The sequence below is a fragment of the Lissotriton vulgaris genome, chromosome 5, assembly GCF_964263255.1.
Source record: "Lissotriton vulgaris chromosome 5, aLisVul1.2, whole genome shotgun sequence".
Taxonomy (NCBI): domain Eukaryota; kingdom Metazoa; phylum Chordata; class Amphibia; order Caudata; family Salamandridae; genus Lissotriton; species Lissotriton vulgaris.
Window position 1 is genome coordinate 282,328,358 of NC_141693.1, and position 72,089 is coordinate 282,400,446.

The following is a 72,089-nucleotide window of genomic DNA, read 5'->3' on the forward strand; positions in this document are numbered from 1 at the left end:
GTAATTGTTTGATTTCTTAACGTATAAATTTAATTTTAAGGTAATAGTTTTATAATTGTATGCAATTATTAATGTTTCAAGTGAAGTACTTTCCCTACTGTTGCACAACCTGGATTGGAAAGAGCAAATGTTACTCCTTCTGAGCCCAATGCTTCCACTACTGTTCACAGACTAGAGTGGGAATAATAAATGTTAGTAAATTTGACCCCTCCTGAGTCCAACGCTTTCCTTACTGCCGCACCGACTGGAGTGGGAATAGTACATTTTACCCCTCCTGAATCTAATGACTTTCCTACTGTTGCACAAACTGGAGTGGGATTAGTAAATGTTACCCCTTCTGAGTCCAACTCTTTCTCTACTGTTGCACAGACTGGAGTGGGAATAGTATATTTTACCCCTCCAGATTCCAACGCTGTCCTTACTGTTGCACCAGATAGAGTGAGAATAGTGAATTGTACCCCTCCTGAGTCCAATGCTTTGCCTGATGTTGCACAGACTGGAGGGGAATAGTAAATCTTACTTCACCTAAGTCCAACACTTTCCCTGCTGTTGCACCAACTGAAGTGGGAATAGTAATTTTTACCCCTCCTGAGTCTAACGCTGTCCCTACTGTTGCACCGATTGGAGTGAGAATAGTAAATATTACCCCTCCTAGGTCCAATGCTTTCCCTACTGTTACACAGACTGGAGTGGGAGCACAGACTGGAGTGGGAATAGTATATTTTACCCCTCTTGAGTCCAACGCTTTCCCTACTGTTGCACCGACTAGATTGGGAATAGTAAATTTTACCCTGCCAGGGTTTAACACTTTCCCTACTGTTGCTAACACTGGAGAGGGAATAGTAAATGTAGCCTCTCCTGAGGGGAAACATCCTTTACAACGCAACTTTTACCACGCAGTGCCTTTACGACGCAACTTTTACAACGCAAACCATTTCAACGCATTGCGCTGGGGGGCGCTCTAGGATAGGGAATAAGTTTAATTTACTATCCAACACCTTCCCTAGTGTCCACGGGGACTGGAGTTGGAATAGTAAATTAAACTATTCACTATCCAGCACCCCAAAGCGCTATGCGTTGTAAAGGTTTTTGTTGTAAAAACCGCGTTGTAAAGGCATGCGTGGTAAAAGCATGCGTTGTAATGTCATACATCCCTCCTGAGTCCAACGCTTTCCCCACTGTTGCATCGACTGGCATGGGAATAGTACATTTTACCTCTCCTGAGTTTAACACTTTCCCCCATGAGGACCGCCTACCCGAATACAAGGGATAAGGCCACCGGGTGGAAATTGGACCAGGAGGCCCAGGAGGAGGGCACGAAGCCCCCTACCCCTAAAATCAGCCATGGAAAGAGGGCCACAATGCTCCCCCCCTAATATAAATGAAAAAAAACAGCAGACAGCGAGAAGTCACCGGAGGCCCCATCCCCTTTATCAACCTCTCTGCAGAGGGGAGATTGGGTCCCCTGGATGCTGAGGGTCTTTGAGGGCCAACAACCCCTCCTGTACCTCTAGGAAGTCCCACACAGCACAATTGCTGAGCTGTTCGGAGGCCACGCCAACTTTCTTCACCACTCTGCAAATACACCTCCTAGCACACTATTGGTTGTGTGATGATGTTCTCTTGGATGCTGAGTGACTTTGGGGCCCAAGAAGACATCCTGTTATCTCCAGTAAGTCTGACACAGCGGGATTTCTGAGAGCTGGTCGGAGGCCCCGCTCCCTTTCTCCACTGCTCTACAAATGTGACTACTGCTTAAAAAACCATCGAAATTCACTTAAAAACCAAAGGTTACATGGATGATATAGTTAGGAAATAGAATTTGAAAAACCTTAGAAATTCACTGAAAACTCCAAAGGTTATAGGGACGCTATAGTTAGGAAATTGATTTTTTTTTTAAAGCTTAGAAATTCACTGAAAAAAACAAAGGTTACAGGGACATTATAGTTAGGCTGACATTTCAGTTAGGCTGGCATTTCATTCGCACAAAACCAGAGCAATTCAGCAGTTATACTTAGCTCAGCTAACAATAACTTACGCCCCTGCAATGCACTGCTTATGACCTCACATATTACATCACTCATGACGTGGTCAGTGACATCACTGATGACATCTCAAGTGACATCACTGATGACATCTCTAATGACATCACTACCGCAGCATGTGTGTGCACTTTGCAGGGAGCACCTCCGTCAACAATGTATGCAATGCGTTGCTTCTCCTTACCAAACTCTAGGCTGCAAGTTGCTTTGCAGCCTAGAGTTTATCACGTTCATTTTTTACCCTTATTTTGCTTGTCCTGTAGTCCCACTGACTTGCTTAAGATTGTTTAAGGTGCAATGGTATTAAAAAAGTACAATGTGCCATATAGGGGAACCCTGACTGTTGAGCATTGAACTTAAAATATATTGAAGAAAAATTACTTAAACTACTCTTTCCCATATGCTTAGAATTGAGAATCTGGCCCTTTACGAGCGGTATTTTTGCATTTGGGATGCATCATCCCAAATGCAAAAATCGCAATTTTAGAAATCGCTACATTGCAATTATTTGCATTTAAGGAATCTCAATTTGAGATTCCTTAAATGCAATGCATGAACCATTTCAAAATTGCGAATTCGCAATCTGGGTCCGCTATTTACTGCGAAGTCTAACTACGTGGTAAATAGCAAAAACTTAGAAAAATGCACTTTAGTGCATTGTACTGAGTTGTATGTTACACACACACATGTCCTTGGGACATGTGTGTGCGCAACAACAGTGTACATTACCATTTCAGGGATGCAACAGGGTGTCCTTTGGACACCCTGGCACCCTTGAAATTGCTTCCTTATTTGCGATTCGCTAATTGCTAATCGCAAATAAGGAATGAATGGGAAAGCCATTCCTTATTTGCGATTAGCAATTAGCGAATCGCAAATAAGGAAGCAGTGGAAATCGCTAAAAATATTGCGATTTTTACATGCATTCCGTTATGCGAGTCTAGCGATTCCTTAAAATTCGCTATTAAGGACTCGCAAAACATGACTTTGATGAATCTGGGGGTAGGTATACAAGTAAAATACTGATCTGTTGGCACTGGCAACCCTATACATACTACATTGGTGCCGTCCACCTGTCTCGAGGGCTTCAGCAAAGGTACTCTGGACACCAAGGAGCCACTGATGAATTTTACTTTCGCCTATACCATTTGTCGGGGCTGGGGGAGGCCCGGACACCCCAGAGGTTCATCTGCGCTTGGGACACAAAGGAGAAAACGTGTCCCGAATAAAGGAGAGGTGGCCACCCCCAACCTTTCGGGTCAGCACTGCCATTTGTCCTCTGGTAATTGGACAGAAGGGGGGACCCCATTCACTCTCTGGCCTCTCCTCTTCTTTTCGTTGGCTTCTTTTTAAATGAGTCTCGGGAGCCACAAAAGCCGTGGTCCTGACCCCATGTAGCAGCGCCCTTCTTTCTCTCTCTCCTTTCAGCGCACGGACGGGCAGGCGGGAGCGGGAAAGAGGAGCGTGCAGGCCCGGGTGCCCAGAATGGGAGGGTCGCTGACCTCTGACACTGTGTGCGCGACCTTTCTTTGTTAGCCGCCTGAGGTCCGACCTATTCACGAGAGAGGGTGTCAACTGCTTAGGGAGATGAGCCGAGCAGCCTTGTTAGGGGCCGGTCGCTTTACAGCTCCGCTCACAGCCGGGAGTTTTACAGTTCTGATGTGTTGGGGACGGAAGAAGACATCTGGGAGTCACATGCTCAGATACCCACGGAGCTTATTTGAAATGAAAAGAAAATACGCAATTGGGCTTATTTTTATTGATAGCACCAACCGAGCTTTGTACGTTCTTAAAACGAGCAAAAAAGAACAGCAAATATGTACTTACCGCTCATGTTGTCCAGGGCCGAAATGGGACAGAATATAGGCGCAAAAATTAAAGTGGACTCAACTAGTGAATCAGATAACTAAAGAGAGGTCCAGAGTCTGCAAATCGAGACAGTTTGGGACTTGTAAAGACACATATTAGAGTTTATCTGTTTCGTATCTTTTATGTTATTCATGTTCTCTGAAGTCCTTATGTAATGTAACAGGTTCTGTTGTAAAGCGCTCTGACACCGTTGGGTAAAGTCTGCGCCGCTATATAGCAACACATACATACATAACATTTTATGGATGTTTTAGAAGGTATGGTAGACTGCATGCACCTGTGCTTGCTGCAGGCAATGTTGATGGCAATAAAAGGGATATCACCGGTAAAAATCAGTCCGACCATAAAACAGGCCCATAATCAGTCATAAAAATGGCCCACACACTGACCTGTCAAATCGGCGCTTTGGGCAGTGCCTGATTGCTCTGCAGGCCACTCAGACCCCTGAAGCTTTTGGTAGATGTCTACAGAATTGATGTGGTTTGCAATTACATCGCCCATTACTTTAAAGAAAGTAAGACTTTCAGTTTGTTTCTGAATACTTCTCCTATGGGGAGGCAGGGAGAATTCCTGAGGGCATGGATAGTCGCAAACATTTTCCCAATGGCCACAAAGTATGGGCTGTGGCATGGCAGAGGGCCACATTGGTGTCTGTAGGGTGACGGTCAGGGTGGTGTAAGGTAGGGGAAGCAAAGTATTTACCTGGTGTGGACAGTGCGTCATGAAGTTATTTTGAGGGTCAAATCATATCCATTCTACGACTTTGTCTCTTAACCCCTTCGATGCTCATGACGGAACAGTTCCGTCATGAGCATCGGTCGCGCTGTGCTCATGACGGAACCGTTCCGTCATGACCACACCCATTTATTTTGGGGCCCAGCACCGGGGGTAAATCTGCACCGCACGCAAGTTGTTAATTGCTGTTCTGTGATAGAGGTGGATGAGCCACAGAATGCTCATGCCAGATGCTTGGCTCTAGATCAGTTTGAGGGTCTCTTAAATCCTCAAGGCCAAACTAAACTAGGCCTTCATATGGCTTCTGTCTGCCACCCACGCTCTAAACCCATGTGCCTTGAATTAAAGACAAAGCATTAACTTTTGATGTAAAACCTGAGACAGAAAAAGATAACCACCTTGTGGCTGAATTCCACTATGTGAAACCAGAAAGCACCAACATAGACGGCGGGAGTGGGCAAGCAACAACACTGAGAGTAGTTTTGAAGCAAGAACATGGACAGCGGGAGGGGGCAAGCAACAACACTGAGAGTAGTTTTGAAGCAAGCACATGGACAGCGGGAGGGGGCAAGCAACGACACGGACACCGGGGGGGGGGGGGAATTGCAACATGGACAGTGGGAGGAGGGTGGGAAGGGGCAAGCAACAACATGGATTGTAGAAGGGGCAAGCAACAGCAAGACAGCAGGCATGGAGGAGAGAGGTGGGCGCAAGCAACAGGGAGGACGTGGACATAGAGGAGACATATGGTGCAGAGCACCCACTAAGACACATGCACTCTCACTGAGAGTTTCAACATAAAGAATAAAGTAACACCCAAAACACGATCAGTAAACCAGCCGTAGCACTAGCTCCCATGGAGAAATGGGGCATTCTGTTAATCCCTGCACCGCAGGGCAGGCACCTTAAAGTGCTTGTCACGCAGTGCAGGGATTAACAAGGGGCACCATAGGTGCCCCCTCCGCCCCCAACCGGGGTCTGTAGCTGAATGGGGGCACTGCTAGGGGCCCCCAAAGTCACTTTCCAACAGGCTTTCCATGTCAGAAAGCCCGACATGGAAAGCCTGACGTAAACCGATAACTTCATCCCGACGGCTGAAATGCCGTCATCAGGAATTATGTTGGGGTCTCGTACTGGCCGACGGGCTCCTTCCACCCTTCGGATTCCAGCCAGAATGACCGTCCAGTTTCAATTCTGACGGCCTACATTGCTATTAGGCGGCCAGAATTAAAACCCGAGATGTCTGTCGGAAAGCCTCCGACCGACCAATATCATAATCAGCCCCTACTTTGCGAACAGCCCAGCCATTGCTGTGTTAAGTGAAGGCCTAGCTTTCTTTGCAAGATAACCATATATACAACCCAAATATTGTGTTTTAAATATTATCCTACAAAAAAGATATAGCCTAACTGTCCTAACCATTGGCTGCCAAGATATTACCAAAGTAACTATACATATATAAATATAGATGTACTATTCTTAACTCCACATAAATGTACATAAACAAAATTGTCAAGGCATGTAGATCTGGTGTTTTAAATAGTAAATCTATACTTATCTACTTATACTTAACTTCGCTATTTTGTGTAGTCAATATTCTGAGCATAATATTATTGTAAGACAATATTTTTGTACTCGATATTCAGACATACAACCAATTGCAAAGTGGCCAATTCCATAATTCCATAAACTATCAATGTGCCACCATTGAACACAAAAAAGGGCCATTGACATTTAGCAGTTTTTTAGCAACGGAAGGATATGAGAATGTTTCTGCTATGCAGTTGAATAGTTTTCATTGTACTGCATTGTATAATATTAAATAGTATTGCATTTTATTGCAACATTAATATAGCACTTACTACCTCAAAGTGTTGTGCTGGAGTACTTGCCTACATGGGTGGCACGCTACACAGTGTAGGGAGTTTGGTTGAAAGCGGGTTGTCTTTATTTTGATCCTGTGTTGAAAGTGTTTTCATGTTGTTCCTGAGGACCACCGAGGTGCGGTTATTGTGTTATGGGATGCAGCGTTTAGCAGTGTGATGGATGAAGAAGTGTGAGAGATAGGAGTGTAGTTTAAGATTTTCAGTGAGCTGGCAGCCTTGAGCAGCTCTGTAGGTCCCTTTTTAGGTCAAACTCTATCAGACAACAGGATTGTCTGGTTTGCTAAAGACATCTTGTGGACATTCAGAAAGCTTCCCTGTGAATACATTCCGCCCATTGCTTACCATTGGCTTTGTGGATTGTAACTCACATCTGCTTGGTTTCTATTTGCTGACTTCATTTGTTTTAGGCTGTTCCGCTTGAGTTCCTCCCTTCCATTGCCCAAAACCTGTTTACTGTATTCCTCCACCAGTACTGGGTTTCTGTACACAAGCCTTTAGATCTTGTTCTTATCTTGTCATATTTGCTGTGCATTCATGAACAGAAGTCAAATGTCAAGCTTTGACTTACAGGGAGCTTAGTGTTTACTTTTCTTTCTCTGACTTCAAACTGAGAGGATTTATGTGACAGCTATGCTGGATACCGGGAGTGTGCTTGAGGAAGGCTGCACAATGATATTTTATGTTCTAGCCCACAACAAACTGTAGATGTCATTAAATGACCTGCACAGATATTTCAGAATACAGCAGAATTAGGAATGCACAAATAAAGCAAATTGTTTTGCAATTCCTAAATGTGGTATACAAAAAAATATTTTAATAAAATTAAAACAAATCTATACACAAGGTGATGACATTTCCACACATTGCTGATTGTGCGCTGTATAATTTTATCTGTAAAACTGTAGGTCTGTGCAAATGAAAAGGCCATTTCAATTGAAGATATGTTGTCTATTATGGCAGTATGCTACCACAAAATGCATACTTCACTTTACCCTACCCCACTCCACTCTGGGGCACTCCACGCCACTGCACTCTACTTTGAACTACTCCACACCACTCCACACTGCACCATGGCACTCTATTCTGCACCACTCCACTCTACGCCACTTCACTCTATGCCTCTCTACTCTGTGCCAATGCACTCTACCCCACCCTACTCTACTATGCAACACTGCACTCTTCTCCACTGCACTCTACACCACTCCACTCTGCGATGCTCCACTCTTTGCATCTCCACTCTAGAACACTGCACTCAATGCCACTTCACCCTACACCAAAGCACTCTACTCTGTACCACTTCACTCAGTGTCACTGATGCCAATCTACTCTACGCCACTCTAATCCACTCTGCACCAATGCACTCTATGTCACTCTACTCTACGTCACTGTACTCTAACGTGTACCACTCTAATCTACTCTGAAACAATCTACTCTATGCCACTGCACTCGGTGCTACTGCACTCTGCGCCCCTCCACTCTACCCCGCACCACTCTCCTCTGCACTTTCACACTGTACTTTAATCACCACACTCTACACCACTTTACTCAAAACCAATGCATGCTATGCCACTGCACTCTATGCCAATCTACTCTGCACCACTGCACTCAACGTTACAATATATTCTGCAACACTCTATGCCACTGCACCCTAAGCCAACTGCACTCTGTGCCATTGTACTCTACGTGACTGCACTCTACGCCACTCTATTCTAATCTTCAACACTGTACTCTACACCACTGCTCTCCATGCCACTCTACTCTGCACCACTCTACTACATGCCACTGCACTCCACGCACTTTACTGTACACCACTGTACTCTATAACAGTCTACTCTGCAACACTGCACTCTCTGCCATGCACACTATGCCACTGCACTCTCCTCTGCTCCACTCTACACTTCACCACTCTACGCCAATGCACTCTATGCCACTGCACTCTCCTCTGCATCACTCCATTCTTTGCACCTGCACTAGATCCTGCACCACTCCATTCTACTCTGCACAACTCCACTCTACAACACTTTACTACATTCCATTCTACCCTGCACAACTGCATTCTATACCACTGCACCACTCTACGCTACTGCACTCTACTCCATTCCACTCTAAGCTACTCTAATCTACCCTGCACTACTGCACTCTCCGGCACTCTATTCCAATGAGTGCCATTGCACTCTTTGCCAATCCATTCTACTCCACTAGAATCTACCCGATGTATCATGGGAGTACAGCTGGTGATGCTTGCTGCCTTTTGATATAGGAGGGATGTTTGGTGTCATCTGTGGGCAACGTCTGCCATCAACTGTATGCAGCATCTGTTAGCTGATTCAGTCAGTGGCACCCATTCTTGTTGGTTATACATAACAAATAATAATGTTATTGTTAGTTTGAATTTTTATAGTGTAAAATTTGCCACTAGTATGCCAATGCAGTGGTATGTCAGACTTATCACACAATCAGTCCTTAAACTAGGTAAAAAGACCTTTTAAGGCAGTCTGGGTGATGAAAAGGACCCCATTACCCCCATCAGAGGATCCCTGTTACTTTCATTCTTCTACAACAAAACACACTTGTCTTCATGGCTCCAGTGCAAGAAACTCATTTTTTAAAAATCTTGGTGGGCTTATGGACCACCCTACGCTGATAGGAAGACCAACAAACTCCATCATTCCTTAGAACATATAATAAAACCATTAGTGACAGCCCTTCTCAGCAAGAGTAACATTTTAATTGTTATCTTGTGCTTGCAAGTATATATCTCCGGCTCCTGTGGACAATCAGTACACATCAGAAAACCATGGCGCAGTACACGCAAGACATCTTAAGGCATTTACAAATTAAAAAAAAAAAAAAAAAAATTGTCATGTATTACACATATGCATAGTCATATACATATGATTACTCGAGCATTCAGACAAGAGACGTTATCATGGATGTGCATATTGAAGATCACAATGCCCCACATTGAAGATCATCAAACTTTTTCCTAATCACCCACATTGCCATCGTGCATTAATATTACCATATTTTTTGAGTAATTGTCCACAGGAGCCATTGTTTTTGTATGAATACTTTACCCAGGCTCCCAGTGAGTAGGGTTCCCCTGTTAATTGTCCTTACTGCAAGTATATATCAATATCTGGCCTTTCGTACTATGCTGCATTTGCCGTCAATTTTCATAAACGTGCTTCTCTCCCAATACCTAATTCACTCTCAAAAAAAATATGTATCTATTAACAGGTTTTGCGGATCTCCGCGGGTCCCCTTTCTGTTTTTGAGAGAATTATAAGGATAGCAGAGTGACTAGGGAGGTAGGAGGCTGATTCCAGGTGGGGGAGGGATGGGCCAGTGACACGAGAGTGCAACATTTGAAAGGAAAGAAAGACTGCATGCCTGGGCCTATGTTCTTTGGATGCACAGGTGTTCGCAGGTGTGTTACTCTGGGTATGCATGGGTGCAGCAGTGTATAATGCGCTTGTGTAGGCGCCAATATGCTATATGTAGGTATCTGAATGTCACTGTACAACAGTCAAACACGTTGGCTTTGCTAATGCATGGTCTGCCTTCGAAAAAACATGTTTTTGCTACTTTGGGGAAATGCATGGGAATTTGATTTTGAGTAATAATAAAATGCCAGCAGTAGGATTGAGTTACAACATAAGTCTGTCCAAGTTGCATCCCACTTATTTCTTTCACGATTAAATGAATCCGATGTCACCCATTGAAGTCTGCCTATTTGATTGTAGGCTGCTTCTGTTTAATGAAGTGGCATATTTCTAGTATCTACCAAGTGTTTTTATTGTACACTTTAATTTATCTGAGCACCTTTGCCAATCTTCTACAAGCTTCCCACATTCTGTCAGGGACACGCCTCCGGCCTGTAATTGTAGCAGTAAGTGCACCAGCAGCTGGGAACAATGCCACCTCTAATGGCACAGTGTCATAAACCCACAAAGGGCTCATCTCACCAGGGCCCCTTCACAGCTGTAAAATTACAGGCAGCACAGGGCAGGCCACAGTGCAGGGCTCAAAGGGCCCATTGCTCCATTCCTTCACCAGAGTGGAGTTTCCAAGGAGACAGACTAGGTGTTGCATCCCTCTGCCAGTCCTGCTGGGACGCCATGCAGCTTACAGTAGCAGTGGCTGCTGTAGCCCCTCTGTCCACAGATGGCATCCATGTGTTCACTGAAGCCTTGCAGCCCAAGGTGGGCTTGAAACCATATGGGCTGCAAAGAGCCTCCAAAGCTGTGACTTGTTTCACCGGTAGTCAAAGCTGGGGAGCAGTGGGGGAGACTGAAGAGGGGAGAAAAGCATGAAACCCAGAAGAAAGGCAGCAGCCTGCAACCCCGCCTCTCTTCCATAAACTGACCCGACCAGAGAGAAGGGCAGATGCTAGCACTTATAATGCTTAAAGAATATATTCTTGCCAAGTGGCCCCTGTCACGTGTGACTTCACCAGCTACTCTTGACTTTTTAACAAACATAAGGTTAGATCCTAGATATTGTTGCGTCATTTTTCCCATTAAAGCGTGGACTTAGGCGCGCCACCTACTCCTAATGTCTTCACAATTGTTCAATGAAGAATTTGTCACTTATGCCAAACTGCGTGTATGCAAAACGTGAAAAAATGCTAACTCCGGTGGGCTGAAAAAATTATTAAAGTTATGCTGCAGAACTGTTTTTCATGTTCTTCGGGATAATGCTTAAATCATGTAACCTGCGGCAGAACATTTTAGATACTGGCCAAGAACGGCGCGCATGATTATTTCGAATTGAGTTATGCTGCTGCTAACAGTTAGGAGAGCTGCACGTGATGCAGACAGCAAGGGACAGATTTACCCATTTTTCACGCAGTGTAAATGTAAACGTAAATTGATACTTGTATAGCGCACTACTCACCCGCTTGTACGAATACCGCTGTGGAACCCATCCTGGCTTTACCTGTGAGGCGTCCACTCCTGGGCACCCCCAAGGTGGAGGCCAGGCATCCTTAGCGTGGTGGAGGCCGTTGTGGAGATTAAGCAAGCTATTGCCCAGAGTTGCAGAGTGGGACTCCATGATTGGAATAGGCACCGAGGCGAGAATTATCAGGTCTGTGGAATTTTGAGCCCAAGACCCGCCGAGGTGGGGAATTGAACCCTGGTCCCGGGCTAGACCTCTGCATCAGGGTCTGCTGCTCTAACCATTGAGCCACACTTCTCTGCAGTGCAGTAGCTGCGAATGCTGTGCTGCGCTGCGCTGCATGAGAAGGAGAGAGCAGGAGAGTACTACCAGATTTACTGAAATAAGGCACTCTCCTTCCCTCTTCCTAGCGCCGGCACTGAAATTAACTGCCGTGCGCCAAGGATACGCCATTGCGTCATAGTGCTTGGATGTCTGCCTGAGTCAAGTATATGTTTTGTACTGGAAGGATACACTTCCAGTACAAAATACTATGCTTAGACTAATTTTAAACACATCCCCACGTTGTGTGTGTTCTGTACAGTTTAGCACAGATGCAAAGTTGGAAAATAAAGCAGAAAAAAAGCCTTTCTCCTTCATAGCGCCTTGTTGAAGGGTGCGTCATTTTCTGATGCTAAACCCTGTCTACGTTCTTTAGTAAATTGTTTTTAGCATCAGAAACCTTTGGGTTCCATGGCAACGCCCATGCACCACCCATGGTACGCCGCCTTTGCGCTAAGTAGCGCTGCTTCGCGTTACTTTCACGTTATTTCCAGCGCTAAACAAGTTTAGCGCTGGAAAGAAAATCGGACATAAAGATTTTGTGCTGATTTGCATTACTTTTGTGACACAAACACGGCATACAATCATAGTAAACCTGCCCCTATGTGTTAGATGTATCAAGTATTAGTTGTGAGCTGCGCGGTCTGCGTATGTGTTGAGCCAGCTGGAAACCAAAAGCAGTGCGGTAACGCAAGATGATGGGCATTTGTATGGAAGAGGGATGGATTCCTCTTTCAATAACATTTTCAGTGATTGAGAATTCATTGGCTTCACAGAGGTGCCATGAGACCTTAATTTATGCAAGGGAAATGGGCCCTCTAATCTTCTGGTTACATAGCAAAAGACATCCGTAATGGTGTGCAGCGGGTCCTTACTCCCTTGGGCCTCGGGACAGGTACATCTGCTGAGCCAATGATTGCCATAATATTGAAAATATTGTATTTTGCTTTGGGGCCATTTGATAATTGTTACTCTGGAGCAGCGAAACTGACTCACATTGTGGCAGGCAAGTGGGAAAATACCTGCATTCCCCGTTCACCTTTGGGGCCCATGGGCCATGAAGAGATGCTGTACAAAAATACAAGTTTCATTCAGACTCACGAGGGGCAACTAATCCATACACAGAAATTAAATGTGGTGCTGGCCTTTGATATGTGTCATTTATGTAGAATGCAAGCTATGTCACTGCAAAATATGACCATGCAAGCTTCGTGGTACATGGATAATGCATTAACAGAAACTAAATTGATGCCCAGTGTGAAAAATGAATACAATCTTGGTGAACATTATCTGCGCCATCTTGCCCCCCTTTTCGAGCCCATTCGTGCGCGTAAGCGGCAGCCATTTTGAGCATCATGGTCTCCCTGCCCCTCGCTAATAGCCAGCGCGTCTCTCTCTCTCTTAACCTCGCAAGCATTCCCCCGCACGCTGACAACCCCCGCTCTCTCATGCCTTGGGTCATAAACCCCTCTTCAGCGCAGCTTCACCACTGAGTCCCATCCTGTTCCCAGCGCGACACCTCCCCTCATTCCTTTCATGGCCTCAAACCCCTTTTGATGCAAACCCCTTTTTTCCTGCGTCCCCGTTTGTCTTCCCTGTTCCCAGGCCGCCACCTGGCTCTGAGGATACTGTTTATTACCCCGTACAGTAGGAAGCTTCCCCTCCCCATCAAAGATCCCCGAACCGATCAAAGCCCCCACCCCATGAGATCCGATCAAACCCCATGCATTCCGTGAATCGGCGGAATGCCCTGCTGTGCGACCACCACCACCTGTTGTGACCGGGGTGGGGAATCCAACTGTAAATGTATGTGGGAACGGGTCTGAAGGGGAGATTCCGAGGATGTCCTTTCAAATACTAAAATATTACGAGAATGTGTTATGTGCAATAAAGGTTGTAAACTCTAGTATAAGAGGCCAGGCCTCAGAGATGTGGTTAGAGCACCTCGTGACGATACTTGCTGTCTGAATTGATGTGTTCTCCTCCGGAGAGAATAAAATCCTCGTTTCCCGCCTTCCAGTCTCCAGCGCCTGCTTCTTCATTGATTAATATTGGTGGGTCATAGAGGCGTTACCGCCGGGCAACATAAAAAGGGTCTTTGGTTACCGGTTGTCTTTGGAACCCTTTTTAACAATTGGCGTCCCAAACGTGGGGCCCATCAGCGACTCGTGGATCCAGTGGGAGAGGTCCTGACGACAGAGTGAACGAATGCAACGATCGGAAGGTACCCTGTCCGATAGACCCTCGTCTGACAGCCGATCATCCGAACTTCACTGGTTCCGAACAGACCTCTCTCGAGTGATCTGCGGTCCTGACTGGGAACCATCAGGAGTGCCACGAGAAGTGCGAAGAGAAGAGGACGATCGGGCGCTGGATTCGGAAGACGAGAAACTGTCCATGCGGTCCGGGTAAGGTCGTGTAAACACGACGAATTGCGAAAGTGATAGATAATTGAAAGTAATTGATAATTGTTGTGAAAATACTAGTATTACTCTTTGTTAATTTATTGGAGATTCACTGTCTACAAACGGAGAAACAACAGGCTCTCCCTTTATAAACAGCGAAGGATAGGTACGCACCCGTCGGACCTATTTTCCCCCTCCCCATTGAACAATTGCCCCCCCCCCCATTGATTAACTGTTATAGATCGTTTTCTGGAGATTCTCTGTCTACAAACAGGGAAGATTAGGTCCCCTCTTTGCAGATAGTGAAAGGGTAGGTGACGCGAACCTTTGCGAGCCTACTTATTCTCCCCATTGACCATATTGATTTTTTATTTTTGACCTAACATTGATCAACTGTTATAGATTGTTTTCTGGAGATTCTCTGTCTGAAAACAGGGAAGATTAGGTCCCCTCTTTACAGATAGTGAAAGGGTAGGTGACGCGAACCTTTGCGAGCCTACTTATTCTCCCCATTGACCATATTGATTTTTTATTTTCGACCTAACGTTGATCGATTGCTCAGAATTGGTTCATGAGGTATTCACTACGTGCAAACAACGTAGAATAGAAATATTCTGTCTAGTCTTTGCGCGCAGTGATAAGATAGGTAGTGCTGACTATTATCCCATTGTGATCCGTCATGCCTGTCTTCTCCCCACTGGTCAATAGCCTGTTTAACCCGGACCGCTTATTAGAGATGAACCATCCGGCTCCGCTGGAAGGCACCCCTAATAAGGACATGTTCATGAAGCATGGATTAATTGCTATAGCCTATAGTGAGCTGTGGCATAAATATACAAAAAGGGATCGAGAAAGGCAGTGGCCACTGAGAGGATCCTTTGATCTTGACAAAATAGAAACGGTAGAAATAGCCCTTCGTAGGAATGAAACATCACCTATTATGCTCGATAGTCTCGGTATGTGGCGCAAAGAAGCCACGCAACGAAGGGAAGGCGACGAATTTAGAAAAGGTGAAGGGACACGACGGACAACCCTCCAAACGTCTAGTAGGCAAAGGGAAGGGCCAGCGATGGCACAGCCCCGAGGAGTAGACATGAAAAGCGAATGGTGTAAAGGGATGTGCCGACAAGCCAACCCCGGAACACAACGACCCGAAGGTAATCCCCCGACATTACGCACAGGACGGACAGATTTAAAACAAAACCAATGTGCTTTCTGTAAACGTCTTGGACACTGGAAAGTCCAATGCCCGACTCTGCAAAGCATAGGTAAGAATGGAGGGTTGACGGGAAAGACGGACCGACAGAAAGAAAAAAGACGTGAGATAAAAACCAATCAGACTAGTGCAGACAGAACAGACAGGACCACCCCGTTTGATTATGCTCGGTGGCACAGATTTCGTCAGGCCAATTTTAACGACATGTTAGAGTTCTGGGACTGATTGCTCTCTGTTGCTCCCCCACTCTAAAAAACAAACACAACTGCAGGTCAGTGTAAACAACCCCCTGTTAAAGAAAAGACTCAAGGAAGCCAAGCGTCTATTATATAACACTTAGGATTTAATCACGGTGAAGAAAACACACAACCAACGGTAAATAGAATAACTAGTAGAACTTTCTAAAACAAACTTTACTGATAGGAAAAATACAAAACGTGTTATGCTCACTCCGGAAGTCCTCCAATGTAACAGTTCGATGGTCCCGCCCATCCGGAACACATAGCACGTGTGGGGCGGGGCCTGCCAGCAGCCATGAGCCAAAAGGAGGTCGCTGGCGAGAAAGTCCTGGAGGCTCCGCCAAGCAGGCAATGAAATGGTCTTCCCATACCGCCCTTCCAGGGATGGCGTCCCCCGGGCCACAGATAGGGAGGGGGCGGCTGCAAATGACCCCCTCCCTCGTATCTCCTGGTCCGGCCATCACGAATTTCTCCATCGAACGGATGCAGGGTGGGCAGGGAGGAAGAGGCGACGCGGACGAGCCTCTTCCACCTCCACAGGTAGGAGGCTTCCCTGCCCTGGACCGGCGCCGATGTCCTCCAGCCGGGCGACGACCATATACCTACGCTGCACAGGAAATATAATGTCCGGCTGGTATATTTCCGTAATACAGGACATACAATGCCCGCCTCGTATATTTTCTCAGTACAGGACATACAAGACCCGGCTGGTATACTTCCGTAGCACAGGACATACAATGTCCGGCGGGCACATTTACGGAGCACCGAATGTACAGTGGTCCCCCAAGAGTCGGAATCAGGGGTGTAGGATGGTCATCATGTGCGCCCCTGATTCCAAGGGACGGTGTAGGATGCACCGGGAGAGGAGGACAGCACGGTGAGCCTCCCTCACCTCTCCAGATGAAGGCTCCACTGCTGCACCCTGGCGCCCCGGACCAAAATGTCCTGCTCCAGCAACATGATGCTCCATCTTCCGCCATCACAAGAAGTTTCTTCCTCTCCTGGTAGATACGACGAAGGGCGGTTGCCGCAGGGCCTCGAAATGGCGTCTGGGCCCTCGAAAGGCGGGTCTAGGCCGCTGGAGTAACTTTGTCCGAAATTGCAACTCGGGCGCTTGCCCACCTGGGCGCAAGCCCCCACCATCGACAAACATCCCCTCGACTTTGAAGATTCTACAAAAGTCCCAAGAGCCCTCGGCCCCTTTAGGCTTCCGGTGAGGAACAGTTGCATTGACCTCAAACAGAATAACTACGGCACAGCAACAAGATGGCGGTGCTCTCGTGTCTGCACCAGCTTCCGTCTGAACCACACAGGAACATTATGGGCTAACGAACTCAAGCAAGTTCCGGCTGAACATCAACATGACCCGGTAAGAGAGACTTTTACCCCCTCCCTCTCTTGATTGACAGTCCACACCACCAACACCTCTGTTAGCACAATTTTCTTTTGAACTGCCGAAAGGGACTCTGGTCCAACCGCCAATTGTCGGGGATATTTTGCCCCTGATGCTACTTCCGGACTAAACCGACCTCGCCCAAAATGGCGCTGGTATCAATAGGAAACCAACGGATGCCTCGTGGTGTTCCTTAGCTAATGAAACTTGGTGTACTAAGATATATATGTATATATATGAACCATTGTGCACTCGATGTTAAAGGGAGGAAGGTTCACTTGGCGAACATTTGAGAAGGGTTCCGTAAAAATGTTGATTTCAATGAACAATTTATTTTTTGATATTTGATGTATCTGATACATAACGTCGCTCATGATGCACGCCCGCGGTTTGCATTTAGGAAATGTGATTACGATGAGCTTGACTGTGTTTCCATTTATGAACTGAAATGTCCCTGATTCCCTTGTCACGCAATGAAATGTTTTTGGTTACTTATAAATAATTAATTAGACCTTTTTACATGTTCTTGTACTGCGAAATAACCCCTACTGTATATGCTTCCATCGACGACATGTCAGGCCAAAATATGAATTGCGCTCTCACTTTTTACGTACTGAATAATTCTACGAATAAAGGTCTTAAAGGGTTAAAGATAGGCATCGCGTACTTTTTGTAAATGCGGGTATCGGTGGGAGGGCTTTTCTGTGCGCAAACTGTTCTGCTCTCTTTTTAAGGTTATCTGAAGAAAATGGTTGTTCGGCCCTGAGTTGATGGTCGGACCAAAGGTATGATACGCTGCCTCCAAGATATGCGACTAAGCTCAGGAACTGACGTATGAAGAAGGACCTCGACTTCTGAGGATGGGTAAAAATAAAAACGGTGTGATTAATAGACTGTTATAAAGATATGGTGATCGAAGGCCCTAAGGTACAGGGTTGAACGAAGAACTGATATGCCTTAGAACATCACAACTTTGGGAATGATTTAGGAACCCCGATGACCGGATACATCTACGAAACCGGGTACCTCGCGCTAGACACCTCTGATTCCTCTTTTTAGCGTTTTTTTCACTGCACACGATCCTTAATGCCATCCTCGAACCTCCCCATGAACCACCTATCACACTACCTGCCCCCATGATTTTAGGAAACCAGAACCCTGAGGGACTATATCCCGAAGAGATGAATACGAGTATGCAGTAAGTAAAGGACTTTCGTGCCCGTACATTTGATGTGTTTGAATGTTGTCCTCCCACTTCCCCCTTTTCCCTCCTTTTTCCCTCTGCAGGTTACGTTAGAATCCCGATTAGAGTATCCTAAGGGATCTGGAACCACGTCACGCCCGATGCATGAAGACGGGCCGGCGCTGCAAAATGGCGCAACAAGGACGCTCTCACGGCCTTTTTACCTGATCTAATGCTCTTCTGTCCCAAAACTGCATGCTTTCTACCCCCTAACACAGACCCGAAACGTCTGACGATGGGTAACGCACTGACTAGCCCAAACAATACACGGTCATCCCCCATGTCACACGTGTACTGTTTGGCCTATTGTCTGTCTCTCTCACTCTCTCTCTCTCTCTCTCTCTCTTCATCTCGCTCTCTCCATCTCTCTCTCTCTCTCTCTCTCTCTCTCTCTCTCTCTCTCTCTCTCTCTCACTCACTCTTCCACTCCTCCACACTTTCCCTCTTCCTAGCAACTGGCACCTAATTGGCGAACCTGGTGCACCTCCTGATTGGCCCCAAATACCACAAGTATTTGCACAAATTTGTCCTAAATAAAATTGTATCGGTACCACGTTACTACCTCTCCTTTTCTACTAAAATATGGATGAAATTTAAATTGGCCAATAGAAAAGGGACAGGTAAGACGACGAAGGTTCCCTAAATTTGGCCCACTCTCAGGGACCTATTTGTCAGTGGTTTCTATGATAAAATGTGTCTGTGGTAATGCGACCATTCCCATTGAAAATTGTCTCCGTACCCCAAGCTGTAAGAAAATGATCGAGACACCCCCATCTACCCAAAATGCCCCCAGTTTGGTATCAGCCACCCTGAACGAGAACTTGAAAAATGCCCCTTGCTCCGATTCGCTGTGTCCCTAATCGTTTTCCATAAGATCCCTCCTTCCCCGAGAATAAGTTTAATAATTGTTTCAAACCACCCCCCCCCCGAGTTTTTGTAGTGACCAGGTTGCGAGGATTTATATAGAAAATTAGAAGGATGTGTGCAAAGTTGAAAATTAGATGGAAAATCGAAAGAACTTGTTGCAGTAAGCCTGGTTGATGATAAAATGTTTTTATGTAATGCAGATTTGTTTAGCCTATGTTCATCCCTCAGAAGGATGCCTATCAGACTATGGTGAATAGCACGTTGCACTTTTTGTAAAATACAAGGCCCTGAAGACCAGCCTAGCCTTTCAAGACTTGTACTAGGGAAAATGGGTCTCTGCCAGAAGAACTGACATCTACTATACTAGACATATGACAAATGAACGAAATAATCATCAAAGCGCCAAAGAACTAGCCAGCGAAAGGGAATTGTAAGGAATCCAGCAAACCCATCATCAATTGTTTGTACGTTGGCTACAGAATCTCAAATGTAGCGAGTGCTTACCCCAGTTGCTTGGTGTTGGGAGAGAAATAGATTTATGTAATTACCTTCTTCTGCAAAATCTCTAAAGACTGTCTTTCTAAAACTCATTTAAGGGTACCACTGTCGGAGGAGAAAGAGACCGGATGTGGGAGCACGCGGCCTGACTGCGAATCATGAAACCTCAACGACGGAGGCCAAGGCGAGACCACGGCAGTAAGGAGACGCCGGACGGGGCACTGTTTCAGAAAAAGCTAAGGAAAGGGCTGACCTGAAGCCCCTGCTGTATGATCAACAAGTACCAAAAGCTCCCGCTCTCTGAACATGGTTACGGACTCGCCTGTCGATAACTCTCCGCCTCCCCCTGATCTACTCCCGACTTGGCCTTGCTCCATCCCCTCCTCCTCCGACCTACCACAAGGACTGTTCACACCCGCACCTTTTCACCCGAACTCCCAAGTTCCTCCAAATCCTACTGAGCTACCCAGAAGAAGAGTACCCCCTGCGTCAAAAAGGGAGGGAGCTCCGATTAAGTAGACCACGAACTATGTTAAAATCCCAGAACAGTGACCTAGAACTCCACCAAGGGTCGCCCCCGAAGAAAAGATAAACAAAGTCTGTGGTTCTGCCCGCTACCAAGCACCTTGAAGATGATGGAAGCAACAGGAAATGCCCACCACAGAGACTCAAGAAACGAACAGATCTCACAATTCTGGAACAATCGCATTTTTTGCAAATCTATGCTCTGCGCTACAAAAGAAAGTGCATCTGTTCCAAACCATAACGCATTGCTCCTATGGGGTCTGGCGAATCAAAGCAAAAGGTACCCCTGCCCGCAGACCTCCAACGACTCAATCCACATGAACATTTCTGTTGCTAGGTAATCCAGGTGCTCGACAGCGCTGACAGAAGACGACAAAGGACAACGAGAACTTTGACATATTTACTGTATCTCCTTTCTCTCCCAATCACCATTTGACTGACTATGTACTCGCTGTATACAAAAAGGACTTACTTATATGATAACTCACCAGTTCTTATTCTATGATCTGTACCCAACGCCCTCACTGCGTAATTCTAGGCTGATATTGCATTACGATGACTTTTCCTGCAACCAACTTAACAATGAACCCGCTTACTAAATGATGAAATTTTTCAATGCGATGTTTATAAAATAATGTATATGCACAGTTCCTTTGCCTAAATCCCCTCTCCCTTACTTGTGATTGCTGCATATAGGTGTAGATAGGAAATAGGCCAGCAAGATGTCTTGGAAATGTTAAAGGGAGGACTGTGAAAAATGAATACAATCTTGGTGAACATTATCTGCGCCATCTTGCCCCCCTTTTCGAGCCCATTCGTGCGCGTAAGCGGCAGCCATTTTGAGCATCATGGTCTCCCTGCCCCTCGCTAATAGCCAGCGCGTCTCTCTCTCTCTTAACCTCGCAAGCATTCCCCCGCACGCTGACAACCCCCGCTCTCTCATGCCTTGGGTCATAAACCCCTCTTCAGCGCAGCTTCACCACTGAGTCCCATCCTGTTCCCAGCGCGACACCTCCCCTCATTCCTTTCATGGCCTCAAACCCCTTTTGATGCAAACCCCTTTTTTCCTGCGTCCCCGTTTGTCTTCCCTGTTCCCAGGCCGCCACCTGGCTCTGAGGATACTGTTTATTACCCCGTACAGTAGGAAGCTTCCCCTCCCCATCAAAGATCCCCGAACCGATCAAAGCCCCCACCCCATGAGATCCGATCAAACCCCATGCATTCCGTGAATCGGCGGAATGCCCTGCTGTGCGACCACCACCACCTGTTGTGACCGGGGTGGGGAATCCAACTGTAAATGTATGTGGGAACGGGTCTGAAGGGGAGATTCCGAGGATGTCCTTTCAAATACTAAAATATTACGAGAATGTGTTATGTGCAATAATGGTTGTAAACTCTAGTATAAGAGGCCAGGCCTCAGAGATGTGGTTAGAGCACCTCGTGACGATACTTGCTGTCTGAATTGATGTGTTCTCCTCCGGAGAGAATAAAATCCTCGTTTCCCGCCTTCCAGTCTCCAGCGCCTGCTTCTTCATTGATTAATATTGGTGGGTCATAGAGGCGTTACCGCCGGGCAACATAAAAAGGGTCTTTGGTTACCGGTTGTCTTTGGAACCCTTTTTAACACCAGTAGCTGGTTACTTGCACTTTTGCAGACCACACTTTAGGTCAATAAATAATGTGTCATGCCCTTTCATCATTGGCATCCTTTGGATATATGACAGCAATTAGCATATGCACACCTGCATTCATATTTCGCTTTACTTAACAGCATTGCAGTGTCTGTGAAAGACGAGTAATGCCGCTGGCAACAATCTGAAAAGAAATAGTAGCCCACATCGTTACTTCTGCAAAGACAGGAGAGTTTTGCATGGGCTGCAGCAGTGTTGATGAGTCTAGGAGATGTTGATTTTTTCTGGGATGCGGCTAATGATGTGCTTTCCACAGTTCACAAAGTTCAGAATCAACTGTGATACATATAGTTCAAACAGTCCAGAAAAGACCAAGATGACATGCAAAACATGAAGTTCAGCAGTTCAAGAAGGTCAGGATTTCACGCTGTCCATGTAGTTCAAACAGTCCAAAAATTCCATGTTCGCGTGAGGTACTTGGCTTTCAAACAGTACACAAGAACCAGGTCCAGGATCACATGCGGTCTGTGATCACGTGTGATACCTGGCTTTCAAACAGTACACAAGTCCAGGATTACATACGGTCCATGATCATGTGTGGTACCAGGCTTTCAAAAGGTGCACAAAGTCGAGGATCACAAGTAGTACCTGCAGTTGAAAGAGTGCACAAATTCCATGATTGTGTGTGGTAACTGACTTTCAAACAGTACCTAAAGTCCAGGATCACATGCGGTTCATGATCGCGCGTGGTACCTGGCTGTCAAACAGTTCGCAAAGTTGAGGATCACGTGTAGTACCTGCAGTTCAAACTGTCGACAAAGTCCACGACCACAGTTTGTCCAGTACCTACAGTTCAAGCAGTCCAAGACATCCATGATCTTGTGTGGTACCCGCAGTTCAAACAGTTCATCAAGTCCAGGATCACATAAAGTACGCAGAGTACAAAAGTGCACAAAGTTCAGGATCACTTGCAGTACCTGCAGTTCAAACAGTCCAGAAGCTCCAGATCAAAGCTATTCAGATGAAACACCTCCTCACCTGGCCTTCCATGGAGAGTTGTGTATTATTTCAATATGCCAGGCGTACTTCTTTTACTGCATTCTTTCGTACATAAACTTCATAGCAGGATTGGACACCATCCTGTAACCAATCTGGGCTCATACAAAAATGACGTTGTACCTCTAGATAGGTGGTCTCTCATAATGCAATGCTCCATCTGGGCATAGAAGTATCTTTTTCTGGTGCAGCATTCTGGAACCCTGGAACCTGTGCTTTGCTCCTTTTTAGAGCTTACATTTAATATTATTGTTTTATTTCGCGTTTGTCCAGTTGGCCTTTGCCAACATAAATGTTAAACATACAATAGATTGGCGTTAATTTACAAAATAGGAACGTCACAGATATATTAAGGATAAAATGTAGATGAAGGGCTACGTAAAGTAGTTAGCGAAGAATGAATAATCTGTAAAGGGGTCATTCCTTGGTAACTTCTGATCGGATCGATGCCAATAGACTACGAACCAGGGTCTTTGTTAGATGTTCCCACAAGTTGCATTGGAATATGATATAATACAGTTCTTCTTTAAATGTCGGATCCCAAGGTCACATTAAGTCATTATCTAGATTGCACCTGATATAATGGAATATTCTGTGTAGGATATTAAATATGGATATCAGAAGCGTAAATCTTTTATTGATATCAACAAGTGTTTATAAAAGAGTTGTTAAATCCTAAGCCACCAGTAACATCCTTCGAGGGGATATAGTTTAATTTCCCCAGATTCTCTTCCCAGAAGACGTTGTGAAGTTTTCAAAAAGCATTTTTAATTATACATTCTAAATGGATGGTGCATATCTCAAAAAATATACATGCAGAGATAGCTGTCTTCTCTGTCTTTTTTAAAATGTCACTTACGTGTAATATTATTATGAAGGGAGACAGATAATTTTCAGAGTTCATCCATGAGATTATTAGCTAAGAAGCATTCTTTTTTGGCTCGATAAAAAGATGAAAGAAAGGTAAGTATAAAATAAAAGAGGAAATGAAGATAGAAGGGTGGAAGTACAGTCAAGCATTGGCAAAGCCAATAGGTTTCTTCTATGTAAGAGCTATTGGCTTTGCCAATGTCTTTTAGTCATGTTGTACAGCAGCGAGGAATGGAGTAGAGTGGAGTGGAGTGGCATGGAGCAGAGTGGTATAGAGTGAAGTGGCGTGGAGTGGTGTACAGTGGCTTGAAGTGGTGTAGTGTTGCTTGTAGTGGCATAGAGTAGAATTAAGTGGCGTAGAGTGGAGTGCCATGGAGTAGAGTGGTGTGGCATACAGTGGCCTACAGTGGCGTACAGTGGAGTGGCATAGACTGGAGTAGCATAGAGTAGAGTGGAATGGCATAGAGTAAAGTGGAGTGGACTGGTGAAGAGTGGAGTGGAGCAGAGTAGAGCAGAGTGGTGTAGAGTGAAGTGGCGTGGAGTGGTGTACAGTGGCTTGAAGTGGTGTAGAGTTGCTTGTAGTGGCATAGAGTAGAGTTAAGTGGCGTAGAGTGGAGTGGCATGGAGTAGAGTGGTGTGGCATACAGTGGCCTACAGTGGCGTACAGTGGAGTGGCATAGACTGGAGTAGCATAGAGTAGAGTGGAGTGGACTGGTGAAGAGTGGAGTGGAGCAGAGTAGAGCAGAGTGGTGTAGAGTGAAGTGGCGAGGAGTGAATTAGCATAAAGTAGGGCTGAGTTGAGTGGTGTAGAGTGGAGTGGAGTGGTGTGGGGTAGACTAGAGTGGTGTGGACTGGCATAGATTGGCGTAGAGTGGAATAGCATGGTGCAGAGTGGTGTGGAGTAATGTAGAGTGGAGTAGAGTGGAGCAGAGTGGCTTGGAGTGGTGTACAGTAGAATGATGTACACTAGAGTGGCGCAGAGTAGAGAGGCATAGAGTGAAGTGGAGAAGAGTAAAATGGAGTAAAGTGAAGTAGAGTAGAGTAGGGTGGTGTAGACTATAGTGGCATCGTGTGGAGTGTAGTGGGCTATGGAGGTATAGAGTGGAGTGGCATATAATGGAGTGTCATACAGTGGCATAGAATAGAGAGGAGTGGCATACAGTAAAGTAGAGTGAACTGCTGTAGAGTGCAGTGGCATAGAGTGCTGTGGTGTTGAGTAGAGTGATGCAGAGTAGAGTGCAGTAGTGTGGAGTACTATGGCATAGAATGGTGTAGAGTTGTGTGGCGTGTAGTGCAGTGGGGTAGAGTGCAGTGGAGTAGAGTGGAATAAAGTAGAATGGCATGGAGTGCAGTGGCATAGAGTCAAATGGTGTACAGTACAGAGGCATAGAGGTACCGAAGAGGAGTAGTGTGGCATAGAGTGCAGTGGTACAGAGTAGAGTGCATTGGGGGAAAGGGGAGTTGTGTAGAATAAGGGGTGCAGAATAGAGTAGTGTGCAGTGGGGTGAAGTAATGTAGCATGGAGTGATGTAGATCAAGGTAGATTTAGTGTACAGTGCAGTGACATTGAGTGTAGTGGCGTAGAGTGCAGAAGTGCAGGGTAGAATCCAGTGGCATAGAGTAGAGTGGTGTATAGTGCAGTGGCATAGAATTCAACCCAATGGAGTGGAGTAGTGTAGAGTAAGAGTAGAGTGGAGTAGAGTGCAGAGGTGCAGAGTAGAGTGCAGTGGTGTAGATTACATTGGTATAGGGTGAAGTGGCATAGAGTGGTGCAGAGTAGAGATGAGTAGCATAGACTGCAGTGGCATAGAGTTGAGTGATGCAAAGTAGAGTAGATTGGTGTCGAGTAGAGTACAGTTAAATCCAGAAAAAACAGAGATCATGTTGATGGGGAAAGCCTCGGACATCTGGTCAGATGATTGGTGGCCCACCCAACTTGGCTCCGCTCCTACTCCCAAACTGTCAGTAAAACATTTGGGTATAAAAGTAGATTGACAGCTGTCCATGAAGGACCACATTGCGGCCATGACCAGCTCATGCTACTACAGCATACGACTCCTGCGCAAAATTCTTCCATTCATGCCTACCGTTCATCAAAGGACATTAGTGCAGGCGATGGTAACCAGCCGCCTGGACTACGGCAATGTTCTGCTGGCAGAAGTAGGGGAGACACATCTGGCCAAACTGCAAGTGGTTCAAAACACAGCAGCTAGAACGAACTTAAACCTTCCTGCTGGCTCCCCTTCGATTTCGTTGCTCAGAGAATTACACTAGCTATCGGTGAAAAAAAGATCTGTTTTCAAAATCTGTTGCCTAACCTTCAATGCCTTGAATAACAGAGGTCCCCTTTACTTACAAATAAAACTTTTCAAATACTGCCCCTCTAGGAGACTTAGATCCAGCTTGCGGGGTCTTCTTCAGGTTCTCCGAATTCGCCTCACTCAGACTGGCGGCAGAGCCTTCTCATATCTTGCTCCAAGATATTGGAACCAGCTTCCTCAAGCTCTGCGAGAAACCCCTAGTTACAGTATCTTTAGAAAACAACTGAAAGCCTTTTTGTTTTAATCCACTCTCCTTCATTTCTGTGCTCCCCTCTCAGGATCCTATTCTTCTAGATAGCGCTGAGATGCCCCAGGGTGAGTTGAGCGCTTTATAAACCAATTAACATAACATAACATAACAGTGGTGTAGAGTGTAGTGAAGTAGAGTCCAGTGGCATAGAGTACAGTGATGCAGAGTAGAGTGACGTAGAGTTCAGGGGCGCAGAGTAGAGTCTAGTAGTGAAGACTGCAGTGGCATAGAGTAGAGCAGTGCAGAGAAAAGTGCAGTGACACACAGTGCAGTGGCATAGAGTGGTGTGTAGAGTAGAGTTCAGTGGCATGGATTGCAGTGATATAGATCGCAGTGGCATAAATTACAGTGATTCAGAGAAGATTAGAGTGGTGTTGAGTGCTATGATATAGAGTAGATTAGCGCAGATTAGATTAGAGTGGCATTGAGTGCAGTGGAATAGAGTGCAAAGGAGCAGAGTACAGTGCAATGACGTAGAATGCATTGCACAGAATACAATGGCATAGAGTAGAGTGATGTAGATTGCAGTGGCATACAGTGCACTTGCATAGAGTAGAGTGGCTCAGAGTAAAGTGCAGTGGCTTAGAGTATTGTGCAGAGTAGAGTGCAGTGACATAGAGTGAAGTGGCATAGAGTATAGTGCTGCAGAATATAGTAGAGTGGTGTTGAGTGCCGTGACGTAGAGTAGCACAGTGTAGATTAGAATGATGTAGACTGCAATGGCATAGAGTGCAGTGACACAGAGTAGAATACAGTGGCATAAAGTGCAGTGACGTAGATGGCAGTGGCATAGAGTGATGCAGAGTAGTAGAGTGGCGTAGAGTGCAGTGGCATAGAGTAGAGTGGTCCAGAGTATAGTAGAGTGGCATCGAGTGTAGTGGCGTGGAGCAGAGAGGTGTTGGTAAAGTGCAGTGGCCAGAGTGCAGTGAGAGTAAAGTGGTGCATACTAGAGTGTCATAGAGTGCCAAAGAGTAGAGTGATGCAGAGAGAAGTACAGTGGCACAGAGTGCAGTTATTTAGAGTGGAGTGCTGTGGAGAGCAGTTGCATAGAGTGTAATTGCACCAAATAGAGTGGCGCAGACGAGAGTGAAGTGGCGTTGAGTGCAGTGACATAGAGTACAGTAGTGCAGAGTAGATTAGAGTGCATGTAGAGTATTTGTATTTGTATTTAATTTATTTATAGAGCGCTAACAATCATCCTGAGTAGGATATCACGGCGCTAAAGTTGGATGCTGAGAGGTACGATAACCACACTGAGTGATGATTTATTCTGATTTAGGGAAGAGTAGTGTCTTTAGTTGTTTCCTAAAAGACAGAAGGTCATCTGTCAGTCTAAGACTGGCAGGTAGTTCATTCCACTTAGTAGCCGCCAGATGCGAGAAGGCCCGCTCTCCCATCCTGACAGTCTTCACCCGGGTGGTGGTAGCTCTTCCTAATGTACTGGATCGAAGGTTCAACTTTATTATGTAAAATGGTAGGGCCTGCGTTGTATAGCACCTTGTGTGTGATACATAGTAAATTAAAATTGGCTCTTTGACGCATCGGGAGCCAATGAAGCTCTCGCATGCAGCTTTTAGCCGAATCAAATCTCTTTTTATTTCAGACAGCCTTTGCCGCGGCATTTTGTACTATCTGCAGTTTAGAAAAGAGATAGTCTGCCATTCCGACAAGCAGTGAGTTGCCATAGTCCAATCTGCTCATCAGCAATGACTGAACCAGGGTTTTCCTACATTCAGTCGGGATCCAGGGGAAAACTCGTCTGAGCATTTTCAGCAATGCAAAGCTTTTGCCGCAGACAATGGAGACATGTGATTTCATGGACAGAGCACTGTCCAATACCACTCCCAGGTTTTTTGCTTTTGGGGTGGGATTCGGAGGCAACCCCAGGTTGCTTGGCCACCAGCTGTTATCCCAGAGCTGGGGATTTTTGCCAAACAAGAGGATTTCTGACTTGTCTGCATTTAATCTCAGACAATGCTCTTGCATCCAGTTGGCCAGTTCAGTCAGACAGTTTATCAGTCGGGTTTTAGGATCATCCTTTTCATCAATGGTAACCATTAACTGGGTGTCGTCAGCATAAGAACACATTTCGACACCCCACCGTCTTCCAATGGCTGCCAATGAGGAAACGAAAACATTAAACAAAGTTGGACTGAGTGAGGCCCCCTGGGGAACCCCATATTTAATGTTTCGCGGGGGAGAGATGAAATCACCCAAACACACTGATTGTGTTCGTTCCTCCAGAAAAGATTTTAGCCATCCCAATGCCTTGTCTCGCATACATTTCCCTTCTAGGGCTTTCAGTAATTGGTCGTGTGGAACGGTATCAAAAGCCGATGATAAATCAAGGAGTATCAGGACGACTGTCTTGCCTTGATCTACCTGGGCCCTAATGTTATCCGTCACCGCCAAAAGTGTTGTTTCAGTACTGTTGTTCACCCTGAAACCCGTCTGGGAATCGTCCAACAGTTCATTAGCTTCCAGATAGCTGGAAAGCCGTCTGTTGACCAATTTCTCCAGCACTTTTGAGAGGTAGGGTAACTGGGATATTGGCCGGTAGTTGGCAGGATTATTAACATCTAATCCAGTGGCATAGAGTGCAGAGGTGCAGAGTAGAGTGCAGTGACATAGAGTGCATTGGCGTAGAGTGCACTGGCAGAATGCAGTTTTTTTGTTTTTTTTTAAAGGACAGCGGTCCAGGGCAGTTACAAAGATATACAATAATAATAACAAGACAGGCCGTGATGGGCTGCTATATATTTATCCAAATCCAGCTGGACAGGGAGTTTATTTTCATAATGATAGTTGAATTTAGTAAGATTTTAGTGCATGAGCAACATTTCAAAAATAGAGAGCACAATCCTGTGGTTTACCTCGGAACAGAGAAAAGAGTGAGAAATAAGGAATAGTTATAAAGGAAGGAGATATTGCAAGCAAAAGAGAAATGAGCAAGCTGGCCACTTTTTAAATCAGTGTTACAAGTGTTTTGCCAGAGTAGTTCATACAGAAATTGGTACACATTGGTTTCACTGTATAACTACTATAAAAGGTCGACGTTTCGATCCCGCACTCAAAGGTACAATGGGATCATCATCAGGACTGTACAAAATTACTATGCCTGGTAAAAACAATGATGCACCTCAATAATGAGGGGCGGTGGTCCGTAATGGGACATTGTGTGCTCCTGTTTCAGTCGGTCTGATGCCCAACCTCTAAGGTAGTACAAAAGGGGGTGGTGATGGACGGAGCATCCGAATCAATCAAACACTCACACCCAGTCAAAAGATCTGGGTTTAATCCATCACCATTCTTTAGCCCACTCTGCCACCCCAGTTCAGACATGGCTATATGCAAATCAGTCTGACCCTGTGCCTCATGGTAACAGTCCAGCCCGAACTGCCAAGCCATGTCTTCCCTGAACCGGAAACAAGCTTCCGAGGACCGGTTTCTGGCATTCCAGCCATCTTCAGCCCGGCTTGCTGAAATCCAGTGGTAAAGTGAGCAAGGGACTCACGTCTGAGCATACCCTGCCATACTTATGGCAGCCAAAAACGGTACAAAAGGGGGTGGTGATGGACGGAGCATCCGAATCAATCAAACACTCACACCCAGTCAAAAGATCTGGGTTTAATCTATCACCGTTCTTTAGCCCACTTTGCCACCCCAGTTCAGACATGGCTATATGCAAATCAGTCTGACCCTGTGCCTCATGGGAACAGTCCAGCCCGAATTGCCAAGCCATGTCTTCCCTGGACCGGAAACAAGCTTCCGAGGACCGGTTTCTGGCATTCCAGCCGTCTTCAGCCCGGCTTGCTTAAATCCAGTGGCAAAGTGAGCAAGGGACTCACGTCTGAGCATACACTGCCACACCTATGGCGGCCAAAAGCGGTACAAAAGGGGGTGGTGATGGACGGACCATCCAAATCAATCAGACACTCACACCCAGTCAAAAGATCCGATTTAAGACGGGCCTCCTGGGGCTCTCGGTTCGTCGAGGTTTAGACCAGCATCCTCGAGGGGAGTGGTTGAACGGGGTGGCTTGGAGGTAAGCAGACCTTGCGTTGGAGCCAGCAGTCCTGGAGATAAATGGGATCCGCGGCGTGAGGAAACGATGTCCGCGCGTTAACGGCGAACTGGCGCTGATAGCCCCAGGAGTCCCGTCTTAAATCGGACGGCTAACCAAACCTATTAAGAATATACCGAGTGTACCTTAGAGGTTGGGCATCACACCGACTGAACCAGGAGCACACAGTGTCCCATTACGGACTCACCGCTCCTCATTATTGAGGCGCATCATTGTTTTTACCAGGCATAGTAATTTTGTACAGTCCTGATGATGATCCCATTGTACCTTTGAGCGCGGGATCGAAACGTCGACCTTTTATAGTAGTTATACAGTGAAACCAATGTGTACCAATTTCTGTATGTACTACTCTGGCAAAACACTTGTAACACTGATTTAAAAAGTGTCCAGCTTGCTCATTTCTCTTTTGCCTGCGATATCTCCCTCCTTTATAACTATTCCTTATTTCTCACTCTTTTCTCTGTTCCGAAGTAAAGCACAGTATTGTGCTCTCTATTTTTGAAATGTTGCTCATGCACTAAAATCTTACTAAATTCAACTATCGTTATGAAAATAAACTCCCTGTCTGGCTGGACTTGGATAAATATATAGTAGCCCATCGCGGCCTGTCTTGTTATTATTATTGTATATCTTTGTAACTGCCCTGGACCGCTGTCCTTTAGAAATTGACTTAAACCCTTGGTCCACGGCCACCTATAGGGTCCACCTTGTTTTCTCTAGAAACTAGCAGAATGTAGTGGCACACAGTAGAGTGCAGCGGTATGGAGTGAAGTGACATAGAGTGCAGTGGCAAATAGTGGTGCAGAGTAGTGTGGCATAGAGTGCAGTGGCCTAGAGTACAGGGGTGTGGATAAAGTGGTGTGATGTAGAGTACAGTGGTGTAGAGTAGAGTGGTGCAGAGTAGAGTGTTGTAGGGTTCAGTGGCATAAAGTGCACTAATATGGAGTTATGCAGAGTAGAGTGGCGCAGAGTGCAGTGGAACACAGTGCAGTGGCATAGAGTGTGGTGGCGTAGTGTAAAGGAGCGTAGAATAGAGTGGCAAAGAGTGCAGTGGCATAGAGTATAGTGGTGCAGAGAAAAGTGCACTGCATAGAGTGCAGTGGCATAGAGTTGAGTGGTGCAAAAGGGGGTGGTGATGGACGGAGCATCTGAACCAATCAAACACTCACACAATGGATTTAGGCCCTGATCTCTGTACTGGGGTGAATGTATGACATTGTTCTGTATTCTGTCCATCAATTGTTGTTTTGCATTTGTCACCCGAGTGGGATGGGTATGCTCAGGCGTGAGTCCCATGCTCTCCACACCACTGGAGTCAAGCTATCCTGGCTGAAGACGGCTGATAGCCAGAAACCGGTCCTAGGATGCTTGATTCCGGTCCAGGAAAGACATGGCTTGGCAGTTCGGGTTGGACTGTTCCCATGAGGCACAGGGTCAAGGTTGATTTGCATATGGCCATGTCTGAACTGGGGTTGGTGTGGAGTGCAAAAAAACGATGGATTTAGGTCCAGATCTCTGCACTGGGGTGAATGTATGACATTGTTCTGCATTCTGTCCATCAATTGTTGTTTTGCATTCGTATATAAGGATGCAGCAATAGAAGGAAAGGTGTTTGGAAAGTTTTTAGGAGAGATGTATGTAAGGAATACAAAATGTTATGAAATGTATCATATGGCATCTTTTTTCCAAAATGTCCTGGGAGTGACCCACGAACTCTACTACACTTCTTTCCTTGCTCACTTGCTTCCATTCAGGGTATGATTCCCAGTGGGGGGTATTTTGTTTTTTTGGCTTCTTTTTTGCGCGAATGACATTTGTGAAGATCTTGCAATTGTTGCCTATGAGGCCACTGCGTCTGTATGAATAAGCAGGCGTGTTTCTGTTTTCTTATACAAACACGACCAGACTCTGCTCTCTAATGAGATCTTCTAAAACCAGGGGGGAAAATTGTCAAACCGGGAAAGCACTGCGTGGCCAGAACAATGGAAAAATGAGTTTCATGCAATATAACCAAAATGGGCGCCATTATGTATTAAGTGATTTGCCCAGAATGACAGGATGGTGAGCGGTCGCCGAGACTAGAACCATGTTCACCAGTTCCAAAGTCCGCAGTTCTGACCCTAACGCCACACCCTTTCTCCAATGAAGACGCATTATACCTCCATCTAATATTTGTGTTACCTCGCAAAGAGGCTTGTTGTTATGGTTATGCGTCTCAGAGAGTTAGACACCACCCCCTCTCTAAACGCTGATATCAGTATTATAGAGTACTTCGACCCCACCTCGAATTCCTCGCCCCCCCCCCCCCCCCCCCCCCCCCCCCCGAGTGAAGCATTATTATTATCATTGGTATCTTGTTCATGTATTTTATTCCTCTTCAATAGGAATATATTTATTTATTATTTGATGTTATTGCAAAGATGAAGACGTATTTGCTGGGATACACCCCTTCAACCACTGATGCTAAAAGGGCATTGTACCACAGCCCCATAACAAACGCTGCCAGTCTAACCTTCTGCATCGCCCAAAACGGCAGGATACAAAGGCAGCACTCACTCGAATAGCGCTAAATGTCAGCCAGTCAAGAGGGCGTCTGGGCGCTCTCCAGTAACATGCCAATGTACACAGCAGACGAACCTCTTGGGGAAGTCGGCCATAGAGAGGCGCATTAGTGAAGAAATGGGCCATAATTTAGTGCGACCACGCCGGAGGCCCACTTGAAAACCCACCACGATGGGGGCGTTTGGCCAGTCCTGGGAGTATGGCCGCAATCCTGCAAGAGTGATGTCATCTCTCTGTACGTCGGACGTTTCTATGGCCCCTCCCAGCAGACGCCAATAAAACGGCCATTCTCCACTTCAACAAAGCTGCTGTTAAACAGCTTTGTCTAACTTTCCCCAGACCGAGTCCACTCCTGCCTCGGCGGCCCTGCTCCTGGCAAACACCTTTTCATCTGCTTTCTGACAGATGTCCCACGGCACTCTTTGTTCCCGGAGATTTATCGCACCACACTCCACAGCTCTCCCAACCCCCTCCGTTTCTGGGGGCAGCACGTGCAGGTTCACGCCAGAGGTCAGCCAGACATCCCCGCTGGACACGTGTACAGCCATTCGCGCAGTGGCCAGGTCAGTTGGGGTGAAAGCCTCTTATGTCCTTAATGAAGTGGACATTTATGAAAAGTTCATCGTTGTTCTTGTCGGGGTGCACCGCCGTTGTTGTCGCTGCGCTCGTGCGTGCCTTGATGGCTACACAGCAAGACGCGCGTCGCCTCGTTGGCTCAGAGGTGCAAGAAAATCCAGTCTGCACCAGTGACTCCATCAAATACTGTCCTTTTAGGCCCTTATTCCAAAGTAACCAGCCTTGCAGGCATTCATTCATCAACGATGTGTAATTACTAAACGTTAACAAAGCCCAAAAAGAGACCATATCAAATCCGCACCATTACAATGGGCTTTTTTCCTAGACAAAAAGTATAAAGGTAATTATATCTATTTTTTGTATCCATTGCAAAAGAATGGTTCGCCGATGTGCTTGTTACACGATTTCCCTAACGTGAACTCTTTAACAAACATAAGCTGCATAATATCTTCTAGTTTAAAATATTTCTATTGCCTTTGTAGAAATATGTTTTTTGTTTATTTATTCACCTATTTATTTCCAAATGCATATATTGCAATCATGACACTCAAACAAGTGCAATTACATTTTGGGAATTTACAATAAAACACAAAAACTGACCTGCTAGAGAGTTTATCTATGTTCTTCTGGGAGTGCTAGAACAGAACCTGTCTAACGCTGTTGACCGTCAGCTCCTAGATCTACTACTCACTTTGGCATGCAAAGTTGTGTTATGCAAGTGTAAAAACACCTCTGAAGTGACATTCAAGCTGTGGCAAGATTGGGTGTCCTTTCTGAGAGGGGCCGATAACCCAGCCCTTCAATCATCCCCAGAGCGTGTCTCTCATAAAAAATTGTGGAAATCGCTTGATGCTTCCTCCTTTTCGTTTGACCCCCCGTAGGCCATACAGGTAGAAGTAACTCACAGATGTTGTAAATTCTTGTTCTTGGAGTTTGCAGTTAGCCCTTTGCCCTATACCGTGAGTCGTTCATTGACGTTACCGAGATGTGTGCCTAGATTGAAATAGACAACAAATATACCAATGTGTATGCAAATGAATATGCAACTGTATACGTATAATTAATGACCATCACTTGTTCTACTTTCTTTTCTTTTTTTGTTATGATAATGTATGGTATTGCTTTGTTTTTATTGTAATCAATGTCTCGTATGTAGTAACACACATTTATTGCACCTATTGTATTTTATTGCACCTTATTGTACTGTCCTGTCTTCCTTTTCTTTTTCTTTTTTTCTTGAATAAAAATGATTTGAATATAAAAAAAACACACAAAAACTGGTTAAAGTGCACAAAAACGTGAAATACAAACTCCCAGAAGAGAAATAATGAACAACTTCAAAAGGAAAAATAACACACGGAATAAGGTAATAAAATCCAACAATAAAAAATGATCGTACCAGTTTGTCATTTCCTTTAATTAAATAATAATTTATAAAGACATGCTCATGCGATATGTGTCAGAGCCAGTGCTTTAAATGGAAAATGAGAAGTGCTGGTACTCATTAATTAGACTGGGTAGGCCGTTTGGGTCGTGTCTGGGATCATGGCTATGAGCAAGCAATTTAACAATATCCACATAAGTATGCTTTAATGCAAATGTTCTGATAGTCATGTAAAGCACTTGAACGCCCCTGGGCCAAATTCACGCAATATCAAACGGCCTCTTTACATAGGGGACATGCAAGCATCAGCTTCTATGTCATAAGGGCAGGGCCACATTTTTGGCAGTTTGAGATTGCGCTAATTTGGGCCATGGAAATATAAGCACTCTACATAACAGTCGGAACATTTGCATTAAAGCCTACTTTTTTTAAGCACCACTGGTTAAGTGAGCTGCCCAGAATCACAAGGTACTGAACCAACGTCGGGATTCGAACCTGGTTCCCCAGTTCCGCTGTCAGCGTCTTTGGCCACATCCAATTCAATTCTTCATCTTTATTCGGTCAAAAATATATTAGACCATAAAAGCACATTTGACAATGAAAAGCACATATAGTAATACAACAGTACAGTTTCAATCCAATTTCATTAATATTTCGTTATCACTAAAATGTACACATATAATATTTAAAGGAATGCAAAAAATAAAAAAACATGTATCATATATAGAACCAGTTCATTCTGGCCACATCCTCATTCTTGTTGCGATGCCAATTAGAACCTATCACTGCAGGAGCACCCCAGCGCAGGAATACACTACCCATTGCCTGCCAGAGTGCACATAAACATGCTCCATCTGAAAGGGTCATTATCAGTTGATTTTGCGTTGCACGTACCTGTGATTCAGGGCTGAGCCTTGCTGCTTCGGGGAGTACTGGTACTCTTCTTGCCCAAAACAAGTTCCGGTACTCAGGGGGAGAAAACTGAGAAGTGCCAGTACTCAGTACCGGTGAATACCCGCCCATTTAAAGCACTGGTCAGAACCAATGCCATGTCCCAAGCTGCGAAACATGAGCAATGGGACCCCCTCAAATATATAAATTATGGCCCTGGAACCGAGGGGAGCAAGAATACACAAAGAAAGAAGGGTGTTCCTACAGTGGCCGTATCATTCAATAATGTGTGTACATCTCTAAGTAATCAAAGACAGTGACAGAAAGAGGTAAAGTATAAACAAAGTTCATTCAAAAAATATTTATTTGTTCTTTTTTTTATAGATATAAATTCATATAAATACTGTTGTAATCAAAAATCTTTTTTATAGTGGACAATACATATATTAATTGAGAAAGTTCATAAAGGACACAAAAAAGTCATAAAAAAAGCAGCAAATAGGCAGGTCCCCTGAAAAGCAATCATACACAGCAGCTCGCTCACGTGCTAACAATCATTCTACATTCACACCACATACATAGATGGAGAAGGAACTGGATTCCAAATAGCAGGATGACAAAGCTAATGTAATCCAAGGGCACCAAGATGTAATTGTTGGCCCTTGAGGCGGGTCTACGCGCGTTTCGGTGGATCAAGCCACCTTCATCAGGACCTTGTTCATCATATTGTGCAGATATCAGGGGATCAGACAAAAGGGAGAATGGCCTAAAAAAGAAGACAAATCTGTCACTATCACATACACAAAAAAATATATTTACAAGAGAACATTAATACATTCACTGTTGGGTTGGAACCCAGGGTTCATCACTGTGACTAGAGAGAAGGAATCTACATTTTAGAGTAGCAGGCAGGGGAAGCGAATAATCTTTCGGGCTGTAAACCAGCATCGACATTTACACCGACCCTGGATATGGTAGGTGCGGAGGTACGCATCTTTGAACAGAGCGTCCTTCAAGATGTTGCAAGGGTTATCAAACACACCTATACCCCTCAACCAAATCTTTCTCACTCAGAAAGAAACTCTTTGAATGAGCTAAAAACCAATCCCTCTATAGTCATCAAACCTTGTGATAAAGGTGGGGGTATCACGGTATTCGATAGATCGAAGTATGACGACAAAATGTTAGAAATGCTAGCTGTGACAGAACATTATAGACCTGCCCAGCGTAAAGAATTGGACCGCCTGAACAAACATATCCAAGAAACAACTCAAGTGGCCTTCACAGATGGCTTTATCTGTGAAGACGAGTTTGTCTTCCTCAATAAAACCACTCCCACTACCTCTGTTCTGTATGGTCTTCCGAAGACACACAAATCAGAAAATAATCCACCCATGCGACCTATTATTTCGACCATTGGCTCATGTACTGAGCCACTGTCAAAATATGTGGATAAATTCCTGTGCCCATTAACCCAGAAATATGCCTCGTACATCCGCGACACATCGTGAACTTCAGGTTGGTGTCACTGGCATTTAGCCAAAGGTAGAAGGTCTGCAGTTCCTCTTCCGACCCTTTCCAAATAAAAAAGATATCATCAATAAAGCGCTTCCAAACAGAAATATTCTCAAAAAAAGGTGCCAGTTCGTTGAAGATGTTTTTAAGTTCCCACTCTCCCATGAAGGTATTAGCTACACTGGGGGCACAAGAAGCCCCCATAGATGTACCTTTGATCTGCTTGTAGGTTTTCCCATTGTACTCAAAGTAATTATTCATCAAAACAATCTCCAAGCATTGGAGAATGAAGGCATCGGGGCGGTCAAATGGATATCTCCTGAGAAGGGTGGACACTGCCTGTAACGCTCGACACTGAGGGATGTTGGTGTAGAGCGCCTCAATGTCGAGCGTCACCAGGATGTCTGAATCAGGGTTGAAGGGCAGGCCCTCTATTTTGTTGATGATATCCCCGGTGTCGCGGATGTACGAGGCATATTTCTGGGTTAATGGGCACAGGAATTTATCCACATATTTTGACAGTGGCTCAGTACATGAGCCAATGGTCGAAATAATAGGTCGCATGGGTGGATTATTTTCTGATTTGTGTGTCTTCGGAAGACCATACAGAACAGAGGTAGTGGGAGTGGTTTTATTGAGGAAGACAAACTCGTCTTCACAGATAAAGCCATCTGTGAAGGCCACTTGAGTTGTTTCTTGGATATGTTTGTTCAGGCGGTCCAATTCTTTACGCTGGGCAGGTCTATAATGTTCTGTCACAGCTAGCATTTCTAACATTTTGTCGTCATACTTCGATCTATCGAATACCGTGATACCCCCACCTTTATCACAAGGTTTGATGACTATAGAGGGATTGGTTTTTAGCTCATTCAAAGAGTTTCTTTCTGAGTGAGAAAGATTTGGTTGAGGGGTATAGGTGTGTTTGATAACCCTTGCAACATCTTGAAGGACGCTCTGTTCAAAGATGCGTACCTCCGCACCTACCATATCCAGGGTCGGTGTAAATGTCGATGCTGGTTTACAGCCCGAAAGATTATTCGCTTCCCCTGCCTGCTACTCTAAAATGTAGATTCCTTCTCTCTAGTCACAGTGATGAACCCTGGGTTCCAACCCAACAGTGAATGTATTAATGTTCTCTTGTAAATATATTTTTTTGTGTATGTGATAGTGACAGATTTGTCTTCTTTTTTAGGCCATTCTCCCTTTTGTCTGATCCCCTGATATCTGCACAATATGATGAACAAGGTCCTGATGAAGGTGGCTTGATCCACCGAAACGCGCGTAGACCCGCCTCAAGGGCCAACAATTACATCTTGGTGCCCTTGGATTACATTAGCTTTGTCATCCTGCTATTTGGAATCCAGTTCCTTCTCCATCTATGTATGTGGTGTGAATGTAGAATGATTGTTAGCACGTGAGCGAGCTGCTGTGTATGATTGCTTTTCAGGGGACCTGCCTATTTACTGCTTTTTTTATGACTTTTTTGTGTCCTTTATGAACTTTTTCAATTAATATATGTATTGTCCACTATAAAAAAGATTTTTGATTAACAACAGTATTTATATGAATTTATATCTATAAAAAAAAGAACAAATAAATATTTTTTGAATGAACTTTGTTTATACTTTACCTCTTTCTGTCACTGTCTTTGATTACTTAGAGATGTACACACATTATTGAATGATTCGGCCACTGTAGGAACACCCTTCTTTCTTCATGTCCCAAGCTGCAACTTGCCACTGTCCTACTTTCTTTGCACCAAAACACTGAAAAATAATGTAATTGCTACTTAATGTAAACATCCGAGAAAATCACATTTATGGGCAATAATTCAAGATCAAAAACATGTCAATTCTGGGAGTTTTTACCCAATATTGTGTTCCTAAAAGCTTTTAGAAAATAGAACTGGAATGAATGTCATTTTAGTTATATATCTTGACAACGCACACAGGAACACATGTCTGAACCATGGTTCACATCTGTGAGAATAAGCTGTACTACAGGAAGAGGTGTGGCGCCGCGGCTAGGGCGACTGACTCCGGAATCTGGCGATCACGGCGGCAGGTCAGCCCAGCACCATATGACTCTGGGGAATAGCTTGCTTAATCTTCCTGACGGCCCCCAGCGCCTAGAGACCCTTATGGGTGATTGTGCGCTTTATAAATGTGGATTATTATTATTATTATTATTATTATTATTATTATTATTGCTAGTTTTAGGTCTTACCTGCGACAGGCGACAGCGTATGCACTGAATGTGTTCTCGCTTGCAAGATATATTGTATAGAGTAAGGGGCATGCAGTTTGTCCATTGCTTAACATTCGTTGGCCTCCTTGCCATTCGTATTTGCTGCCTTCTAACTGGCCAGTGCATGATGGCTTCACTTCCTCTTTCGGCTGAAGCACTGACTAAGTACTGATTGCTTCAGCTTCATAGTTGTCCTTCCTCTGATTGCACTGTTATTGAGGCACTACTTTTTAGGTCTCGCCTGTCGATGCGCATGCGCATCGAGCAAGCGAGACTATGGGGGCTTATCCACTCTTTATCGTGGCGATTCCTTGCAGTGCCCGTGACTTTTAAGCTCAATGCGCATGCGCAATGAGCTTAAAAGCGCGTGCACATCAGTTCCCTCACCCCGCCGTGTCGCATTTCTCCTCCCCTTATCTGCCGTCCCTTCGTCTGTTCCCTCTCCCCGCTCCGCCCCCTCCCCTGCCCGCCGTGTCGCATTTCTCCTCCCCCCTCCCCTTATCTGCCTTCTCTCCGTCTGTTCCCTCTCACCGCTCCGCCCCCTCCCCTGCCCGCCGTGTCGCATTTCTCCTCCCCCCTCCCCTTCTCTCTCTTCCCTCTAGGAGACCCAGTGGGCACATGAGAGCCCTGACCTGCCTCGACCCACATGGGCCGCCTCCCACAGGCCAGCACGAAGATTCTTCTCGTGAAACGGTGAGCGACTTTCTCTTATGCCCCTTTGTCACAATCCCCTGACCTTAAAATGGCCGTTTAACTAGGACCCCCACAGGCCAGCACGAAGATTCTTCTCGTGAAACAGTGAGTGAGTTTCTCTTATGCCCCTTTGTCACAACCCCCTGACCTTAAAATGGCCGTTTAACTAGGACAAGTCCAACAAAGGTCTAACTATAAATCCTTAAAACTCTCGCTGTAGTCAAATTGTTGGCGCCGTGTAGCCGACTCACAAGACCCTCTTCTTTGACTTCTACGAACTGCCTCCCATGCCCGGTCACCACAGGGATTTCAACTCGGTGTCCCTCTGCTGCGGAATTCACGACCCGCCTCGACCCTGATTCTGGCGACAAAGGGACCTTAAACAGGTGTTTTTAACCTACTACAGAGCCCCGCAGTGCCTGATTTAAAAATGGCCGCCCCATAAACACAGGGAATTATCCGGCTCTAGATCCACCAATAGTTCTCTAAGCTACCACCAAGGAAACCGGAAAAGTACACTACAAACCTTGTTTAGCTACACAACGGCCAGACAGTGCCAGTGAGTCCCCACACCTTGATCGCCACCCATTCGCCACGTTCCTGGTGACTCACCCTTCTTTAACACAAACCTGATCCCCTGCATATACGATACCACTCTCCAACCAGATACCGTAGCCCCACTCTGTCATGCCAACTCCTCTGACGAGGCTCTGTCTCGGGGGCATAGGCTTGCGGCATATGTGCTAGCTTGAGGGATAGCTCTGATGTTTACAACATGATACGCATAGCCATAGAGTGTATCCACAGCTTCTTGGCAGCTGCCCTCTGTACGGAGCCGGCCCTGTGTTCAGCCGTGTCACCAGCTGGTCAATAATCTGTTGTCTGCAGTTTCCAAGCATATCCTGAATTTTGCTGTCTCTAATGTGACCGTGAAAAATCTAGTGAGAACTCCGCTTTCTCATGAATCCAAGGCATAACCAACTCTTCTGTGGAGTGTGTTTATTTGTTGATCATCTTTGTCACCCAAGTTATACCATCAGTTGTAGTGATACTCGTGAAGATAAATATTTCAATGTTCCTATTATTTCAACACACGCTGTTAATTTTAGCATATTTCCTAGCAGTTTCTGATCTTAGTGGGCTTTAAGTGTGTATTTCCACTGTCCTACATCCACCACCCTCTCACACCCCCTAACCCTCACCCTCACCACCTCACACAACTTCACTCACCCTCACACACCCACACCCTCACCCTCACACACCCTCACACACCCACTCACACCTGCTGCACTCTCCTGCTCTCTAGAGATGTGGCCTAACGACCAGAGCTGCCGTCTATGTCACGTAAATACAAAACATGTTGCATTCAAAATGCTATAGGTGTCACATTTGCGAAAGTTATAACTATTGACGTTGTAAATGACAAAGCTATCAATTTAGCTATTTGAAAAACCAACAAATAAATAAAATATTTGTCATTTACAAGACCAATAGCTCCAACTTTTCTAATGCGAGACCTATTACATTTCCAATGCTTGTTTCCCCTTGTCATCTTTGTTAAACCTCTTGCCATTTGTAACTATGTTTCACTATGCCACACACACTTCAGAGAAACCAGTTTGCCCTTTAAAATGGATGCTTATTGTGACAATAGATGATATCTGCTTTTATTGTGACAACATATCAGCAATGGTTTCTTCACAAGTGCTGGGGAGTGTCATCCCTACATGCTGCAAGCCACACAGGAAATAAAATGGCAATGAAAAGATTAAATAGCCATTTTATTTTCTACCGATGTGTGCACTGAAGCAGCCAGCCTAGCCCAAGACCAGAGACATGCGGGCGTGTCCTCTGCTGACGATTGGCAGCAGGAGGACTGAAACAGTGGCTGGTCAGACACTTCAAAGTGCACATGTCACATTGGCTGGCTGTCTTGCGCCGGCCAAAGTTACATGCACACTTTGAAGCTCTCCACCCAGCTGTCATTGACAGCTGGGTAGAGACCAATCACAGGCATCCAGGGCCTGAAGGAGCATCCAGCCAACCCGCTCCATCCAATTCAAGCGCCTCTCTCATGCTGGTTAATAGCATGAGAGCAGCGTCTGGATTGGTTGGGGGAGCTTGACTTCCACAGCAGACTGCAGATTCAGAAGTGAAACACCGAGGAGGATGTGCAGCGGCAGGTAAGTGCCATTTATTTAAAGTGTTACTGTAGTTATTTTTTTCAGCTTTTGGAGGGAGAGGTTGTTTTATTTTGGGCTTTAGGAGAGAGCGGGTATTTTATTTCGGGCTTTTGGAGGAAGGGGTATTTTATTTTGGGGTTTTAGAGGGAGGGGGTGTTTTATTTTGTTTGTTAGGAAGTGGTGGGGCATTTTACTCACTCCACCACTTTCAGAGGGTCCTAGAAGCACCTGCAACAGATGTTATCTGTTCCAAACGTATTTTCACTAAAACGTGGACATGGACACAATTGTTTTCTTTTAGTGATAGTATGTTTTGCCAAATGTCATATTTTATTTATTTTTTATGCATGGGGAAATTAACTGATTTACCAGAATCACATGGGTGTTGATCCAACAAGCATTGGCAAAGCCAATTGGTCTTGCCTGTTCTGCCATTGCCTTTTGCACAAGCTGTACAGCATGGACATTGCCGACTTTGGAAATGATTTGTAGCCATGATGTACAGCAACACGGCTGCTAAGTAGCATGACTAAAAATGTTTATGTGGGACAACTAGCATGTGCTGTTTAGACCAGGGCGGTGTGCATGTATTCGCATTGGACTTGGGCGAAACTTTAATTACGCCGGAGTAATCAGAGTCATTTCAGTAATTTAGTGTTACTCTTTAGACACAACATTACAGAAAATTATGTGATAATATAATCATGAGTAATTTTGCTGAAAAATCTTACCACAGGAGCGCACGAACAAAGAATTTAGCCAGTGGCTGCTAACTGCTGCTGTTCATGTGCTCTTGCATTTATCACTAATTTCATTGCTCAAAATGCATTCTCAGGTTCACTTTGCATACAAGGGTGCATTTTGAGCTAAGAATGCTAAATGCTGGGTTACACTCCTCATATAATTCTGCATACTTTTGTTGTAATGTTTGCATAATTATGCTACAGCAAATTATGTAAGTTGTGCCCACCACTAAATTATATTTGTGAGCCTACCTGCACGGAAGTGGCACCTCCTCCCTCCCTTGCAGCTCTTCCTTCTTCTTCCTTAGCTGAGGGACATTCTACAACACTTCCCAGCAATTTAGAATTTTTGTGAAGTGTGGAAGAGGCCACAAAAAGCTGCTGTAAGAGGAAGAAACTTCTTTAAGGAGTTATATTTCACTGCATGGTCTTGAGGATGGAATATACTTTCAGAGCCCGTCCAAACTGATTACCTGTGCACTGTATGTGGAAAGCAAATGTCTCTCCACCAATATACTGTGAAAAGCAGCGAGTCTTGACCCCCATTGCTGCCCGGTGGCAGGGCCCCACCTCTAATTCACCTTGGGTTCGTTACCAAAATAATGAGGCAAGCGCTGGAAACTGGAAGACAAGAAAAAGGTTTATTACTCTGAAGAGGATACCACGTCAACTGCAGACATCGGGATGTCTGAGGGAGGTGGTCTGCTGGCAACTCCTTTTGGCTCTTCCTTTCATACAGGTTTGACACAATGCATTTGTTTTATTTATCCTGGTTACAAGTCTCGCCCTGGGCAGGTTTGTCACACAAGCCCAACATTGTTCCATCAACATGGTTACACAAGCCCAACATTAATTCTCCTCTCACCCAGGTCAAAGCAGACAATCTAATCTTGCAGTGGGACCTTGCTTCAGGGTCTAAAACATGTGAGACCGGCCAGATCTAAGAGTCCGTTCTGTTGAAAAAAACAGGTCCCATTGTTGGCAAAAACAAGTCTTGCTATGTGCAGTGCAATAAAACCATGTCTGCAAGAGTCTGTTTGGTATTTGGAACCTGTTTGTGTAAGGGTGTCCATGGGTTTGCCTGTAAACAGAGATGAGAGGAAAAACGAGTTTGTGGCAGCAAGTTGATGTTTGTCGTGGCAACAGTTTATAGCCCCCGCTCACATACCAGGTTGGTCAGAGGGATGCTAGTAAGGGCAGGGTGAAGCAAAAGGTGACCAATGGAATACAAAATGGCTGGGGTTGGTCAGAATGACTTCAGTTTATGTGCACATAGGAACTTCCCTCAGACAAGATGGCGCAGGTAATGTTTATGATTGTCGTTTGCCTTTAACAGTCTATGGAGATGTTCGATTGCTTCATAGACAGAGGGTGAATTATCAGGGATGTATATGCAGCAACAGGCACCGATGATGCGACATGCTCCTCCACGGTCCGCTAGTACCACGTCCAGGACCATGCGGTTTTGTAGGGCCACCAGACGGACCGCTTGAAGCTCGGCAGTGTTGTTGGTGAGGATGCCAGCTGTGACGTTCAGGGCGGTTTCTACCGCTTGAGACAGATGTCTGATGGCTCGGCTGTTTGCCATCGGATCTCATAGCGGGACGAGCCCTTTTGCTGCGTCGAGGAACTGTGATGCGGCAGAGTCTGCTTGATCAGTGTCTTTAGAACGCTTTTCTCGATAATGCTCTGCAGGGGCTGTGTAGGTTGGTGGTAAAACAAAGGTGATGTAGCACGTGCCCCCCCAGTTTCTTGGGAGCCAGGTGTAGGCTTTGGTTCCACAGACAAAGTTCATATTGGGTGATGCAACAAATGCTGGAGGGTTGGCAGTGTTCAAAGTCCTTACAATGTTACAAGTGCTGTGACCCACATTCCTAGTCCCACGACAATCAATGCATATAAGGCCAGACACGTTCACCAAAGATAGGGCCACAGTCAGTGTTGCAGCAGTTCTTTTCTTCAGGTAGGAAAATGTGGCTCTGACAAGATTATTGAACACTTGTATTTCCATCGTTCTTTGGAGGGGACATTCATTGAGAATGTCACATTGGAGGTGTGAGGGCAAAAGGGAGCGGCTGTTCTTCCTGTTTTGTTTAGCCAGAACTTGTTGTAGAACTGAGCGATTGTCCCATCCGAAGTGGCATTGTCTTTGTAACTTTCTTGTAGGAACATTTTCTTCAATGATCCAGAAGGCGACCATTAGCAGGAGACAGGTGAGAAATGCTGAAACAAGTGCAATTGTCTTTGTGCTGTGCAGTTCAACAGTCTTGGTGTCTTTGCGGTGACTTTGCAGGTGTTCCGTTTCTTCCATCATCTTCGAGGAGCTCATCGACTGTTAGGGCCACAGACTTTTGTCTGGTGCTTTTCCTGGTAGCGTTGTTTGGCTGTGCTACCAATCTGAGACTCTGACTCAGTTAGTGACCTGGATGTTGGAGCTCCCCCTTTTCGTTGATCTTAGGTTGTACCCTTCCTTGGATGGCACCGTGGGGTCGGGAAATTCAGACAGTTGGAGGGTGTCTTCTTGTGGGTAGCAACTCAGAGCTGGTCGTCCTTTGCGAGTACTTCCTCTTGCACTTCCACCTCTTCACAGGTTGCCAGCATTGGAGGGGTTTTCTTGCAGTGATGGCCGTGCAGCCAGTTTTGTTTTCCTTCCACTCGGAGGGCAGTTCGAGTGGTGATCAGGACTTGCCAGGGGCCCGTCCACCTGGGCTCCATATTCTTAGTTTTTTGGAAGTTGCGAACTAGGATGAAGTCCCCAGGCTTTATCATATGTCCTGGGCCCCTGTATACGTCAGGCAAGGCTTGCTGCACCTGTTTGTGGATAATTGTTCGCTCGATTGTCAATTGATGCAAATAATCTGACATTAATATGTTCAGGACATCCTTAATGGAGGTGGGTCTTGCTGCCGCCCAAATGCTCATTGGCCTGCCGAAGACCACTTCATACGGGGTCAGAGTCAGAGTCAGAGTCAAAAATACTTTATTCGATTATTTTAAAATCATAAAAGTATACTACGCACACAGTTATACAAAAATACACATACATTCACAAATCAACAATGCAATTCAATTATAAGCAATTGATTAAAAACGGTGAAGAACAATTGAGTAGGAAAAAGTTAGAAACAATTAACAATAAAAATAATTCATATACCCTAAAACCATCATATTACAGTTATAAGTAGTTTCATTTGCCTTGTTACTTCGTCCTGAAAGTTTGATCACAGCAGGGAGAAAGTAAATGAACAACTCTAAACAGGATAAAATTAAATCTAAACTTGGGCTACTCCAGAATACATTCCATCGTTGGAGTATCCAACATTCTATGCCGTTTAGCTCGCATCGATGCTACCAAGAAATTAGCAACCCCGAACATCACAATAGGGGTCTCCATAAGTTGTAAAAACAACAATGCAGGTTTCACTTGCATAAATCCCTTGTCCCTCAGAAGTGGTATGATGTATTTTTTCCTTCCCTCAACAAAAAAGGGACAGAAAAAGACAAAGTGTATCAGGTCTTGATCAGTGAAACCATCACATTTACAAGGAGCATTATCCCTAGGCATATTCCATTTCAGATATTCACCCAATAAAAGATGCATCTGGTTAAAACGGAATTTCGTCAATAGCCATCGATGATATGGCCTGTTCACTACAATCAAATAAGGCTGAATAGTCATAGTTGAGATTACTGTGTAGTGTGCCCTTACTGTAGTTTTCTCGATTTCCAGGGCTTCACGATGGATATTTCTATAATTCATAAATTGAACTTTTATCCATGTGACATCATCTTTACACAGGCTTTCGGGGTTGAAGTATAATTCCGGGCGGCCCAATTGTGTAGCTACGGTTTTAATATGTTTCAACCATTTTATGTCTTTGGCTCTATCTCTCCCCATACAATCGCAGATAATTTTGCGATTTAAAGTCAGACTAGGATTCAGCCATAATTTCACCCAAAGAAGTAGAGGGGCCATATTAAGTACATCCTCAATATAACCTAACCCTAGTTCCGTGTGGACAGCAAAGGAGGGAGTAGACTGTGGTAAACCCAATAGAGAACGCATGGATTTGTTCTCTTCTTTCTGAATTGGGGCAAGATCCTTATAGCCCCAAATCCCAGCCCCATATTTTGCTAGGGCCAAAGTTTTGGCTCTATACAGGGTGGGTATGGCTTCTGTGGGTTTCTCTCCCAGTCTTTTGGCGAAACTCAATATGGCTGCAAACGACCTGCGCACAGCCAACGCTTTATTTGTAATCTGGGGAGTCCAGGTGCCCAAGTCATCGAATATTACGCCTAGGTATGTAAATGTTTTAACTTTGGACAGTATTACACCGTTACATCGCAAGGTTTTCGTGGTTTTCTTTCCTTTCCCCAGTGACATAACGTGTGACTTTTCCATATTTACTACCAGGTCTAATTTCTGCATAAAAGTCCCAAATGAGTCAAGAAGCAGCTGTAGTCCATATGGGGTTCTAGAAATAAGGACCGTGTCATCGGCATACATCAGTACGGGCAGGGGGAACCCACCCATGCTAGGTATATCTGGTGTAACAGTTGATAGAATTGAATACAATGAGTTGATATACAAAGAAAACAACATGGGGGCTAGGATGCACCCCTGTCTTACCCCTCTAGCTGATCTAAACCCAGCGGTGCATTTTCCATCCTTTGTCATACGTACTGATGCAGTAAGATCTCTGTGCAAATAGGCTAGGAAATTTACAAGTGCTGGGTCCAAACCCAACTCCATGAGCACTGTCCACAGCTTCGACCTATTAACTAAGTCGAAAGCTGTGGACAGGTCCATAAAAGCCAGATGAATCGACCCCCTAGTAGCAACAGTATATTTACAGATGGTCATATACAGATTAAGACACTGGTCCTCAGTGCCCCTCCCGGTTCTAAACCCATATTGGGTATTGCATAAAATTTCATTTTCTTTTTCCCACTTGTTAATTTTGTTTAAAATTACTTTGCCTAGAATTTTAAATGACAAATCGATCAACGATATCGGTCTGTAACACCTAGGGTCACCCCTTTGACCTTTTTTAAAAATTGGGATAATGATGGACTGTGACCAGGATGTAGGTATATTAGATTTGTCCATACAAGCTAGGTTAAAAACATTTGCAAGGACTATGTACCACACATGATACGGGGTCAGTCTGTGTTTGGTTGGGGTGAAGTGCATTGATAGCAATGCCAATGGAAGGGCGTCGGGCCATTTCAACCCGGTCGTGGCAACTATTTTGGCTAGCTTTAGTTTCAATGTTGCATTGTGTCTCTCTACCAGGCCCGCTGTTTGGGGGTGGAAGACGGCATGGAACTTTTGTTTTACCCCCAACCCTCTCAGTATGTTCTGTATCACCTCGGCTACGAAATGGGGGCCGGTGTCGCTCAATAAAATTCTGCAAAGGCCGTATCGGGGGAAGAATTCTTTCAACAATACTTTTGCAGTGGCTATGGCAGTATTGTCGCGGGTGGGATATGCCTCCACCCATTTGCAAAAAGCACATACAACCATCAGGACATATTTTAAACCATGGCATCTCTCTAATGGGAAGTAATCCATTTGAAGGACTTCAAAGGTGTGGTCAGGGACTCCAAACCATCCCCGTGATACTACTGTCCCCTTCCCTGGGTTGTGTTATAGGCAGACTATACATTGTTGTACTAGGCGTTTTGCAGATTCAGCTATCTTGACATTATGCCATACTCTGGTGATGAGTTCAATCATGGGGGTGTGCTGGTAAATGTGCCATGGTCAATATGGGGATTAGATAGGCATTGGGTAACAGCCAATTTTTTCCCGTCTTTAGTTCTCCAGAAATTTTCTTCGTCTTTTAGTCCCACCCTTTCCCACTCGGTCAATTTGTCTTGTGTGCCTGTAGTCTGTATGTCCCTTACAGTGGTCTTAGCGTCAGTACATTGTTCAGCTTGTGACCTGGTCACATACATTCGTGTCGTAGTTCTGTCTTCTGCCGTGGCTCGGACAGTAACGTCTGCTAGTGCATTTCCCTGTCCAATAAGATCTGTCACTTTCCTATGTGCTTGGCATTTTATCACTGCTAGCTTTTTGGGGAGGAGGATTGCTTCCGCCAAGGCGGAGAATAAATCCCCATGCAGGATGGGTGTACCGTGTGAAGTCAGGAACCCTCTTTCTTTCCATAGAATCCCAAAATGGTGAACCACCCCGTAGACATACTGGCTGTCGGTGTATATGTTAACTGTCTTGTCAGTCGCTAAGATGCACGCTCGTATAAGGGCAATGAGTTCTGCTGCCTGGGCGGAACGTTGGGCAATATAGGCGGTTTCTAGAATGGTTCGGGCTGTGGTGGCAGCGTATGCAGCTGAGGTGGTGCCGTCGGGGAGTTTGATGCCCGAACCATCCACCCATAGTTCTCCATCTTGCTCTAGAAAGGCGGTGTCTCTGAGGTCTACTCTACTCTTTGTTTGTTCATCGGTTAGTGTCACACAGTTGTGTAGTGGAGCCACGTTAGGATCATTTTTGGGTAGGGGTAACAGTGTGGCTGGATTGAGGGTGGTGCATCGCTTTAGGGTAAAGTACGGTTCTAGCAGGGTCAACTCATATCCTGCCAGTCGGGCGCTAGTCAAGTGTTGGGTTATGGTCTGGTTCAGTAGTGTGTCGACTGCATGGGGTACTAAAGCAGTGACTGGATTGGAGAGCACTATTCCTTCGCTCTGGCGTATTGATACTGCTGCAGCTGCCATAGCGCGCAGGCACGCTGGCAGTGCTCTGGCTACTGGATCGAGGGTGGCAGAAAATATGCACAAGGGCGTTGTTTGTGACCAATTGATTGTGTTAGGACAGACAATGCACATCCCTCCCTTTCGTTTGTGTAGAGGAGGAATGGTTTGGAGTAATCTGGGGTTCCTAGGACTGGCGCTGAGCAAAGGGTATTGCGTAGTTCTTTAAAGGTTGATTGGCATTCAGGGGTCCAGGGGAGAGGTGAGGGGATGTCTTTAGCTAGGAGGGAGAGAAGGGGTTTGACAATGAGGCTAAAGTTTGGTAACCACTGTCTGCAAAACGAGGTGAGGCCTATCAAAGAATGGACTTGCTTCTGATTTTTGGGGACAGGGATGTCTAGAATTGTCTGGATCCTGTCAGGCGTGAGTTTTCTCCCTTCTTTTGATAAAAGGTGACCCAAATAGGTCACTTGTGATTTACAGAACTGAAATTTCTTTTGGGAGACCTTGTGACCATTCTCAGCAAGGAAATGGAGTAGTTTGATGGTGGCTATGACGGCTATTGGTATGGTGTCTGCTGCTAGAAGGATGTTGTCTACACATTGTATTAGTGCCACTCCATCTGGCAATTGTATGGCATCCAACTGCCTTTTAAGCGCCTGGCTATAGATGCTTGGGCTCTCAGTGTACCCCTGAGGTGGTCTACAAAATCTATGCGAACAGGAATTTAGGGTGAATCCAAAAAGATAGTGGCTGTCCTCGTGTATAGGTATGGAAAAGAAGGCGTTTTTGAAGTTGATCACAGTGAAGGTGGTGGCAGTGGAGGGGATTAAAGTCAAAATTGTTGTGATGTCGGAAACTACCAGGTATTGTGGCACTACGATTTTGTTTACCTCCCGCAGGTGAATGATGAAGTGGTAGGCTTTCCTGTCTCCTTCTCCCTGTCTTTTTACAATCGGTAGTATTAGACTGTTACAAATGTTGCTCACTACTTCCTCTACCACCCCTGCCTCTACCAAAGAGTGTATGATCTCTGTCAATGCTTTCTCACCCTGTGGCGATATTTTGAACTGCGGTACCTTCGGTAGCGTTGCGTCCTGTCGTATTGTTACGTGTACTAGGTCAATCATCATTCGTCCTATGTCTGAATCAGCCCTAGCCCATAAGTGTGATGGCAAAGTGTCTAGTAGGGAGGCGTCAGTCTCGGAGATGGAAAACATGTGCTGAAAAGGGTTCTCTCTATGGCGTTGGGGTTGTCGTACAGGATGACACGCACTCCATCTGGTGAGCATCTGATAGTCGCATGGAAGTGTTTCAAAAGGTCGAGACCCATAATGGCGGCTGGGGTGTTAGATAAGAGGAGGAATGTCTTTTCGATGCCATTGCTGTCAAGATTAAAAGGGATCGGCGGGACAAAGGGTTGGTGGAGGGCATACTGTCAAATCCTATTGAGGTCACATGTGAGCCTGACAAGGGTGCCCTTGGAATCAGTCGTTTGGATAGTGCACTACGTGTTGCTCCAGTGTCTATCAAAAATGCTGACTTTGTGCACAGGACCTCAGCTGTAACATAAGGGCCTTGCTGATCCACATAGAGCTCGACTGGATCCCTCCCTTGCCCTTGGCTTTCCTATGCAAAGTCGTATGTGTTGTCGTAATCTGTCTTGGTACTGATTCTGTCTGGGATGGTCAAATGTGTTCACTCTTCCTGGCCTTTCCTCGCTTGCTTCACTCGCATACCCTCTCCCACGTCCTCTTCCTTTCAGTCCACTTTCTATTTCCCTCGCCCCTCTGCCCCTACCAGCTCCTAACAAAGCCGGGCATTGGGATTTCCAGTGTCCATATTCTTTGCAAAATGCACATTGATCCTGTCCTAGGTCTTGGCGTCCTACATATGATGTCAATGGATTGTTCCTAGGAGGCTGTACTCTAGGGGTACTCTGGTTTCCTCCCCTATATTGCTCCCTTCCTGTATTCGCCCCCTGGAGTTGTGCTATCATTACCCTTTCCTTCTAGTCCTTCTTTTTCCTTTCTGTAGCCCTGTCATTTTTGTTTCTCTGATGCTCGTAGTACTGGGCCATTTGGAGAATGGCCGCCACTTTAGATGCTGCCCAACTACTTTCGCTGGCTTGTAGTTTCTGGGATACATCTGGCAGTAGTCCTTTGACGTAGTTCTGCACAAATAAGTGGTGTCCGGTTGCGGTGGACATGTCTTGTTCACTGTAATCGGAGAACACAGTTTCAAATCTGGAGAAATATTCTGAGACATCCTCTTGTGGTTTCTGGCGGCACCAGTCTATCTTTTTCTCTGGGATCTGCGTTTTCACTTTCTGCACTATTTTGTCAGGGAGGTCCAATATTGCTTTAACCGGTTTCTGACCAGGGTTCCGCTGTTTATCTAGTATGTTGAGTTGTTCCCAGGTATGACCCAGCAGTTCGGTATGGTCTAATTTCCTAATCTGTTTCCACACATCTGCTGGCAAACATAACCCGAAGAACAAGTCTATGTCGGCAAGTGTTATTATTGTCGATCCCAGAGCGGTACCTAGCTCGGTGTAAAAGGTGGTGGGGTTCTTTCGTAAATCCGGTAAAGATTTACAGAACATCAAAATGTCCTGTCTGTCCCATGGCAGGTACACCCAATTGTAGAACACCCTTCCTCTAGCGTCTTGATGGTTCATATCATCATGAGCCCCTAGTCCTCTAGGAGGCACCCAGTAATGGGCAGCTTCTTTTATTGGCATCATGCTATCTGGTTTTTCCACCGGAGGTCCTGCTATCTTAGTTGTCCTGTCCCTATCTATCTGTCCTTCTTCTATGAGGTGACGTAATACTTCTAGTGTGGATGAGAATAGTTCTGCAACATCGTTGTCGCCTTCATCTCCGATGTCTACCTTCCTATAGATAGCCACTAGTCTCCCGGGCCCTACATCTTGGTACTTCTCTTCATATGAAGTAAGGGTGTGGTAACAGAGACGTACAATAAAGTATCGTTTGTGGTTTTCAACATAGGAGTCGCATATGTCAGTTACATGTTCTTCTGTTTCTTTCCTATCCGTGAGGGTTTTAACTATTTTATCATTGCCTGCTCGCTCATTTTTACCTAATCGCGGGACCCTGGGCGCTCCAATTTCTTTTGTTCCTACCTCTACAACTGCATCCTTTGATGAGGCATTTGGTGTGGGTGACTCGGTGGGAGCAGAGGCAGTGGAGACTGAGGCGATCGTGCCATCTCCAGCTATACTTTGGGGGACCTGGCGTTGTACTACGGGATGAGTAGGGACTTAAGAGGTGGCATGTATATCACTGGGGGACCTAACAATAAATCATCATCTACCCCAGAGGTCTTCAAACCTTTGTAGGTTGAGCCTCCCCCTGCTGAATCTTCTTAGATGTTGGGCCCCCCACCACCTAACATTAACTGCAGGAACCGGGCACGCTACACAATCGCCCGCCATGCGCATATCATGGGCCATATCCAGCAAATACTGTTCAACACAATAAGAGTGTTTAGGATACTGCAGGTTTGTGAGTGGGTGTGGTAAAATGACAGAGGATTATTACACAGCTCAAAACACAATTTTCCAAGATAAAATGTGCGCAAATTGTTTTACACATGACATAGATCATTAATATGACCACAACATAAATGTGACGGGTGTGCCTGTTTTTCGCCACTGAGACGGTCAATCTGTGGATGGATTTTTGCTACTGCCATCCTCAGGTTGTGCTCCACATCCATTCTTGAATGGTACTTAGGCTTTAATACCGCAAGTGCTGAGAACCCAATCTCTCATAAATAGGACGTGCTGAAAGGCAAGAGAGTTTTGATAGCAGTTTCTCTTAAAGTTCAATATTCTGCAGACATTTTCAGCCAAACAGTGACTGCAAATTCTGAAAGTGTTCACATCTAACATTCAGAGATAGTGATGTGTGGTTTCACTGTTGTAACAAAGCAGGAGCTCACTAATTTTACAGCGAATATCTGTGCTATCCTCCAATTTCTCATACCACTTATTTGTGCAGAACTACGTCAAGGACACCACTTATTTGTGCAGAACTACGTCAAGGACCCATTTTGATCTAAAATAAACTTTTGTATGGTTGTTACATGAAACAAAACATTTCTCTGCAAATAGTAATATACTCTCTCACATCAATCATATTAAAAAGAAATTAAACAAAACAGTATTTACAAGAATCTGTTTAGGAATTTTTCCAGGCCATCAGGGCAAAAACAGAGCTGCCTCTATGAAGGGACCCCCTGAAAGGCTGGATTGCAGTGCATGTAAATGTATCCTTTTGTAATTTAGGACAAAAACCTTGATGGAGCATGACATACCCATACTTGTGTACAGGGGCGCAACTAGATCCGAACTTCAGGTGGGGGCTAACATTTCCAGCCAGGGTTGGCTCTAGCACTTATTGCACACAGTGCAACAGTCTGTTTTGGTGCCCCCTCCTCCATTTCCTCCTTCTCCATGAATTCCCTCACTACCACTCACCAACAATGCACCTCATCTCTCTATTGTACCTTTCAGCCAGTGCTGGTCCTAGCACTGGTCGCACATGGTGCAACAGTCTTTTTTGGTGCCCCTTCCCCCATTTCCTCCTTCTCCATGCATTCCATCACTACCGCTCACCAACAATCCACCTCATCACTATTTAGCACCTGTCTGGCAAACATTTAATTTTTTTTATAGCACTACTCATTGTTTACTCACACTCAGTTCTTTGATCTACATGGTACACATTCTTTGTAACAGGCACATTAACCCTCTGCGCTGTGTGGGTGGCCGGACAACCCATGTGAGTGCATGGTGAGCTGGGCTAAGTAGGGTAAGAGGAGTGACCGCAGGGTGAGTGAGGTGACCATATGAATTTTGGTGCGGATGTAAGTGCAGAGTGGGACAAATTAATGTATTGGTAATGATGGGCTTATTTGAGTAAGATTCTAGATTGAGCAGTTAGTGTGACAGATGAGCGAAGTGTCACATGAGTGCACGTTGAGTAGTGTGCTTGTGTGAATGCAGGGTGAGGCAGGGTGAACAGCGCAAGTGAGTGCAGAGTTATCACTGTGAGTGCAGAGTGAGAGGTGTGCTCATGTGACCGCAGGGTAAGTGAAGGAAGATTGCTGTGAGTTCAGGGCGAGTGGCATAAGTGCAGTGTGGTCACTGCGAGTGCAGGGTAAGTGGGTGAATGGTGTGAGTGCACCGGGATATTTTAATGTGACGTATTGTTGTGTTTTTTGTGTGTGCTTTTATGATCACATTTGTGACCGAAATAAAGTGAATTGATTGATTGATTGAACACACACATCTGTGGGGATTTCCTGCGGCCTGTGCCAAAGCAAGCTAATGTTGAGCAGAGATTCTCTCTCATTGTGTCCAGTTCTAGAGCCCACCTCTGGCCCATGCCTTAGATCACAAGGCATATGAGTGGGAAGCTGTAATTCGAACGCCTCAATTTTTTGCCGCACAACCACACACCGGCTTTAGTAAACTGAGTTGGATGCCACTCCCACAGTCCCGGCTTTAGAGCAGGTGGTGCTATGAGCTAAGGTTTTTTGGTGCCCTCCCCATGACCTCCACCTCGGATTCCTTCACTGCCACCTGCCAAAAGTGCTCCTCATCTCTCCTTAGCCCCTCTCTCACATACCTTTAATTTGTTTTAAAGCACTGGTAAAGGCTGGTTTTCCTAACCCACACAGCTATCCCCAAAAAAATGCAGATCTGTTCTTTGCAGCAGGCATATTAACCCACTGTGCTACTTTATGGCGAGTCATAGCTGCCAGTAGACAAAACACGGATCTCTCTCTAGCAGGAACATTAACCACAACAGTTGTCTTGACATTTTTATTACTGCCCGAAAGCTGGACGCACATGAAACTCTGCAGCAAGTGCGTTTCAATCGTAAGTTATGTTCAACACAGCATCCCCCCCTCCCGAGTTCAGTGCCTCCCTCCAGGTCAGCTCCCAGCGCAGCTGCACCAATAGCAATGCCCTAAAGCCATCCATGCACTCCATTTTATCAGAATCACATTATGTAGTTGATTGTTTTATGCACGGGTACAGCTCAGGCGCAGCAGTGCAAGCACCCCTCGCTCACAGAACATATCTGAAGTGGGAAATGTAAGAGGGGAGAAGGACTGTCTGGTCCGCTTGCTACCTAGGCACACGTTGGGTACTCTGTAATGGAGGCACAGAATTGAGCATAAAATGGAGATGGAGCAATAGTACTCTGGGGTTTGGCTGGTATACAGAGTTGGCAAAGGAGATGGTGTGTTTGTGACGCAGTTTCAGGTGGACAGCACTCTTTGGTGGATCATACCTCAGAAGCTTTTGGGGGGGAAGGGCCAGTAAGCCAGGCATCCTTTGGGTAGAGTCCCCACAGATCAGGAACTCTGCTCTAGAGAGAAGGCACGTATACTGATTGCCATGTCAGGTGTGGGCAGCCTAGCGAGGGTTGGATTTGAAATGAGAAAAGGAAAGTTACAAGTACTAGTAGGTTTGCTGAATATTATCATTTTGGCACACTTAGCAACCTTGCCTGCCGTCGGAGCAGTTTGCACCAATCTTAAGAGACAGTATAGTGAGCGTGCCAAAATTGGTACAGATTGTTCAAGGCTCAAAAGTTACGAGGGGTGTCCCGAACTCCTCACTTTTGCAAATAACATTTTAGCTGCAGTGGAAGGCAAGGGTCTCCTCTGCTCTATGAAATCAAACCAAAGGAAAAGGAAGGTCTGTTTGCTTTCGATTTAATCAGAGGAGACTTTCGCCTTCAGCTGCAGCTGAAGCCTTTCAGCGCGAATTAACCCCCTCCTTGGCCGATTAAAATAACTGTTCGCTTTTAACATGACAAAGCAAGGGCCCCATCTAATTCCCCTCCCTCCCCCCTCCAACCCTCTGTTACGGAGTTCTGCTCAACAAAAATTTCCATTTGGAATGGGGGAAGACTTGCGACGCCAGAGAAGAAAAGACAAACAAAGGTAAGATAATAAGGGTGGAGTGCGCGCCCCCCCCCCTGAGATGGTGTCGCACCCCCCTTGGGGGCGCGCCCCACAGATTGAAGAACTCTGATCTACCTTCTGTTTTGCTGGTAACTTGGGGTAAAGAGTTGAGGGCATTCTAACAGGGCATTGACCTGATATTTTTGATTCCTGTTCCTTTTTAGCGATTTCCTTTTCTTTTAGTTCTTCTTCTAACTTTTTACAGGCTTGGTAAGCTGATTTTCGCGTTTCTTTATCTTGTCTAGCTTCGTTTCTTTTCTTTCGTTGAGCTGCCTCTTTTCGCCATAAACCAAAACTATCAAACATGGCTGGTCTAGCTTTCTTTTTGTGGAGAGCTAATTCTAACGTTTCTATTTTAGCGGGATCGAAAGATCCCGTCAGTGGCCACTGATTTACCCGGTCCTTCCTAGTGTACTTATGCCATGGTTTGCTATAAGCTACGGTGGCTAATCCATATTTTACGTACATGTCCTTGTTAGGGGGGCCTTCCGGCGGTGCCGGATGACTGACCTCTAACAAACGGTCCGGTCCAAAACAATCAAACAATCTACAGATAACAGGCATGACGTATTTAGCGGTCAAAATGAATATCTCAATTATTCCTAGACAAAAAGTCTGCACTACCTGTCCTTCGCTGTCTGCAAAGAGAGAATATTCCTATTCTACGTTGTTTGCAAGCAGGGAATGTCTCAAATAACTCAAAAAAGAATACTAGTATGTCTATCAATCAATCAATCAATTTAAGACGTTTTTTCACGACCTTACACGGACCGTATAGACAGTTCTTCGTCTTCCCCTTCCAGCGCCTTTACAAATACTAAAAAAAGCCACCAGCAACATCCCACATGCTCCTAGAAGATTCCAGGACATAGACATGCCAGATTATTAACCAATTTCACATAAAGAGGAACCCTTGCTTTTGCATGACAGTAAAAATAATGAAAACGAATATGAATCTTATCCACTGCAAACATCTTAATGAAACTTACCCAATACCAAAGCTGGATAATGGATGGGACCTTCAAAATGTGTCCCAGACCATTCAGTCAGATGTACACCATACATGGTGAATATCAAAACACCAATAGCCCATTCATATGTGCTTTACTTCCTAATAAACAAAGCAGTAGCTACAATGAACTCCTAAACTATATAAAACAACAAACAAATAATTACCACCCCTAGAAAATAATCTGAGAATTTGAACAAGCTGTGATTCAAACAATACTAAAAATAAACCCCCACACAGCCATACATGGCTGTTACTATCACTTTAATTAAAGTATATGGTGACACCTCCAAAAATCTACATTAAGGGCCTGATTATGAGTTTGGTCGAAAGGCACTGCAAAGTTTTTCTGCTGTTTTACCGCTCGCTGCCTTGATGATCTGAACAGCCTATTATGATTCTCCTGGTAACTCGGCTACAAGACTGCCAGTGGACCAGCGGTGGACCGCTGCTGTCACTGCGAGACTCCTGCTACTGCGTCAACGGGTGGAATGCCAGAGGTGGACTTCGGAGGCAGTCACGCTAATGTTCCTACCTTTCAGATTACAATCTGCCTTCCCATCAAGCTTTTCCTGGCGGGGACACTGCAATGTGCAAGTCAGCGGAAAGGCACAAAAAGAGATGAAAACTCACCTTTTTTTGGGATCCCACTCCGGAATCTGTGTTGGACACCATTGTCCAGGTCCCTCCTGTGCTGCTGCCACCAGATCATGATGCTCTGCAACCCTGTAGTCACCAAATGCAAAGATAGTGCATTGTAACAGTTTGTTATATTTAACATGCAAAAAACATACAGTACACATGACCTACATATACATTATGACAAATATGCAACATATTTATATGTTTCAGATATACACATGTTGTACTTACCTATCTTGCCGGCAGCGAAACGTCACTCCATCAGGACACCACCACCGAGAGACCGCCAACTGATTGGGAAAATCGTAATACCGCTGGATGGAGACTACAGAGACTGGACCATCACCATGACGGCATGGCAGTGAGACGCCAAACTCCTAATCAGGCCTTAAGTGCAGAATATGCCACTAACAGCCAATTTGCCAATTCACCATTTACAGCCAATTCGCCTTTGAAATAAAAGAAATTATCGCACTAGCCTACCTCCCGGTCACAGAGGTAGTCAAACATTATAACTTACTAATAGAAAATCCTTCTACCAACAAAATGAAGACAAACTTAGTCACCTAATGGACTATTTTGTAGATACATGGTTTGGCAGACTGAATCGGTCAGGGCACAGATGGCAAGCAAAATTCCAGATACCAAGGTGGAATGTTTATGACAGCACCCTGGCCTAGGAAGCCAAAACAAACAATGCAGTGGAAGGATGGCATAGTGCCTTCCAATCCACACTAGGCATAACTCAACCTACATTATACACATTTATTAAAACATTACAAAAAGAACAAAGCTACCAAGACTGAGAACAGAACAATCTGTTACCAAAATTGGACCTAATTTAACACAGAACCTAAAGAAAATATATGACATGCTACAAAGTAAAGTAGCATTTTTTATAAATAACAAAGGGCAAGACTACTTAGAAGTAATAGCAACATCTGTCCTCTAAAATAAATATCTAAAAAATTACAACTTACTCTAACACAACAAACCAAATATATTTTTTAATTATACTACAAATATTTTTTATATCAGTTAAAAAACTGTATAAACGAAAAAATATTAATCATCGTGCAAATATGGATATGTATCATACTAACCAACTTAAAAACAAATTCCAATCATAACATCAAATTATTACAAGATATAATGCAAATAATACCACAAAGAAAACATAAATACAACATAAACAAAGCAAAATAAAATTTCCCATCCACAAAAAAAAATTATATAAAACTTACTATTCTGTAGCTGCAGATCTCTCACCAAATTCACATAGTAAAAAATATAGAAAGGCCCCCCAAAAATGCAAAAATATTAACAATCTAATCAAAATCCATCAAAGCAGTCTGTAGGTTCCATAAAAAAAGGCAATCAAAAATAAAACGAACTGCTCCAGGAAACGAGAAAAATAAGGAAATCTACATACAAGCAATTGGTTTACAATAAACCAAAACAGATTTTCTTTAACAAAATTGTAATCTCCAACTTCCCATTGATATTATTAATAAAAACAAATCTGTAAAAGAAAATTTAAATACCCACCCATACAATACATTACAGTTGCAAATAAATACATACATAACATTTAGGGACTGATTACAAGTTCACCGGTCCAGTAACCACCTTACCCACAGTTTTGTTCCGACCGGCGTGAGCTCGGTGGTCAGACCAGCGTATTATTAAATTGTCAGATTGCTTTTGGAAAGACTGCTGGTGAACTACTGACACCAAAAGCCACCCGTAGACCGCCGCGGGTGTGGTCGGGGAAAAGCAGCTGCCATAGGGCAGTACTGAGAAGTTCACAGCCGACTGTTACGAGTTGCCATTCTGACAAACTGATCGTGACAGTGGGACCGCTGGCTTCAAGTTAGCGGAATCAAAGGATTTTGGGTGCATACTCACCCCTTTCCGGCTCTTCCCATCAGAGTTCGACATTGATCGCTTTCTATGGGTCCCCCTTTCACAGCAGCATCTTCACCCCGAAGAATAAGATTCTCTTTGCAGTGATACACAGGTAAGTCTGTTTTGTATCATATACCCATTGACTGGACTGTCTATGGGCCCGATTCACAGAACTAACTTAAGACAAAATCCTAAACTTACTACTTTTGGTATTCACATAAGTTAGGATTTTGTCTTAAGTTTGTCTTAAGACAGACTTAAGACAAAGTCCTAACTTAAGTCTGTCTTAAGTCTGTCTTAAGTCTGTCTTAAGACAAACTTAAGACACAATCCTAACTTCTGTGAATACCAAAAGTAGTAAGTTTAGGATTTTGTCTTAAGTTGGTTTTGTGAATCGGGCCCTATATAAGGGCCAGACTCTGACAATGGGTAGGTGGCACTGTGGGAATTTGGCCTGGTATATGCTGTCCACTAATTTTAGCAGGCACCTTGCACCAGTCTAAAAAACCCTTATGGTGATTTAAGTGGTCAAAGATCACCTTAGAAAGCTATCCAAGTGGTAGCTGTAGAGAGCAGCCTTCAGGCTTAGTCTTGAAGGAATGTTTAAGCAGCTTGTTTTACCAGAATGCAACCATATAGTATTGGTTAAATGAAAGGAGAACCACGCAGTAGTTGTAAAAATATGTATTTATTAATATAACACTATCTAGTATGACACAATATCTCCTACACAGGGATAATCACAAGGCACACAATACCTAAGCACAGAAATGATAGTAAACTGCACTAATACACAGTGGGCCCCAGGGGGGTAACCAAACCATATACTAAAATAGTGGTATAAGAACCACGACTGGAGGTGTCAAGACAGAGTCAAGAGGTTGTAGAATTGCTGGGACCTCAAGTAACCACCCAAAGTGAGTAAGTAGGTACCCCATGGAGGACGGGTGTAGTGTGGGAACATGACTGCGTGCTCCGTACAATTCTATGGGAAAGTCACTGTTGAAGATTTAGAGTTTAAGGACCCTTCCCGGTGGACTTCAAAGAAACCTAGTGGGAGTTAGGAGGTTGGAAAGCCACCCCACCCATGGAAACCGTAGTACCCGAGTTACGTGTCCCAGGAAAGCCGGGTGCATAGGTCTGAAGTGGCATTGGAAACCGCTGTCGAACCCAATGGAGGACTTCGAAGAAGAGCCGCTGCCGGAAGGAAGAAAAGTGTCATTTGGAATCCAAAGGTGGATTCTTGTTGAAGAGTACCTGAAAGCAGAGGGGAGAGAGTCTGGGTCACTCAGGAGTGACCAGGGGCCCGGTAGATGTATTCCCATCAATGTCGGGTGCTTCAGGTGCATTTAGGGAGTTCTTGACTCAGCAGCTACGGGGCCAGGAGATGTTGAGGACAACCAAGAGTTGGATACAAGCTGTCCCACATAGGATGTCGAGTACTGAGGGGTCGGTGTCCGGCGGAAGCACCAACAAGTCTTGGCAGCGGCATTCCATGCAGAAAGTCACAAAGGGGTACGGTTCAGACTAGCAAGGTCCAGGACATTTACCACAGGAAGGGGAGTCAGGGCAGGCCTGGAGCAACCAGGGGAGCCCAAGAAAAGCAAAGTTGACCCTCAAATGGACCCACAGGCCAGAAGCACTGGAGTCACAAGAGGACCTCAAGAGATTTCACCAAACAGTAGCCCACGGAACACTCAGGTGCGAGGAGGCCTAAGAAATGGTGCTGGAGGTTGGGGCTACTTGGAGCCCAATGCACTTGTTTGGGAAACACCAACAAGCATATGCACTTGCAAATGTACGCACTGCATAGGGGTTTAGGTATTGTGGCCGCTACAAGGGATTCTGATTTCAAACTTGGTGAGAGGGCAGCGGGGACCCCGAGGGACATAGACACCCACATCCTGTGTTGCTGAAGCCTTCCGAGTCCATAGGAGCTCAGGGTCAGCAGACACGACAGCAGTGTTGCGGTGCCTGCGAATGCAGGGGAGTGACTCCTTCACTCCGAGGGAGATACGTTCAATTGTCCTTGATGCTCCACAGTTCCTGCATGGATCTTGTATGGTGCATGGGCACAGACGATGCTTCAGACTTAGAAGAAGACGAAGTCTGGCCCAAACTAAGTCCAGCAAAGTCCAGAGAGTCGGGATGGTCGAAGTTAAGCAGTTTCTGGTTCAGAATCTTGTCCATGTTGAATCTAAGGTCCTACAGCCAGGTAAGCCCTTTTGTATCCACGGGAGAGGGTTGGACAGATTCAGGGGACCCTCCTAGGGGATGGTCTAGACAGTGGGGAGGTTACTCCCATGTCCTTTGTCCAGTTTCGCGCCAGAGCAGGAGCCAATGGCTCCCAGGACTGGTCTGAACTGGACTATGCACAGGGACAATAAATGTGCCCTTCATGCAGACTTTCGGTGGTTGGCAAACGCACCCACCCAGCCTTAATACACTAAGGGCCAGATGTAGGAAGGCTATTACCGGTCGGTAACGGTCGAAATTAACGAATTTCGTCCGATACCGACCGGTAATAGGCTTTTGTGATGGCGAATAATTGTTACATAGGTTCCCCATTGTTTTTCAGAAACCTGATCAACTTATCAATAGGATTTTTGGATCACATGGACTGATCCTAGTTGAAGTGGGAATCACGACCACTACTCCCCCACAAGAGTAAGCACGCCTGGACTCTTGTCCTTGGTTTAGTGATTAGGCAACAGCCCCAATCCTTACGGTCCCTTATATCTTTCACAGGGTCATCAATGAGATCCCTGGGTTGCCCCGTCTTATACGTCCTGAAGAAGACTCGCATGGCCCAGGCATAAACAACCGCAAGGCCGCAAGACGAGTCGAAACGTCGACACCTATTTAAAAACCTGGACCACTAATTATCTCTCTGTGATTTGGTGCAGACATTTATCACATTCCATGTCTGAGAGTAATATTAGGGAGTTTCTGTGGACTATTTGAAGTGGTCAGGTTGTACTATTCCGGCATTTATTGGCTGGATGTTTTTTGAAATTATTGAAATTGTCTTATTTATAATCTTGTGTGATTTCCTTTCTTTTCATTTTTCATCACCTTCACGTTCTTTGACACCCTTTTGCTATACTGCACGCTCTAATACGGGGCAATGTATATAAACTGTGAACTGTGTTCAAAATCTTGAATATGACAATAGATTAAAAATATTGCATACATTTGGAGTCTGTTGCTGTTGCCTGTTCCTTTATGTCTATCATTAATTGATCAGGGCTGTTTAAATAACATATGCCCTTTAATTGAATAAGTTCTAACTCATTGCTCATTCTGAAATACATAGACCTTTTACCTAGTTAGGTGCTGCATAAATGTCATGAGATTGTTCCCAAAATCTAGCCTCATTTATTATGCATGATGATTCTCAGAATCACAGCAGGACTATCATCTTCTGCTTAATGACTGTGTATAAGGTTCATCACCATCGTCATCCTCGTCCGATATGATACAGCAAGGTTGAACCCCTGAGGGTGCCTCTTTGGGTATATAAGCACCACATCTTTACTGGGTCAGGCAGAGGAGAAAGACTTCCATGCTGACACACTGATGCGAGACGCTGAGGTTCCTGTACGCAGACACTCCAGCACGCAGTGGTCTGACATCCCTCACGGGGTGTCCATCGCAAAACCAACACGGGGTCCTTAATTCTCTCACACCAGTTAAATGGGTTGGTTCTATCTGAGGGTGATTATTGTCTATACACCTACATACATGCTAGGTACATTAGGTACATCTAGTTAGGGTTAGAATTGTAGGAGTATGCATTATTACTGTCATGTATTTATATACCTGCATATCTTCATAGTTTTAGCACTATGGTAGAAATCTACCATCATTTACTCTGTTACTGCTTATAATTGTTTATATCTGTTTCTTTCTTATGGTTGTTGTGGCACACATATTTTACACTAGAATGACACAGTTGCAATAAATACTTATTGAAAACTTCCCCATCGTTTATTCTGTGTATCTTTCTGAGACAAAGAGAGCACGAATGACCTAGCGAAAAGTACTTACTGTTTCCGCAATCCCTGAGGGGTCAAGGTTGTCATGCTCGATAGTTGCCCAAAACTATTATCCCCTTGGTAAGAGGAGTTCATAGTGACACTGTGAGCTAGCTGGTATACAGGCAAACATATCCGGTGGGGCTGTCTGGAATCAGTCTGGACACCACTCCCATAGTTTATGTTGTCTAAACTCTCAGATCCTATATAGATTTATAGCAACTACATGACAAAACCGTCCATATCATAAGCTCCCACTGAGAAATGGGAGGTGTTGTTCATCGCTGCACCCCATGGCAGGCACCTCAAGGTGCCTGCCATAAGTTGCAGGGCTCGACAGGGGAGCAACATAGGGGCCCCCTCGGCCCACAACCGGAGGCTGCATGCACAAGGGGGGCTTGCTGGGGCCCCCAAACACACTCTCCTACATGGTTTCCATGTTGGACAGGCCATGCATCGTAATCCGAAGGGCAGAAAGGTCTGCCCTTTGGGATTACGAGCCTGCTACGACTGGCCAATGGGCTCCATGAGCCCGTCGTAACCCAGCCTGAATGAACAGCCGGTTTACTTTCCGACTGCCAGCATTGTAATTTCAGCAGTCGGAAAGTAAACCGAGCAGCTGATTAAGATGAGGCTAGGAAGGCTCCGACCATCGGTTGGACCTTTTACGAACAGCATTGAAATCGGCCCCTTAGTATTCCCACTCCAATCTAAACCAATTTTTGGGAAGGTGTTGGACACTAAAGGTGTGACATTTACTATTCCTACTTCATTCTCAACCCACTTGGGGAATGTGTTGAACACTAAAGGGGTGACATGTATTATTCCCACATCTAATTTAAACAAACTCAGAGAAACTTTTGGACACTAAAGGGGTGACATTTCATATTATCATGCCAATATGAACCAATGTGAGGAAGATATTGGACAGTAAAGGGTAACAATTACTATTCCCACTCAAATCTAAACAAATTTTGTGAAGGTCAAAATATTTTTTTTTACCTACAATATTATATTCTACAAATACATAAAATGAAAACTTTTTTATTTAAAAATAACAAAAAAATATAATTAATATTTTCTACCATTAAATATATTTATTAAAGTACAATCACATTTCTTTTTAAAAAACTCAAATGTATGCGTCAGGAGAGTCGCCACTTCCGACACCACTTTGAGCAGCACATAGCGTTTGTAGCAATCTGATCTCCCCCTGCCAATTCTCTTAACCACTTCTAGGTTAAGCCCTGCTCCCACAGCAGATGTATCTGCCCCTATTCAAAATGAATGTGAGCTGAAATTGCCCTCTATCACAGCTGCCTAAAGAGCACTGTATATGAAGACCTGGGTAAACTGAAATATCATTAGCAGGACACCCATGGCATGAACGAGCAAGGAGGTGGGAGCGCGCCAGGGGAGTATCTGTAAGCATTAATGCACCACCATCACTGAACACCTTGCCAGCCCTTCTACTTTGCTCAGGCTCACCTGCTCACCCCTTACCAATTGGTAACTACCACATCTTTTCCCTCCCCAAGATATGTGACTCTCCAAGTGGGTATCTTGTTTGGACCTTGCTACAATCTTAGAGACCCTGAAGGCCCTGTAAAAGGCAAGGGAGAAAGCTTCAGTGAACAGCACTACCTCAAAGGAGGAATTGCAAACCCACACAGTTCAGGACCTCCATGATCCTCCCCAACATGACCATATCTATGGAACACCATTGGTCAGTATGTGCAGCATCCAACCTCTCCAATCCCCTAAGAGCTTGTTAAACAAAAATGAATGTGATGGTCAGGTCCGGCTCCCAGCTTTTCAAAAAAGGTCAGTGACGACATATATTGCCTTGCAAATTTTGCTGATCCACCCTGCAAATGTATGTACCCCTGAAAACACAGCCAATTATTGAGTGAGAAATATGACCATGCAATGTATGTGGAAAAAGCACTTTCGTATGCTTGCAAAGATTTTTTGGTGCTAGGCTTGCTGAAATCTACTCTGGGAGCAATCATAGTTAGTTCGGGAAATATGTGGGCTCCGCCTCTGCAGTTGGATGAAAATGCTGAAATTTCTGCCACTTGAAATGACACAATAAATCGACTGCGTTATTCAATACACCATGCACATGTTTCGCTTTAAACAAGACATAATTTTCTAGGCAAATCAACACCAGTTCCATAAGCAGGCTTAGCACATACCTGAACGTTGCCTGCTGTGAATTAATACACTCCACTACTCCCAGGTTATCTGACAATAATATCATGTGTTGATACTAGAATTGTGCAATGCCCCACAATGGGAAAGATTTCCAAAAAGTTAATATTGCGCCCCAGCCCTGAGTCCATCCGGAACAGGGACCTTGGCTGGGCACACCACTTACCACCCCAGTAAGGCCCCAAAACCTAGGCTTTCTGCTGTATCGGTGAACAAACCAACCCCATGGCTGGACTGTAAAGGTACCAGTCACACCCTTGCCCCATTGAATGTGCTAAGTCAAATCGTCAAATACTGTTAGCAATTCTCTGAGAGGCGATCCCTATGATGCTTCTCCTATAGGCTAGACACGGCTTGGGATTTGGAACTGGAGAATTGGCGACCCATCAGTATTATTCACAGGGCGAAACTGAGCTGGCCTATTAAAGTTTGCAACTGCTGTAAGGTGCCTTTTACCATTCCGCACTGTCAGGCAAGATTCCAGGGTGGACGGAAAGGACTTCACTTTATCTGCTGGGAGTTGGCATTCCCCTTTTACAGAATCAATTTCAATCACTAGGAATACCAAGGTCATAACTGGCTCTGCTGTCTCCTCAAGAGCTAAGGGAATCTAAAAATCCAACATTAAGTGAGTGAAGGCAGCAAGAGAACTGGCGCAAGAGTTCGCATCCGCCGAACCAAAGAAAAGGAAGTCAACCAAATACTGTGTGACAAAATCAGACTCTGACACCTGTGTAAAGACCCATTGAAAAAAAGGTGCTGAACTGCTCAAGACATGCACAGGAAACTGAGCTTCCCATGGGCATACATTTGTCATAATAAATGATTGACCTTGAAACTGGAAACCAAGCAGATAATAGCAGGATGGATCAGGAGGAACCGGAAGGCTGGGTCAATATCTGCCTTCGCCATGAGAGCCCTCGGACCATGCGGCAGTAAAAGCACCAAGGCATACCTCAAAAACCATAAAGCTGGGTCAATGACATTGTTGTACTCACACTATGAGGGTAAACGATGGAGTAATCACCATCAACGGTATTGCTCCACTATAACTAAACTCACAAAAAAGGATGGTCTATCTGTTATGCTAAAACTGTGTGTGGGGTTAGGGGAATGAACAATTCCTCTTATAAAGACGAGAACCCTCACTCACCCAAAGGTGACATGGGTCATCATTGGGTTCCCTCTTGCACACTGTGTTGTCTCAATGACATTGTTCACAGAAGCCCCTCTAGGGGCAAAGAAACTCCAACAGGGAGCATATGAAGTGAGGCAACAGAGGGCATGCAAAGAGCCCTGCCAGTTTTAGCTCTTTCTCAATCTTCCTTTTAGTCACGTCCCAGCCTAGGACTAAGGAATGTTGATTTTTGCAATACTCGGGTCCCAGCAGCCCTGCCATAACTGGAGTATAGCTGGAGTGCTGCATCACTAATTGTGTACAACTTCATCCAAGGATTCAATACCAGTAAGGCTATGGGGAGGGATTGACAAATGCTAAGGGCGAGTCCTCCTCACTTTTGCCCACCCTTGTCATTGGTTTTCTTAAAGCATTTGTACTCAGGGTGCCCTGGTGTTCCGCAAAAGGAGCAAATATGCTTGAACTTGCATGATTCTTGTAGTGTAGAGCACAGTTTTTTATTAAATGCCTGACATGCTACTTTCTTGGCCTCCCCCAGCTGCCTGGAGATTGAACCGATACTGATACTGATACTGATACTGAAGGGTTTTGTAAAGCGCTCTACTACCAAACGGTTTCTTGGTCTCTTGTTTGATTTGTGCTGTAGACATCTTGGTGGGTGGCCCTGCCCAGGGATAGTGAGGGGGTCTGATGTGGGCACTCTACTTGTTGCCCCTGCCAGTGTCTGTGTGTCTGCTACATTTAAGGAGCTAGCTACTCCCTATGGCTGTTTGGGCATTGTGCCCACCACCAGGTTAGTGGTAGCCTGAAAAACCTTCCCATCTTGATTGCCCAGCCTGGAAACTTAAGGTAACACTTTGGCCAGGATACTCACTAATTCATCCCCCAGGCTGCTAGAGAACAGCTCCAGATGCCCTGCATACTAGGCCCTGTTGTCCTCCCCAGTGATAGCCACTACCTGACTAGACATGACAGCTGGTGCTCGGCCTTCGCTGCAACAGCCTTTGAAGTTCCTTTCCGTGGCCGCTTGCAAGCAGACAGAAAAGCCGCCTTTGGGGGTACCCCAGACCTCCTAGGACGCTCTACCTTAACCGATGAGTGTCAGAGAAGGTCTCATCCCTAGGACTGGACTACGGGTCCACCGGCTTCCGCACCAAAGAGGACAGCTTAGGCTGTAATAAAGCAAATACTTAGTTTATGGCGTTGAAGTACCCCATGATCTCCAGGAAAGTTTCTAATCTTTAAAATAGGGGCGCAAGGTATACAACCAACAAATAATACATCAGCCGGACTGACAATTTTAGGGATACTCAGTGCCCTCAGGTTAATTATTCACTGTTGATACAATAACATTTGACCACAAAACAAGGAGGGTGTCATGTAGGTGTGGAGCCCATAAAGGACAGCTGCCACTGGTCCAGGGACACTTATCCATCAAGCCAATCCATCTCCTCAATCATCCATCATTTCACTTATCCATCCCATTTCATTCATCCATTCATCCATTCATCAATTCATTAATTCATCTATCCATCCTTTTGCTGATACATCCCTCCTTTCTCTCCATCTATCCATCCATTCGCTCCATCCATCCATCATCCTCCCTTTGGCTCATCTATCTCTACACCCTTTCACTCAGCCATCCATCCTTACACTCATTCATCCACCCTTTGTCCCATCCATCCATCCATCCATTCATACACCCCTTCATTTACCCTTTCACTCAGCCATCCATCCTTTCACGTATTCGTCCATCTTTCCATCTACTCATCCATCCATCAATTCACCCTTTCACTCATCAATCTATCCTTTCATCAAGACATCCATCTACCCTGCCTTTCACTTATCCATCCATACATTGTTGTACTCATCCACCTTTACATACATCCTCTCACTCATCCTTACTTTCGCTCATCCATCCATACTTTCACTCCATTCATCTATTCATGCACTTGTCCATCCATTTAAACTTCCACTCATTCTCCCATCCATCCATCCTTTCTCTCGTCATCCATCAGCTCATCCTTTCACTCTATCCACCCACCCATCCATCAATCCACTCTCCCTTTCACTCATACATCCTCCCTGCCTTTCACTTTTCATTCTTACATTCATCCTTTCACTTATTCATCCATAGATATATCCATCCACCATTTCATCCATCCCTCCATCCATCCTTCTTTCCTTTCCCTCCCAAGTTAATTATGCGCCTTTGTCTGCTAAGCTGCAGACAGAAGAGGCCCATCGTCCTCGTTAGTATAGTGGTCATTATCCCCGCCTGCCAGAAGAGGCCCATTAAGAACCCCACCTCACTGTAGCTGCTAAAGCGGAGGGGGGTGGTGATGACAACACCCCTGATGCAGGTAGAAGCTTACCTGCACACTTACCTCTTAGTCCAAAAGTGCAATTGTTGTCATCAGCTGGTTACTTCACTCTCTTGGGCCTTTATGGTTGTGCTCAACTCCATGATGTTTTTTTTCAAAGTGAAACCAAATGCAGTACTAAACACATATTAATTTCAAGAGAGCAGCCTCCTATACCCCTTATCCAGCCTGCCCCTATGTGATGACCTACAATGTGTTGCCACCCACTCCCTCCTTTTCTCATTGGCCTTCCCCAACCCCAGCAATTGAAGTGGAATGAGTTTTGTACCTACCCCCAGGGCCACTGTTTAGCAACCCAAAAGCAACAGGATCACTTGCTTTCTAATTCAGCACTCCCTTTGCTGTGCTGTCACTGCTGTAACTTGTGCCTGCAGGTCATATTAAAACCTCGCCTGGCTAGCACGTGCGCAGTAGAACATCTGCAATGTTAACTAGAGTTCACCCAAGATTTCCAGCACACTGTCAAACAGCAGTGATTTATTTTCAGCTGCTCTGTGTTTAATTCTCTATTCTTGCCTGCCCCCTGTGGCAGGGCAACACCCCTTTTGTCCATGAACACCAGTCTCCCATGCCCAAAGTGTACCGCTTCCTCAATCTGCCCTCGGGCCAGAATCCTCAGAGCTCGCTAATCACCGGAGCTCACTCACCTGCCCTCCACCCTACCTCACCACAAGCCAGAGATGGCTCTTAGCAAGTCAAGTCAAGTCAAGTCAGCGAATTTATATAGCGCGCTACATACCCAGAGGGTCTCAAGGCACTTGAGGAGGGGTGGGGAATTACTTGTCAAATATCCACGTTTTAAGTTGCTTTCTGAATGCTAGGTGGTTCTGGGTAAGGCGAAGGTAAGTGGGAAGTGAGTTCCAGGTTTTAGCTGCCAGGTAGGAGAAGGATCTACCTCCCATGGTGGTTTTGTTGATGCGAGGTACAGTGGCAAGGGCTTGGTTGGATGATCGTAGCTGGCGGGAGGGGGTGTAGAAGGACTGTCGTGTGTTGAGGCATTCTGGTCCGATTTCGTAGAGTGCTTTGTGTGCGTGGGTTAGGAGCCGGAAAGTGATCCTCTTATTGACGGGAAGCCAGTGGAGGTTTTTCAGGTGACCAGAGATATGTTCTTTACGCGGGATGTCTAATATGAGCCTGGCTGAGGCGTTTTGGATTCGTTGGAGTTTTTTCTGGAGTTTAGCGGTAGTACCGGCGTAGAGGGTGTTTCCATAGTCCAGTCGGCTCGTGACCAGAGCGTGGGTGACCGTTTTCCTAGTTTCGGTGGGGATCCAACGAAATGTTTTTTTGAGCATGCGAAGAATGTTGAAGCAGGATGAAGAGACGGCGTTGACTTGTCTGTTCATCGAAAGTGAGGAATCCAGGACGACGCCCAGGTTCCGTGCGTGGTCTGTCGGGATGGGTGCTTTTCCAAGGGCTTCTGGCCACCAAGAGTCGTCCCATGCAGAGGGGGAGGTACCTAAGATGAGGACTTCTGTTTTATCTGAGTTCAGTTTCAGACGGCTGTGTTTCATCCATTCGGCTACTTCTTTCATTCCTTCGTGTAGGTTAGTTTTGGCGGTGCTAGGGTCATTGGTGAGTGATAGGATCAGTTGAGTGTCATCCGCGTAGGAGATGATGTTGAGGTTGTGATGGCGGGCGATGGCCGCGAGGGGGCTCATGTATACGTTGAAAAGGGTGGGGCTGAGTGAAGATCCTTGTGGTACGCCGCAGATTACTTCAGTGGCCTCTGACTTGAATGGTGGAAGGCGGACTCTCTGTGTTCTTCCGGTGAGGAACGAGGTGATCCATTCTAGTGCTTTTCCTTGGATTCCGATGTTTCTGAGGCGCTGTAGAAGGGTGCTATGGCAGACTGTGTCGAAGGCTGCCGAGAGGTCGAGGAGGATGAGGGCGA